This window comes from Oryza glaberrima, chromosome 4, assembly GCF_000147395.1.
Source record: "Oryza glaberrima chromosome 4, OglaRS2, whole genome shotgun sequence".
Lineage (NCBI taxonomy): Eukaryota > Viridiplantae > Streptophyta > Magnoliopsida > Poales > Poaceae > Oryza > Oryza glaberrima.
The window spans coordinates 5,023,733-5,095,482 of NC_068329.1; the positions used below are offsets into that span (position 1 = coordinate 5,023,733).

The 71,750-nt window shown below is 44.2% G+C and overlaps 4 protein-coding genes, 1 long non-coding RNA gene and 1 pseudogene across 14 annotated transcripts; 4 read left to right on the plus strand and 2 right to left on the minus strand.

Annotated features, from left to right (window-relative positions):
* Positions 1–634: 634 nt before the first annotated feature.
* Positions 635–5,408, minus strand: LOC127771493 (transcription factor PCF1). Of its 5 annotated transcripts, XM_052297413.1 has the most exons (3): positions 3,773–5,408; positions 3,537–3,591; positions 635–1,840 (listed from the first exon to the last, which is right to left on the minus strand). In XM_052297413.1, the coding sequence occupies exon 1, from the start codon at positions 5,362–5,364 to the stop codon at positions 4,810–4,812; it is 555 nt and encodes a 184-aa protein (XP_052153373.1). In that variant the 5' UTR covers positions 5,365–5,408; the 3' UTR covers positions 635–1,840; positions 3,537–3,591; positions 3,773–4,809. The 5 variants fall into 5 exon arrangements, with proteins under 5 accessions (XP_052153373.1, XP_052153370.1, XP_052153372.1 ...); XM_052297410.1 differs by having other exon boundaries at positions 635–3,591; XM_052297412.1 differs by having other exon boundaries at positions 3,537–5,408.
* Positions 5,409–15,174: 9,766 nt separating this feature from the next.
* LOC127772033 (uncharacterized) lies at positions 15,175–18,455 on the plus strand. 5 transcript variants are annotated; one of them, XR_008017263.1, is made up of 7 exons: positions 15,175–15,862; positions 15,947–16,188; positions 16,281–16,433; positions 16,525–16,676; positions 17,579–17,623; positions 17,821–17,921; positions 18,139–18,455. It is a non-coding gene; the product is annotated as an uncharacterized LOC127772033 (long non-coding RNA). The 5 variants fall into 5 exon arrangements; XR_008017264.1 differs by having other exon boundaries at positions 16,525–17,623; XR_008017262.1 differs by lacking the exon at positions 17,579–17,623.
* A 1,504-nt stretch (positions 18,456–19,959) lies between these two features.
* Positions 19,960–21,525, plus strand: LOC127771849 (uncharacterized). Its single transcript, XM_052297791.1, has 2 exons — positions 19,960–20,788; positions 20,886–21,525. The coding sequence occupies exons 1-2, from the start codon at positions 20,135–20,137 to the stop codon at positions 21,204–21,206; spliced, it is 975 nt and encodes a 324-aa protein (XP_052153751.1). The 5' UTR covers positions 19,960–20,134; the 3' UTR covers positions 21,207–21,525.
* A 6,417-nt stretch (positions 21,526–27,942) lies between these two features.
* LOC127771126 (vacuolar protein sorting-associated protein 41 homolog) lies at positions 27,943–35,214 on the plus strand. Of its 2 annotated transcripts, none has more exons than XM_052296955.1 (19): positions 27,943–28,397; positions 28,938–29,210; positions 29,293–29,472; positions 29,959–30,219; positions 30,694–30,826; positions 30,927–31,017; positions 31,444–31,546; positions 32,080–32,183; positions 32,332–32,425; positions 32,508–32,663; positions 32,747–32,809; positions 32,911–32,976; positions 33,193–33,393; positions 33,522–33,599; positions 33,686–33,805; positions 33,903–33,983; positions 34,068–34,153; positions 34,413–34,530; positions 34,592–35,214. In XM_052296955.1, the coding sequence occupies exons 1-19, from the start codon at positions 28,107–28,109 to the stop codon at positions 34,979–34,981; spliced, it is 2,889 nt and encodes a 962-aa protein (XP_052152915.1). In that variant the 5' UTR covers positions 27,943–28,106; the 3' UTR covers positions 34,982–35,214. The 2 variants fall into 2 exon arrangements, with proteins under 2 accessions (XP_052152915.1, XP_052152916.1); XM_052296956.1 differs by having other exon boundaries at positions 27,945–28,397; positions 34,413–34,494.
* Positions 35,215–36,232: 1,018 nt separating this feature from the next.
* Positions 36,233–38,869, minus strand: LOC127769908 (F-box protein At5g49610-like; annotated as a pseudogene).
* Positions 38,870–52,431: 13,562 nt separating this feature from the next.
* Positions 52,432–53,493, plus strand: LOC127770235 (uncharacterized). The gene has a single exon (XM_052295901.1). The coding sequence runs from the start codon at positions 52,432–52,434 to the stop codon at positions 53,491–53,493; it is 1,062 nt and encodes a 353-aa protein (XP_052151861.1).
* The last annotated feature ends 18,257 nt before the right edge of the window (positions 53,494–71,750 follow it).

Below are 71,750 nucleotides of genomic sequence, written 5' to 3' on the forward strand. Positions count from 1 at the left end.
ATATGTAAAGAAACATATAGTGCTTCTACACGGAAAGAAAACATATCTCACTAGGTTATGAAAAAAATGTCATTTAGTTATTTAATATTTGGTGTACTTTTATTTTTCACCCATTGCAACGCATGGGCACTTTTCCTAGTTAAATCAAATTTACCATGGAAATTTTGATTTTAAAAAAGAAATCATAAAGAAAGTCATCCAATGGTAGCCAGTTTGCGACTTTGCAATACTAACTAAACAGACACCAGTTCGCCATAGCGAAGATTGATTGATTGCCTAAATGGATCAAATCACCACATACGAATACAGTCCCGTGTAGCACATTGCAAATTTGCCATGAACCTAGTCTAAGATCCAGCAATTATACTCGACCAGAACTCCTAATCTACGCATACAACAGAACTCTGCCTACACAAACAACAGGCCAACAGCATGGGCCACGTGGTTCAAGGCATTGGGGAGTAACTTCCTTATATTTCATAGTTACTTCTTTATTAAAATTCCTGGATGTAAAATGGATGCTCATGGTTAGTAAATGGAGAAATGGGGAACGTTTGAAATTGCAAGTAATCAGATCCTACAAAGTGGCCTAGTTTATATATAAGAGGTCATCCAGAATCCGTCGAAACAATCATCTTGAAAGTTCATCTTTTAAATTGTACTCAGTTATTCACTATCAAAATTGTTGGTACATTGTGCCAGAACAAATTATGTCACGCAAGAACTATAAGTACCAAAATAGAAATTCTAGATGCAGAAGCTTGCCTTCAGAAAGTCCTGTCACAGGGTGATAATTGAACAATAAGGGCTCTGTTCGGCAGCCATACCTGCCACAGCTGCTGAGGCTGCGGCAGTTCAAAATTGCTGCAAACTGCAGGCCACTTTGAACTGCTCCAGCTGCTACCGCTGCTAAAAAACGACTCCCAAACACACCCAAGATGTTCAAGACCATAAATGTTTGGGCACAAAAAATGCTTTATTTTTTAGATGTATACTTCCTGGTCCTTGCTTGGGAGCCATCCTAGGTCAGTGTACTTCTCTGCAAGTTGGATTTGTGGTCAAGGAACAGAGCTGGTACAATGGGTATCAGATGAAGATTAAAACACATTGAAATACAGATTGGTTTTCAGATGATAACACTAATCAGATGATGACAAAAGTGCATTGGTCAGTAACAAGGAAAAGAAACTGTACCTGTAGAATTCAATGGAGAAAATACCATGTTCTGATCCATGATCAAAGTCCATTTCAACAATCAAGAAATAACCAGTGACCTGACATAACTGATTTTTTCCCAATCAAGAAAGATCATTTCTTGTTCATATTGAAGACTTAAAGATGTAATATGCAGATGCAAAAGGAGAAGCCCATAGGAATGGCCCACATTATCTACAAATTCGTGATTCTTTATCGTCTAGAAGTGAAACAATATGTCAATATACATAAACAATACGCTCACTTGTGAGCACCCACAGAACTCAGATATGTTAACCAGTAAATGTTACAGAAGAAAGAAATCTTACTTAGAAACAGTCCATGCTCCATGCTCTAACCAGTGACAATTGACTTTAGTCACTCTTACCATTTTGTTATGAGCTATGCTCTGGCCACGCATTCTCCACAAAGGTAAGAAGTCAAATATTCTCAGTGCAAAATTTGTTTATGATGCAGTTTCAACAATTAACGGCAATACATATGCAGAAACAGGATGTTGCGTAGGTATGAATGTGCGAAGAGGGAACTACACCTGGAATCCATGATTAGACTTAACCAAATTGAAAAATGAGTGACATGCACAGTTGCACACACAACAATCAGAAGCATTTCCTTCAAGTATCAGCTGCAAAGAACATAGAAAAATGAAAATATATCAAAATGAACTGCAAATTGAGAACTCTACATTATTTATACTTAATGGTCAACATGTTTGCAATAATCTAAAGCATGCAGTTCAGAGAACATAGATTCATATATCATCCCAAAGAGCAATTGGAAAGCAGTAGTCAGGTTCATAACCTCATTCATGATCAGACCAGGTGCAATATAAGCAATCACTCGACTGAATATAGAGAAATCGTAACATGGTTCAATTAATGCCCCAGTTGCATAATCTATCGGCATGGAGCATGGTCAAAAGGAAATAATGAACTGCTAAATACTGAAATGGCAGGATAACTGGACTCCCCTTTGACATGAAATCCCACAACCCCTAGACTCCACCTTTGACGTTAAATGGAATTACCACGTCACTCTCACAAGCACTACAGTTTATCCAACAGAAGGACAGAGTACATGCACAAATGGTTCAAAGTTTAAGAAGTCAATCATTTTGTCAAGCAACTGGCAAGTATGACAGTTTGTGATGCACCTAATTAGCATATCTGCACCGCTCAACAGGGATTAGAGCCATGTTGGAGGCTGCAAGGCAAGGAAATGTGTGGCAGCTAGGTGGCAATCTGCCTATGGCAGTGTGGTAACAACCTGATTGTAGGGGAGAGGTACAAGTTGCATGATAGGCTAGGCTTGAGTCGATTGATTCCATGTTGAGCTGTTTGACCAAGACCCAAGTGCACAATAGTAGATGGGGCAAAGATAAAGACACAAGGGGAGGAGCGTGGAGCATATGGCGCTAGGACAAGCGGTGGCACAGCGGCAAACACAGGAGATATGAAGCTTATGTGGTGGTATTTAAATAAAAGATTTAATGTCGTCAGTAGAAAAGATGCAAGTTTTTTTATGCAATGATAGGTTGTTTTTGAAAAGAACTGATGAATTTCTGAGAAAATATGGCAAGTTTCTCAAATCTTACCGGGTGGAAGAGAGAAACAATACAAAGATATTGAGGCGAACAAGAGATACTGGGAAAAAAAAGGTGACATGGGGCTGGAGAGCATGGGAATCAAACCCACAGCCAGAATGATGCATCCAAGGCCTAACCAATAGAGCAAAATTCACCTTCTTCACTATATACATAGATACAGAAAATATATGAACCAATAGAGCAAAACTCCATTTTATCACGATATAACATAGACACAAAATAAATGGGCATTCAGCTACCCATCAAAATTGGTGCACCAGCGCTGCGTGAGGCCTTCTTTGGATATAAAAATTCCACGTTAATAAACAAAAATTGATTGTACAGGGTACTAATTTAGAACAAGGATCCAGTTACCATATCAGCCCCCTGATCAAAATAGTGGATTACAGTGTTCTAAAAAAACATTTACAAGGCCGCATACAAGGAACAGGTGCCCCAACCTTGTACCGCTTAAGCCACATAAGCGGCCAATCAACCGCATAAGCGGCCAATTATGCCGCATAAGCGCTACGAGGTGTGGTGACCACATGAAACCGCGTACCGCTTTTAAAGAATTGATGGATTATCATGATGTTCTGGAACATCCAACCCAAAAATTTCCTTACACGACTCAGTTTTGATCTGATGTTTGCTTGTTAGTATACATATAACATTACTCAATAACATTTAAATGCCCAACAATTATAAAATTCCAAAAAGGTACATAGCCTGTTACCTGTAAATCATGAAAGGATCAAGCATTCTTGGGGAAAATCCATGCAAATTTACATCTAAATAAAATGGAAAATGATGGCATATGAGAATAATGAAAATTTTAAATCTATCACTAAATTCCACATCCACAAGGCTAGCTGTATTATTTTAATTTCTGCAGAAGACTAATGCTTCGGAAGATCATGTGAAGAAGCTAATTTTTAGAGAAAATACTATAGCATAGCAAAAGCACCATACCTGAATCTTTGCAGCCATGCCAAGCATTGAGGTCAACAAACTGTAGGTCTTCAGTAGCAAGTTGAATGCACCAACACATTGCTATTGATATAAATATGTCCAGAAAGCAATGAAATAAATTAAGCATCATATAAAGTCGTTTCCCAACTCAAAGACAAAAGGTATAATTTTTTATGACAAGGGAAACCAAACAGACAAAAAACATTAACCACTACAACTATAGTTCTTCTACATGATTTAAGAATAAACAAAAGTAATAAACAAGAAATAGAGCAAACAGTTACAACAAAAGGAAACCTAATCCTCCAAATGAGATGTGTATCCACTTGTGGAAGAGCACATGCATTTTATTTGACGTCCAAAACAAGCATAGTAGGAATAAAAGCATGTATTTGGCAATCCAGAACCGTCGTCTTCAGAATACGACAAGATGCAACCGCAGAACACATGTCCTGAGCACTAAAACCCTTCCAAGCAATTTCCAAATAAAACCTTTTTTGTTAATCTGCATCTGAATTCTGGTTAGATTCAAAAATAACCAGCTGACAGTAACAGCCAAGTCAATTTGGTTATGTTTCCAACTTCCAAGCTCCTCTCATGATACAACCCAAGGCTGTTCCTTCTGCGGCACAACCAAACCATGTTCCTACTTCCTAGTCAAGGTAAACACCAAATGGAATCATCTACTATAGCACATAAAAAGCGCACACGGAGAATAAATCAGCAGATCTAAACATTCACAATAACTCAGGCATTGTTTCATCAGAACATCAGTACCACCCACTCCAGTCCTCACCCACCACTTACAGAGAGCTCTCCATTTTTCTGCCCTCCTCTCTAAGAAACCATCTGAATCACCCCCTCATTTGCTTGCCTGAATAAGGCATCTAAATAACCTAAATCCATGCCGCCGCCGCAACCGCCACAAGGACAATGAGGTTAAATTATTGAGGAGGGGGAGACCTCTCCTAAATAAGCCGGGGAACCCTAACCCTAACACGCTCCAAGCTCCTAAACCTAACAGCGGCAGTTCTAAATTAATTATTGTTCTCGTCGGCGGCGGTGGTGCCCGAGGCGGAGGCAGCGGATGCCATGGGGGGCTCGTCCGCGTTAGGCGGCTGCATGAGGAGCGCGGTGTAGTAAGGCACATGGACGAACGCGCCCCCATGCCCGGCGGCGGCGGCGGCGGCGGCGACCGAGGAAGAGCCGATGGCGACGGCGGCGGGGGGCGCCTCCTCCGGGGTGACGCCCGTCCCGGTGGCGGCGATGATGGAGGGCTCGGCCTGGCGGAGCAGCCACTCGATGGTCTCCCCGTCGGTGCGGTGGCCGAGCTCGCGGGTGAGCTGGAAGACGCGGGCGGCCACCATGGCCGGGATGCGGACGCGGCGGCCGCGGCCGGCGACCTTGGAGTGGCGGTCGGAGGAGGAGGGGGACTTCCTGGGCCTGACGCGGCGAGGGGTGGCGCCGTCGGAGGAGGGGGGCTCGGCGGCGGCGATGGAGAGGTCGGGGTTAGGGTTGGGGATGGCGCTAGGGTTTAGGGGTTGGGCGGGGACGAGGTTGTAGAGGATGAGGTCGGAGGAAGAAGCCATCATTGGTGGTGGTGGTGGGGTGGGGGGATTCTGAGAGGTGGGGTCGGCGTCGGTCGGGGTGGGGTGGCTGGTGGTGGGGCAAGGACCGATTTATATACCGCGGTGATGGCCGTTTTCTCTTCTCCTGGGCCTACTGGGCCTTGTGGGCTGGTTCGGTTGGACTGTCTGGGCCTTTTCTACCGTTGTACTTGTTTGGAAAAAGTACACCAAAGGTCCCTCAACTTATCATCGGGATAAAAAAACGTCCTCAAACCGCAAAACGAGATATACGGAGTCCTTTAACTATACAAAACCGGTCACCCGAGGTCCTTTGGTGGTTTTGACCCCAGTTTTGGTCTACGTGGCGGCTGAGTCAGCGTGGGACCCACGCGGGCCCCACATGTCAGCTTGCCACATCATCACCCTCTCCCCTCCTCTCCCTTTCTCCTCTCTCTCTCTCACTCTTCTCTTATCTACCCTATAAGAGCACCCGCAATGGTAAAGTAATGTGCTATCTATAAAACATGTACATCTCAACAATAGACTAGATTAATAGTAAACCATCTCAATAGTATGTCTATATGGGTATCTATAGCTATCTAATACATTGTCTCGTTTTTCTCTATAGATTATCTCTAGGTTAGTAAATAGCTTTGCTCTCTCTCTTCATTTAATATCTTCCAAGTAGGAAAATATTCTGACATGGATCTCTTATAGAGAGCCTATAGATAACCATTGCGGGTGCCCTAATGCACTAACTCATTTTACTCATCTTTTACTCCTACACTATTACATTTATCACTCAACGGTTCAGATCGTCCAGTGTAAAATCGAAGGATCGAGATCAATCCTACCTCCACCTCCCTGAATTGCGCACTCCCCCCTCTCTCTTTCTCGTCTTCCAGATCCGCGTCTCCTCTCCATCCTCATCCCACACGCACATCCCTCTCCCGCCTCTTTCTCTCGCACTGCCCCATCTCCAGTGTGTCGCCGCCGACGAATCTCCTCACCCCGCCGTCGCCCCTTCCCTTTCCCCCCACTGCCGACGAAACTCCTCGCCCCGCCGTCGCCCCTTCCTTTCCCTTCCCCCCACCGTTCATCGGCGACGATCCCACCTTCGGACCTACCGGATCCCTCTCCACCAACGGTAGAGACCCTCATGCCCTACCGGATTGATTTGATAATTACAAGCTCCATCCACACCCAGTGCTCCACTCATGGTTGATCCTAATTCGCTGCCTGCTCCACTCCTTTGATCCCTGTTCCCCCCTTTTGTCCAAATAATCGCACACTTGGGCAAACTCAACCAAATTTCGATTTTCAGATATATTGTCATATAGTGTTACACAATGAGAATTCCTGCTCACAACTAAATAGCTGGACGTGCTCCTATTTTCTTGCAATGCTATATGTTAGTTTTGAGATGCAGCGGCTAAGCGAGTAGAATTTGTGAGCTATCTAAGTAGGATATGATTTAATTGGTGCAAGGTTAATCGCAATAGCAGACATTTTGTAGATTATTATTCTCTACCCTCTGAGTAAAAAACTGAAAATAGATGTCTTAGCAGATTCTTCAGAAGTTCAGCAGACCAGTGTGCGTGACCCCGCTGATTGGAAACCTCCTGTGCTTCAAATTCCACTTCACTCGGCAACATTGCTTCTGCGCCATAAACCAAAAAGAACGGCGACTGGCCGGTAGCCCGACTAGGAGTGGTGCGTAAAGACCAAAGTACGGACGGCAGCTGATCTACCCACTTGCCAGCATAGGGGCGTAGTCGGTCAAAAACTCGTGCTTTGATCCCTTGCAGTATCATGCCGTTAGCGCGCTCGACTTGTCCGTTACTCATAGGGTGTGCCACGGAGGCGTAACAAATTTTAATGCCGAAGTCTTCACAAAAGTCTTTAAATGCTCTGCCAGTGAATTGAGTGCCATTGTCAGTGATGATCCGATTAGGTACCCCAAACCGATGCACAATGTTGATGAAAAAATCTCTAGCTTTATCTGTTGTGATCGTAATGACCGGTTTAGCCTCAATCCACTTGGAGAATTTGTCGATAGCCACAAAGAGATGCGTGTAACCGCCGACTGCCTTTTTAAATGGGCCGACCATGTCAAGCCCCCAGACCGCAAACGGCCAGGACAACGGGATGGTTTGCAACTCTTGGGCTGGCAAATGAGTTTGTCTGGCAAAAAATTGACAACCTTCGCATGTCCGCACAATCTTGTCCGCATTGGACATAGCTGTAGGCCAGAAAAAACCTTACCGGTAAGCTTTGCCGACAATGGTCCGTGCGGCAGCATGATTACCACAAATACCAGAATGTATATCCTTCAACAATTGTCTCCCTTCCTCCAAAGATACACAGCGCTGCAGTATTCCTGATGGACTTTTCTTATACAGTTCAGCTTCATGAATAATGTAAAGTCTGCTGCGCCTGGAAATCCGCTCGGCTTCATTTTTGTCTTGAGGGAGTTCTTGTTTGGTCAAAAACTTTATGAGGGGTTCTCTCCAGTCGGCTTCAATCATGCTTACGCCTTGAGTATCCGTGGCTTCAATTGCTTCTTTTCTGGGCACGGTTGGTTCATAAAGATGCTCAACGAACACATCAGAAGGGGCTGCTTCCCGTTTTGAACCAAAATTGGCCAGTCTATCGGCCGCCTCATTGTTATGTCGAAGGACATGGGTGAGCTCGAGTCCATCGAATTTATCTTCCAGCTTGCGTACCTCTTGTCGGTAAGCGGTCATATTATCATCTAGACATGACCACTCTTTCATGACTTGATTAACAACCAACTGAGAGTCTCCACGGACGATTAATCGGCGAATGCCTAAAGAGATTGCAATCCTTAATCCATGGAGTAGCGCCTCGTATTCCGCAATGTTATGGGACGCAGAAAAATGTATCCACAATACATAGCTCAATCTTTCTCCAGTCGGGGAAATCAAGACGACCCCAGCTCCAGTGCCTGTGAGCCTCTTCGACCCATCAAAATGGATAGTCCAATATTCCATCTTTTCCTTTGACATGTCTTCTTGGCACTCGGTCCACTTGGCAAGGAAATCAGCTAAAGCTTGTGACTTAATCGAAGTTCGTGGCTTGAATGATATGTCCAAAGACATCAACTCTAAGGCCCACTTTGCGATCCGTCTATTTGCTTCGTGATTGTGAAGTATATCCCCGAGTGGAAACGATGCGACTACCATGACCGGGTGACTTTGAAAGTAGTGAGATAATTTCCTGACGGTAATTAGGACACCATATAGTAACTTTTGAACCTGAGAATATCTTGTCTTGGAGTCGGCTAAAACCTCGCTAACGAAATAAATTGGACGTTGGACTTTTTGAACATGGCCTTCCTCTTCACGCTCGACAACCAGGACCGCACTCACAACCTGGGAGGTCGCCAACACATATAACAGTAGCGGCTCTTGCGGATGGGGCGAGGCCAAAACTGGTGGAGTGGTGAGGAGTTTCTTGAAGTCTTCAAAGGCTTTCTGTGCTTCGGGCCCCCACTGGAAATTGTCAGTCTTCTTCAGCAGCTTGAAGAAAGGCATCCTCCGCTCGCCGAGTCGTGAAACGAACCGGCTGAGCGCCGCCATGCAACCAGTCAGCTTTTGGACGTCTTTTTAGGAGCTTGGCGGTTTCATGTTGAGGATGGCGTTGATTTTCTCCGGGTTGGCCTGTATGCCTCTTTGAGATACCATAAATCCGAGCAATTTCCCCGACGGTACTCCGAAGATGCACTTTTCCAGGTTTAGTTTCATCTTGAAAGCACGAATGCTTGTAAAAGTTTCTTCTAAATCCGCAATCAGGTCATCCTTCTGCTTGGTCTTGACGACTACATCATCAACATAAGCTTCAACATTGCGACCGATCTGAGTTGAAAAACATCTTTGAATCATGCGTTGATAGGTCGCTCCTGCATTCTTCAATCCAAAGGGCATGGTGATGTAGCAGTAGGCCCCAAAGGGCGTAATAAACGAGGTCTTCAAGCAGTCGGATTCTTTTAGTCGGATCTGATGATATCCCGAGTAACAGTCCAAGAAGCTAAGTAACTTGCAGCCGGCCGTTGAGTCAACCACCTGGTCAATGCAAGGTAACCCAAAAGGGTCTTTGGGACAAGATTTGTTGAGGTCGGTATAATCGACGCACATGCGTCATTGCCCCGTCTTTTTCCGAACCAGGACTGGGTTAGCCAGCCAGTTGGGACGAAGGACTTCCTTAATGAAGCCTGCTGCTAACAGCTTGGTTAATTCCTCCTTGATCGCATCCTTCCTGTCCTGTGCAAAACGGCGAAGTCGTTGCTTGATGGGTTTGGCGTCTTCCTTAACATGTAAAGAGTGCTCAATCACCTCTCTGGGGATACCAAGCATATCGAATGGTTTCCACGTAAAAATATCTTTATTATTCTGAAGAAAGGTGATGAGCGCGCTTTCCTATTTACAATCTAACTCAGCGCCTATTACAGCAGTCTTATCAGGATCGGAGGGATCTAAGGGAATCTTTTTCGTCTTGGCATCACTTTCTTCGGTCTTCGTCAGCTTGGTTGCAGGCACTTCTCCCTCACTTGCCGTGGTCGCAGCCAGTCGGATCTCTTCGCGGGCGAGAGTAGTCTCGTGGGTTTGGGTCATCTCGCAACTTTCTTTGTCGCATGTGACGGCCTGCTTGATGCCGCTCCATAGTGATATGACTCCTCGAGGACCAGGCATCTTCATCATCATGTAGGTGTAGTGTGGGATGGCCATAAATTTAGCTAAAGCCGGTCGTCCAAGTATAGCGTGATATGCTGTCTCGAAATCAGCAACTTCGAAACAAACATTTTCTGTGCGAAAATTCTCCCGAGTGCCGAAGGTAACTGGAAGAGTGATCTGGCCGAGTGGTGTAGCTGACAATCCTGGGATAACACCGTGGAAGGGTGCATTACTCGGCTTTAATTCCGTGCGAAGAATCTGCATATCGTCCAGGGTCTTAGCGAAAAGGATGTTGAGTGCGTTGCCACCATCGATGAGAGTCCATCGGAGCTTGACATTACGAACCACTGGGTCTAGTACCAGGGGGTACCGGCCCGGGTGGACCACTCGGTCGGGATGATCTGAGCGGTCGAACTTAATTGCTATCTCTGACCACCGAAGATATTGGGGCGTGTTAGGCTGAACCGCATTGATCTCCCGTTCTGTCAGCTTCTGTTTTCTCTTAGACTCATAAGCCAGGGGTCCACCAAAGATGTGATTAAGTTCTTTGCGATGATCTTGAAAACCAGTCGGGGCATCGTCTTCATCATCTTTCTTCTTTGATGTGCCTTGATCTCCGTCTGAAGGTTTACGTGCGTTCTTGACGTATTGCTCCGCGAACTGTTTGTAGACGAAGCAATCTTTGGCCACATGGTTGGAGTTGGGATGATGCGGACATTGGGAGTTCATTATCTTGTCGAAGGTGTTGACGCGGGGACGTTGTCGGGAAGATGGAGAGGTGGTCGCCACAAGTTCTTCGGGCTTACGCTTGCGATCCTTGTGGTTGTTACTTCCACTCCCTCCTGCAGTCGGCGTGTCCTTCTTTGGCTTCCAAGTGGTGCCCGACTGTTTGGACGCGGTGATAGCATCTTCGGCTTTGGCATACTCGTTGGCTTTTTCGAACATCTGCTTAACCGTCCTGGGGGGTTTACGTCCGAACTTGCCGACTAGGTCCTCATGGCGAATGCCTTTAGTGAAGGCGGCGATGATGACGTCGTCGGTGATGTCGGAGATCTTGTTGCGTTGTTCGGAGAAGCGTCGGATGTAATCTCGAAGGGATTCTCCAGACTTCTGAACGACGTTGTAGAGATCAAACTGTGTGCCGGGGCGTTCGAAGGTGCCCTAGAAGTTGGCGATGAAGTGATCATGAAGTTCCGCCCATGATCCGATCGTGCCACGGGGTAGTCCGTGGAGCCAGGATCGGGCGGAGTCCGCTAGGGCCACAGGTAGATAGTTTGCCATGGCCTTGTTGTCTCCTCCTGCTGCGCGGATTGCGAGTCCGTAGACGGTGAGCCAAGACTCCGGATTAGTGGTGTCGTCGTACTTCTCGATTCCAATCGGCTTAAAGCCGGTTGGCCAATCCACTCGACGCAGGTCATTAGTGAAGGCAGCTACTCCATCCATGTCGTCGTCGTAGCGATTTGGTGAATGGCGGTGACCTCGTGCTGCACGGCGCTGGTTGATCGTGTCGCGAAGGTCGACGGGACGCTGGTGAGGTGGAGAGCGAGGCCGTTCAAATCGGCGCTCCCTGTGACGTTCGGGAGGCGAGTGAACAGATCGTTCGTCGTGACCCCTGCTCCTGCGACTAGATCCTGTGCCCATGATGCTGAGGCTTGGCTGATGATAGTCATGAGATCGGAGGTGAGGGACTCGGCTACCAGTCGGGGTGCGGGTGCTTGCGGAGTTGGCTGGAACCGAGGCAGCGATCATGGTTTTCGTCTGGTTCAAGATGTTGACAACATGATCAGCTTGGTTGAGCGCATCTTCCTTGAGGAGGGTGTCGAGGAGAGTGATTGCTGCAACTGCGTTCTGCTGGGGGGTGCGAAAGACCGCTGTTCCATCGACGTCTTGTTGCCCAATGAGCTCTCTCGCTCGGCGCCCAGATTCCAAGGCGCGTTGCCGTCGATCTTCAGCCTCCTTTGCAATCCGTTCGCGATCTTGTTGCTCACGCTGTAGTCGTTCTCGCTCCTGTCGCTGTCGCTCTTCCTCCAGTCGGCGACGTTCAGCTTCTTGCCGTGTGCGATCTTGGTCCGCTTCTCGGGCTTGGCGCTGTTCCTCCGTTTCGTTGTCAGCCATGAATACGCCGAAGAAGAGGGGCGTGTAGTTGTCCTCATAGCTGTCGTCGAAGTTGTCGAGGTCGCCGTGGTCGTAGTGGTAGCCGAGATCATCGTAGTCGAGGATCTCGGTTGGTCGAGAACTGACGCCGGGAGAGCTAAGGTAACTATCCAACTCTTCCGTCGAGACTGTCCCAAGAGGTTGGAGTATAACGCCAACCTCTCTGGATCTAGATTGGATCGGGGCCGAAGCCGGAGCTCGCCTAGATCTTCGAGTGGGAAATGTCTCGGCGGGGAAGACAGCGGCCAAATCATCAGGAAGTTTCATCAGGATTGAGGGATAGGACCCGTCGTCTTGATCTGGTCGCGGATGAGTAGATTGGATCTCATCTGAGTGGTTTGAAGTCGACTCGGGAGAGATGATCTTGGAGTAGGCCTCGGCCGAGTTCGAAATACCAAACGGCACGGGGACCTGGTCTCTCCCCGACTGGTTTGAATCCGAGTTAAGGAGAGAGATCTTGCCAAAGTCGTTGGTGATGAAGTTGAGGCTGCCGAACCGGAACGCCTGCCCGGGAGGAAAGGCGAAGTCGTCGATGCCAGAAACGAAACCCATCGCACTTAGTCGGCGAGAACTTGACGCTACCCCTACCTGGCGCGCCAACTGTCGAAACAAGATTTCGGCAATAATAAAAGGGGGTGGCTATCAAGCTAGGAAAGTGAATGGGTTTGGAGACAAGGAATTTTATACAGGTTCATGCCTTCTTATTTAAGAAGTAATACCCTACTCCTGTCCGGGGATGATTCCGCCGAGTGTGTTATTGATTGTATGATTGGGAGAAAAAGAATCGTCCCGAGAGGAACCCGGACCCCTCCTTATATAGGGGAAGGGATCCGTATTACAAAGTACAGTCCATATCCTAACGGAAGATTACAGATAAAATACAATCGTAACCAACTAGGATGCCGGGTATTTTCTTGACATACAAGTTTAGAATCTAACCCGAGTCCTCATAAAGATATTTTATCTATATTTGGTACCATATATCCAGCTGGAATGTAACCGCCATGTAGATATGGGGTAACCATAATCTCCACAGTGTGCATATCCTGCTGTTTCCAGTCCATGTCCTCGGTTCATGACCTGAATTGAAGGTAAAAGCAGTTTACCAATATTTTTACTCCTTAAAAAACAAAGGTTTTTACTCTGCCAATTGATTTATTCCGTGATATAAATCAGCCTCTATTGAAACCTATAGTGCTGAAGTTATGCTTTATGAATCAGTACTATTTTCTACCGCCAACCATTGCAAGTATTCATTATGGTCTTCATCATGGTTTATGGTTTATTATGACCACTAGCAATGCAGCGTGCACAAATATATATATATATATATATATATATATATATATATATATATATATATATATATATATATATATATATATATATATATATATATATATATATACCAAATATATATACTGATTCCTTTAGTTGTCTCTCATATACAATTAATGGATATATCTAAAAACTGAACAGTACGGGGCACAATGCAGCAGGAAAAGGGCTTACTGAATGAAAAGTATGAACATAAATTCATATCATGCCAAAAGCATATATTCAAGCCTAGCTTTCATTAAAATACAAAAGTACTTTCCTCTAGAAAAATACTAAAGTCCTTGGATATAACAATACACGTGCGGTGTGTGTGAATTAACATGGTAGATGTCATATCAATTAACTCATGTGTAATGTGTTGCGATTTAAAAAAGCCACTTCTGCATGGTTGAAGCTTTTGTGATCTTATATGCAAAGAGAAAGGTAAAATAAAAATATCAACCTTGCTCACATTATTCATGTTTGTGTTGATCCTTTTTCTAAGTGTATTTTAATTTGATCTTTGTGTCAGGCTATAGGAAACACCGTACCTCTTATGAACAGTTATGCTACAGAAGTCCTTTTTGGGAATTTGGGTTCAATCACACTTGGAATTAATATGGAAATTTATTTTGCTATAAAATATGAACATTGCGGCCACAAAGAGTGTTAATTTTCTTCCAGTTGATTAAAGGAAATTCTCCATGAACCCAAGTTTGACCACTTTGTTCCTTTGCTATAGGGTACAGTTCTTTAATTTACTAGGTGAAACCCCACGCATTATTGCGGGAATTAGTATGATAACAATAAAAAAATAACGTGTAAGATAGCTAAATAACATCAGATTAAGTAAATTAATGTGATTTATAATAATTTAAATTTAAATAGTATGCAGAATGGTGATTCAAACGTAAAAAATAAGGTGGTATGACTTTATGGAAGAAGAAAAGTAGGGAGATAGTTTGGACCGTAGATTAATCATCTAAATTCTAAAAACAATTGATGATATGACTTAATTAGAGGAAAAATTGAAAAATATAATTCGAACCATATATTAATCATTTAAGCAATAACTAAGTGAGGATGAGCTATATAAGTATATAGGATATCATAAAACATAATAAAGAAATACATTGGAACATTATGTGAATTATGTTAGATAATAATTTAACATGTTTGTATTTAAAAAGCTTTTAAATTATAAAAACTATAAAGATATCATGTTTGCTTGATGTTTAAATGTGATGATTGTTAGTGGATAATGATGTGCCATCTTATTAGTGGATGATGATGTGGCATCTTTGCATGTTAAGCTTAAGGAATTAGTGGGGAATAACTTTATAGTAAGATATGATTAGTGTACAGTGAATGATACTGTGTAAATTTTCATCTTTACATGAGCTAATTTGTGTGTGTTTTTAAATGCATGCAGTGTCTTGTCTCTTATTGTACAATGGTGACCACAAGGTTATATCTATACTAATATATAAAAAGGAGGAGTTGTACCTCTCCAATCCTACTGGTGAAATCACCTGGATCAATCTCTACCGTCCATCCGCCATCTGATCTAATCTCATACGTCCATTATCCTCCTAACTGTGCACAGCGATGAGCGATTCCACATATTCAGAAATCAAGCGATGACTACGCCGCACAAATCCCCACCGCCTCCTCCGCCCCCTCGCTCCTCCCCGCCGCGACAACTTCGCCCCCCAAATCGCCCCCGCCTCCTCGCTCCTCCCTCCTCCCCCGCTGCCTCCTCGCTCCTCCTCGCTGCCCGGCGAATCCCCGCGCCTCCTCGCTTCTCCTCCACACCCACGAATCCCCGCCGTCTCCTCGCTCCGTGCGCATCCTCCCTCCTCCTCGCGACGGGGCAACGAGGTCGTCCCCTTCCTCTGCCACCCCCGCTGCCCAAGCCGGAGATTAGGTCATCCCCAGCCACCGCCGGAGCCGTGGTCTTCCCTGGAGCCGACGTCGTCCCCAGTTGCCGCTGGAGCCGAGTTCTTCCCCATCCGCGGTGGCCGCCGAAGTCCACCTCTGCCCCCGACGAAGTCGAGGTCTTCCCCAACCGCGGCCTGCCCCCGCCAGCGCTTGAATACACTCAACCGATCCAACATCCTCCACTTGCGCCGGCGAGAGCCTTCCTCCACTCCAGCGCCTCACCGTACACTCCACCGTAGCTCGGTCATCCTTAGTCGCACACCGATACACGAAGGCGAGGTCGGAGCCCCTGGTGCCGCCACGAGCGAGAGGCAATTCGCCGTTGCGGCCGCACTCGTCGCGCAAATACCGGAACGCAAGTGGTCCCTTTCCTGCCGCCGCAAGCGAGGAGTTGCGTCGCTACATGCACCCCCAAGGTCTTCCTCCACCGATCTGTCCTGTAACTACAACGATTGGCTACAACTCTTGTTCATCGCAATCCCTTTTCTTGTTCCTTCTAGCTTTACAAATTTTGAGGGAGATTGAAGGCGACCTGTCCGGGTTCAGGTTCTGCTTGGCGCATATGTTCTGCATGAATACAATACGCAGAACAAACTCATGATTGGTTCCTCGGCCTTGCTAGGAACATGCAAATGCTGATGTGATGTTTTGGTTGCTCAGATCCATCAGTGGGATTTCATCAACGACAAACATTGATAATGGTTCTGACAATATTCATGTATAGTGGTTCGATCTACATTAGGTAGTACTCTGGATCAATTGAATGCTCAAAAAAATATTAATCAACATTTGTGATCTGAATGTAATAAAGTTTATCACGACTCACCTTTGCAGCTCGGCCCGGTAATGCAGGAAGCTTTACATCACCATCGCTTGCAGTGACAAGTAAATAATACACATCATGTTCGCTTCTTTTGCAAAGCTATTATGCCGCTGCCAGTTAATTGCTAATTGTATATCTCTGAAATTAATTTATACAGATCGATGGTATGTAACAGCTTTTAAGCTTGTGATTTCTTCACTATATATCATGTACTGTTTGAGTTAACTAATTCTAATTTACTGGCAAACACCGTAGGGAATACCACTAATTTAAGTGCTCTCGAGTTAAAGAAGATAGCAAGCTCGGATGAGGTACGCTTTGCTCAATTGTAAGCAGTAGCAAGCTAAGGTTCAACAGAACCATGAGTACAAGCAGCGGAAGGATGCATCAATCTACAACTGCCACAGGTGATGTAATGCTCTCAAATTTTTTGCAAAAGAAAAAAAAAAACCTGAAGCGGTGCCACCCGTAATGACATTTGTGCACCAAGTATTTCACTGCAGTTTTACTGCAATATTCAGGGTTTGCATTCTAGAAATTGGGGTTTTTTCCGTGGGGGGAGGGGGCGAAAGAACCAAAATCACTGAATTTATTTGAAAAATTGATGAATTTTGAATGATTTAGAATAAGCTTTGACCAAATTCACAAAAACATGAAAAAGGGAGAAATTTCGGGTGAGATATATGCTTGCCGGTGGAGAGGGGGCAAAATTTTGAAAATTTTGTTCCGAAATTGCAATCACGGGCAAGATTTCCCTAATCACAATTTCCCCATTGCAATGTTGAGCTTGCTTTTAGCTGTCACTCTAGCTGGTAATCACTTAATTTCGGATTTGTTTCAACGGTTGGTTTGACATGAGCCTATCAGGTTGAAATGTCCTCAAGCTTAAATGTAAGCGTCTCTTTCAGTTTGTATGTATGCACATATAACTCCATAGGTCAAGAGAGTTTTATTCTAGCAGACTTAAATATAAGTGAATATCCCCTTTGTATATACCAATGATCAATTTTGGAGCTCAGGACAATGGAATTATGGCTTCATTTCCTTAAAAAGTGCATCAGTTGAATCCAGTGTATATTCTACAAGTTATAAGCATGGATTTTGATGTTTCTCCTCTGATAATTTGCATTGTTTTTGGGAAGTTTGAATATTTGCTTTGTGCTGATGACTTCTAATTACTAATGATGTAATTCATAAATTTTATCCATCAGCATATGCTTGCTTGGACGGTTTGTTATTTCTTTTTATTTGGACATACGTAGTTTGCTTGAAAAATTTGATGTGGCTAAAAGAGCATTTGGTTTCTTAGGAAGATGCCTGATGCTAATGTCTTCTCAAGCTTTTGGATTGTAAGGTGCTTTTCATGTTTTTAATCCAGTGCTACTATCCATGTTTTAAATCCTTTTCATCACCATTGTGGATATATTATTTATTTGTAGCTTCACGAAAAAAGTGTGGACTCCAGGATTAAATTAAATCTTAAAAAGATATACACTATTCCAATTTCAGATTATGCCTTTTCCATGATTTGATATGTTTCCCTTTTTCCAGTCTAATAGTGGAACCCTTTCCTTGTGGGAATTCCATGAAAGATATTGGTCTCCAGATTTTAAGATTGGTAGATCCTTTCGTGGCTGCCACTTCAACTGCAGGTGTGTGCATAGTTTAGCAATATGACCACTTTAGATTAAATATTGTGGTCAAGGAAAATATAGAGGCGTTTTGACAAATGTTAGTGTTTCTGGAATGTTCACATTTGCTATCTACTTTTTTACTTCAATTAAGGCAACTATAGACAATATTCTTTTTGAAATTATATGTGATGACCATTTCTTACAAGTGAAATGGATGTAAATTTGTGTTTTGTAGATCACGTGAACTTCTGTGGACTCACGGCAGGAGCTGTATACACCTCATTGGTGATCATGTAAATGCTATTTTTAGTTGCTGGCCATGAGGGATATATTTGAAGTATTGTTGGTGAAGATCTGAGTCTTTTTTCCTGATAAGATATTGTAGGCTGTGGGGTTTAATTCAATACCATAAATACAAATATCTTGCTTTGAGCTTTTCAAGTGTTTATCAAGCTATGACAAATTATATGTTTGGTATTGTTAGCTGCTTTGCATTTTTTTATTGTTTAAAGGAGTATGTTAAGTTACATTATAGTACATATAGTTCTTAAACTTTTTAGTATGTTGTATATTTTGCCTGACATATATTACAGGAAAATGCAAGAAATTTGAAGTGTTTTTATATGATTACTATAGTTAATATAGGAAACGTGCATTGCACGTGCACGATTACTAGTGTTAGTATAGGTCCCCACATGTTCAATGTGAAAACTCTGCGAAATTTTATAGACCCAACTGCAATTAATCAATGAACCGAGGTCAATACGAGTCATATCGTGCTGATATCAGCGGTGTTAACGGGACGGAAAACACGATCGAAGATGATTATGTCCGTCTGCCTGATGAAATTGTCATTGGTTATGCAAACATTGAAGATTCAGTGAACGCACTGATTGAATATGTGAATATGTGTTCCCCTCACTTAATGATGAGAGATATACGACCTCCGTGGAATATATGAGCACATGGGCCATTCTCTCAACAGAAAATGATTTCGTGGATAAGCTGAACAGGAAGATGATCGACAGGTTTCCTGGCGAGGAAAAGATTTACCATAGCTTTGATTCTGTCGATGATGATTCCCAAAATAACTACCCTTTGGATTTTCTTAACACGATAACTCCAAATGGCCTCCCTCCACATGAGCTGAAAGTTGACCTTGCCATGCTATTCTCCTCCGCAACCTTGATCCTAACAATGGATTATGCAATGGAACAAGATTAATGATCAGGGCATTCCAAGACAATGCAATTGATGCTGAAATTGTTGGTGGACATCATGCACGAAAAAGGGTGTTCATACCAAGGATCCCTCTATCTCCTTCAGATGATATTTCCCTTTCTTTCAAGTTTAAGAGAAAGCAATTTCCAATACATCTAAGTTTCGCAATGACAATTAATAAATCACAGGGACAAACCATCCCAAATATCGGTATCTATCTTCCAGAGCCTGTATTCTCGCATGGGCAACTTTATGTTGCATTATCAAGAAGGGTGTCGAGAAAAAGACAAGGATTTTGGCAAAGCCTAAAAAAGAAGTGCACCCCAAAGAAGGAGCACAAGTCACTATGATGTTATATCTTTTTCAATTTGAGTTATCAAATGTCACCCCATAGCATTAGCATGGGCATGTAATAGAAAAATAATTATAATATGAAAATGCACTATATTATATAAAAAAATATCACCCACTAGTGATGCGTTATAATGACGCAGATATATACACACAAGCACACCACATACAGAAATGACGCTTGTGAGATGAATAAATATTGATATCAACGCCATTGTAAATTATTTTGCGTGTCACGGATATATGCATTATATATCATATTATTATGCATTATGACTTAAGACACATATATGCGCATTATCATATATCTTTAATATAATATTATTATGCATTATGACATGGGGCACAGATATATGCATTATATATCTGCATCAATTGGTATATCATATTATTATACTTTATGTTAAATATATTTGATGTACGAAGTAAATTGAATTAAAGCTCAAATGTATAGTTCATATAGTAATATTTTTTGCTAACATGAAAATTTTAAAAATTATTAAAGACAAATAGAGTTAAACCATAGCGTTTAGAGTTACACCGTAGCGTTTAGCACGGGCATATTACTAGTCTTCTCTGGGCGACTAGGCGAGCACGGCTGCGGAGAGGCGGCGTCGGCGGAAGAGAGCGGCGGCGGCGGTGGGCAAACGCGGTTGCGGATGGGGAGAGGCGGCGCCGACGATTCTGCGCCGCTCGGCCTTGTCGTCATCGGCGGCTCCGGGCACGGACCTCATCGTCGGCGTTGGCGGCGGGGGTGGCCTCTCCGGCGGCGGCAGTGGCGGGGAGGGGATGGCTCCTCTGGCTGCGACGGCGCGGGAGAGGCCGGCGGTGAGGGCGCGGAGAGGCCGGCGGCGAGGGCGTATGAGGAGGAAGGCGCCGTCCGCGGTTTGCTGCTGCTTTCCCTTCAACGTCGTCGAGCTCGTCGTCCTCGCGGCCGTCCGCGTCCCCGCCACACTCTGCCGCTACGCCGTCCGAGGTGGACGCCGCCGCTGCGTCCGCTCCGCGAAGCGGAAGGAGATGGGCGAGCTCCTCGCCCTGGATGTCGCCTCCTCGAGGTCGCTGGCCGCCGCGGCCGCCAAGGCCAGGAAGGTAGAGGCCGAGTTCCCGGGCACGCCCATGGCCGAACACCTCGGGTAGGAGGAGGCGGCACGGCAGAAGTCGGGACTGCAGGCGGCGCTGCACCGGGTGGCACGCTTGCTCTCTGGCGCCGGGGAAGACACCCCCCCCCCCCCCCCCCCCGGGCGCCGACCACCGCGTGCTACTCTCCGTCCTCGCTTGCCCGCTCTCCCCCGTCCCCATCCTCCCCCCGCCATGTATGTTCTTGATCATGTTCTCTGCTTCGTCTTCGTCGTCTATGCGAAGCTTGGTTTGGTTTGCTTATGGTTGGTTGGTTGTTGGTGGTGCGTGCAGGTGGCGTCGTCGGCGCAGTACATCGTGATGTGGCAGCTGGCGCCCAGCATGTGGATCGTCGATTATTTTGCCGATTATTTTGTTATTTTGGTGCTCGTCGTCGGGATGCCGATTATCTCCATTCCTGATGGCGCCGTCGTTCTTGGCGAGGCCCAGCGGGAGGCTCGTCGTGCTCCGGCCGGGAAGTTGCCTACGAAGGAGACGGCGACTAGCAGCAGCACCAGCCATTGGCCTCGTCGCCGGCGACAACCTCACCGTCCCGCTCCGCTGCGCCTGCCCCTCGCTGCCACAGTTCGCCGTGGTGGTGGCCGCGGCGCTTGACGCTCGTCACGACATGGCCTGCACAAGAGGAGAGAAGTGAGAGAGAGAAAAGGAGAGACGACGTGGACACCTGACATGTGGGGCCCACGTGAGTCCCACGCTGACTCAGCCGTCACGTAGACCAAAACCGAGGTCAAAACCACCAAAGGATCCCGGGTGACCGGTTTTATATAGTTAAGGGATCCAACATATATGGTTCTGCGGTTCGAGGACGATTTTGTATCCCAATGAAAAGTTGAGAGATCTTCGGTGCAGTTTTTCCTACCTGTTTTAATATAGCAAGAGTTTATTTTGCCTCTCTCAACTATAAGCCGAGTCGCCTAGTCTGATTCTTGTCCACCGGATACAGAGACCTTCTCAGTGGTTTATTACGAGGTGGTTTTGGTTGATGTAGTGTCTACGCGGTACGTTGATTTGGTATCCATCTAACGTGATATCTACATTGCATACGTACACGTTATGCTCAATGGGCGTGGATGTGGGTCTAATTTTTCCCCCATTGACACGTAGCCGAGTTTTATATTTGCTGGTGGATAACGCATACCTGATCTAGTATATGTCATATGTGTATAGCTGTTTTTCCCCCAATCTATCGTACCTCTTCCTCATTGGCCCATTTAATTAGACATTATTGGCAACTTTTTTGATAAGTTGATAAGCACGATCGTAGCACCTAACGCCTTGCGTGATCCTAGAGTCGCCAACTACCTCAATCTAGCAAAAGCTAAACCAAGATGGGTTTTGATAACTAAACCGGCTAGTGGAGCCGATTCTAGATAACTACCCGTCTCGTGGGCAAAACGAAAGGTTTTCAGGACAAACCTACGAAGAGGTGTCGCACTCTCGCAACGGCGGTGGACGATTTACGGCGCAAATCGACAAAGATGGATAAACTAAGAGAAAAATAAAATCAATATGAAAAACGATTCGATTGATTGATTGTAGATTGGATAGTTACAATTGAACCGACCATGTCCCTTATATAGGGGTTGGTCTTGTCCTCTACAGGCCCTCCTCCACGTCCAACTCAGGATAGAATCCAAAGGAAACCTGAAACATGCCTTCCCGAGCAAGGAAACCCAAGATTTGACGAAAACAGATCCGGACTCGGACTCTGCCTGTCTGACCGGCCACACACCGCCGGTCTGACCGGCCCTCACTCGGCGGTCTGACCGGCCAACACTCCCAATCAGAGGAAACCAGCAGACTTCCAAACTTTGACAATTTTCCCTATTTTATCTCTAGGTGCCAAATTTGGGTGTAAACAGACATCGATGTCGATCCTTGGATGCTTGAAAATTAAAGTGATAACTAAACTAGCTTGTTAATTGTGTTGCTCTTTTTGATTGTACTAGATGAAACCAGTGTGTTACAGAATGTAAGATTGTAAGATAGATTTGGTTTTGTAGCTAAAAAACGTAGCTATACTAGATGAAACCATGTGTATTCATACGATAATATTGTGGAATAATGATGGAAGTAGAATGTTAGATAATTTTGGCTTTGTATAGTTATTTGCATCTTTGAACAATCATTTAAAAAACTATAAATAATTGAGATGGTGTGCTCTATAACAATTTAGATCAAACATATATTGATCATCTAAAGGCAAAACTAAGGTGATATAATTTTATAAGTGAGGTAAAAAGGAGACAAATCGGATCATAAATTATTGAGTGAATTGCACTTTGGACTGTAATTTTTATCCAAGTTTCGGTTTGGATTAGGTGGTTTTACAAAAGATTCAAACTGGACTAGTTTTCTTCTCCATCTCTCCTCTTCCTACTGGTTTTTTCTTCATTGAGATGGTGCCATGGATCAACCCGTGCAAGAACATAACTAGGATTTCTTCTCTCGGATCTGTTCCTAGGGAGCGTATCCTATGCACACAGGCCCTCGCGTGTACACACCGTGTACACCAACTAAAAATTATCACAAAAATTTCTAGGAAAATTCATACATGTACTTTCAATAGTATTACATCTACGTGCAAAGTCGCATCTTCAAATTCATTCTACATAGAGAATAACAAAAAAGATAAAATTCTGACAAAATTGCAACCTTAAAACTGTCAGATTTTTTGTTTTTTTTTGTTACGGCTAAAATATAATGAATTTGACGTTAAGATTTTAACCCTAGGTGTAATACAATTGAAAGTATGTGTATGATTTTTTCTAGATTTTTTTTATGACATTTTTTAGTTGGTGTGCACGTGTGTACACGTGAGGGCCTGTGTGCATATGATATGTTGCCCTGTTTCTAAGCTCGAACTCACAAAATCAAGTCAAAAGGCAGCTCACTGCTGTAGTTATTGCCTGTGAGCTCACAATCAAGTGATTTTTCTCAGCTCACATGACTTTGGTGGGAGAAAAGGAGCCAAAAAAATAAAATCAAGGTGTTGGATGGTCAAGATAGAGTGTTTGACTGGTGTGTTTACTTGCTGGTGAGCTAATGAAATCAAGGAGTGAGTGGCAGCAAAGTAGGTTAAAGGCAAGGAACACAATTACACAAAGGATGGTCCAATGTAAAAACTTTGACAATAATAAATCTAAAGTATAGCTACGTTTAGTTATCACTTTGACAATAATAGATTTTTGTCCAAAGTAAAAACTTCAAACATATTATAATTCAAAGTGAAACTTTGACAATAATAAATCACCTAAAGTATTATTCACTCTAAATTATTCTTTATCGAAATAGCTAGCAAGAAAAGAAAATATAATTGACTAAAATTATTAGGGATGTACTATACATAATTATACGATACTTATATTATTAAAACCCATTAGGTTGCCCATAAGGGGGGTCGTCAGGCATGGTCATGTTATTGGTTTTTGAGTGCTTAGCCTAGCACCCTATTAATCTGCTTGTGGAAGGACCAATATTTTGGGGAATGGTCCAAGGGAGCATTGGTTCTGGTGACATAGGGTGAGAAAGGACATCGTATTTCGCGCGCACGCTTCCCAAACTAAACAGTATGTTTTTTGCAAAAAATTTCTATAGGAAAGTTATTTTAAAAAATCATATTAATCTATTTTCAAAATTTAAAATAGTTAATACGTAATTAATTATATGCTAATGGCTCACCTCGTTTTGCTTATCTTACTAATTTTCTTATTCTCCTCCTCCTCAAACTCACCTTAAGGATGCTAGGTGTGGGTTGGATACACCCTGCTCTGCTGTAGCCTTGAAGTGGTGTGTTGCAAATAAATGTAAGCAGCGAGCAAACATTTATACTCCACTCTCTATAGGGCTATTGTCTCCATATATTCCTAGATAGTACGCATGTTGCCACAGAATGTTAGCGTGTAACGTGCAGTATAAAATTACATGAGAAACAACTATTCTTGTAGGGTAGAGAAACTATGGTAATCTGAACTGTTAAAATGCCATCATGTTAAAAATAATAAGTTATGATGTAATTTCTAGTGATGGCTTCTAAAGTTCAAATGCGTTATTCTTTTTAGATTACTTCAGATTATATGTTTTCTAAAAAGTTTTTTTTCAACTATATTGCTTATTATACCACTACTTTTAATCTATTTAAAGTTTTTTCAAAGAATATTTAGTTTATCCTTACAATCAATTGGGAAGATAGTATGTGACAATAATTATTACCTGATTATATTTCTATACGATTTGGAAAACATATCTTTAAGCTATTTTAAGTTATTTTAAAAAATATTTAATTTATCCCTATAATCAAGTAGATAATCTGAGCCAACAATTGAAATTATCGATTGGGATTATACAAAAGATAAAATCTAGGTGCACCTAAACTCTTACCAACACCACATATTATGTTGTGAGTACATGTAGATTTTTATATATTTAAATTAAACGGTTGAGATTATTGTTTGGAAGAGTTTTATAAAGAAAAACTTTGTTTGTACGTGTACCAGTGCTTTTGATAGATAGATTATGACATGCCGGTTGAATTTTATTGGGTACATGAGTCCATCCAACAAAGGGCGGTGCCTCTCCATGACGCCCGCACACCGTCCAGTGTGCGTGCGTGTCCAGTGTGGGTGCGTGTCTGCCTGCGTGCAAGTTGCTCCGTAGCTGTGAAGCCCCGAAGCCCCTCCGCGGCCGGCGGGAGTTAGAGATCGCGTGCAGTGATGGGGATCTGTGCTTTGGACTTTGGGAGGCTGGCCATGGGCCAAGCACAAGATGCCAATCGAAACGCAAAACCGAACCATACCGACCACCACCCAGTGATAATGCGCCATTGTTTCTTTTCTTTTTTTCCCCCTCACAAACACCGTGAGAATTTACTATTTGTCACTGTACTAAAATACCGGTGCTCAAATATCACTCTTCCAAATATTCATTCCCAAATACCACTCGGGTCTTCATGTCAGCCTCACTTTTATTTGAATGTAAAGTAAGGCTGACATGTGGCCCTAGGTGATATTTGAGAATAAAAATTCGAGAGAATGGTATTTGAGCACTACTCCCTCCGTCCCATAATATAAGGGATTTTAAGTTTTGTTTGTACTGTTTGACCACTCATCTTATTCAAAAAATTTGTGCAAATGTAGAATACGAAAAATTGTACTTAAAGTACTTTGATAATAAAGTAAGTAACAAAAAATAAATAATAATTTTAAATTTTTTTGAATAAGACGAATGGTCAAACAGTATAAACAAAAACTCAAAATCTCTTATATTATGGAACGGAGGGAGTAGCATTTTGGTAGAGAGGCAAATAGTAAATTCTCCCCACAAACGCGGGATGTTGGTCATTCGTCTTATTTAACTTTTGATCATTCGTCTTATTTAAAAAATTAAAAAATTATTATTTATTTTGTTTGTGATTTTCTCTATTATCAAAAACACTTTAAGTATGACTTATCATTTTTCATATTTGGACCAATTTTTCAAATAAAACGAATGGTCAAACATCGTAAGAAAAAAGTCAAAGTGACCATTATTTTGGGACGGATGTAGTAGTTAATTGATGGATTTGGTTATTGGCAATACGATCTAAATTCTTATACTCCCTTCCTCTTGTCATTAATATATACTTCCTTCATTTTAAAATAATTCCTAGTTACGAATCTGGATGTAGACGAATTTGGACATAGCCTACATTTAAATTCGTAGCTAGGAATTTATTTATTTTGAGACAATATGGTGTATAGTGTTCTAAGACTATTTTATGAAACATTTTAAAACTTTAACAACTAAAAATGTGTCCTAATATAACCTAGTATATACTTTAACAATTAAGGTCATGGGCCCACGTGGCCACAGTGCCACACTCCGCACGCAACAACTCAACAAGGGTTGTGTTTAGTTCACACTAAAATTGAAAGTTTAGTTGAAATTGGAACGATGTGATGGAAAAGTTGGAAGTTTTTGTGTGTAGGAAAGTTTTGATGTGATGGAAAAGTTGGAAGTTTGAAGAATTATTTTGGAACTAAACACAGCGAAGAAGCATCACCATTTTTGAAACAAAAGAACCATCACCATTTACTATTTATTTTGGGGATGGCTAAATAACTGGTACAGATTTTTAGATCAAAATCATGCAAATTACTTATCTTTGAAATTGCTTTGTGATTCTTGTTCTAACTATCCTAGAAAATCTCATACAGCTCCGACGATACCTTTTCTAACTTCGGGGACCTCTATGAAAGTAATGGAGTTAAGGTTTAGGGTCTCGGAATTAGGGTAGGGGTGAGACAGGGTAGGGAGAGGGAGGGGGGAGGAGGCTGCCAGTTTGGGGAAAAAGAAGAGGAAGGGAGAGGAGCCCGTTTGGAGGGCCTCAACGGCACCGTTGAGCCCTTCCAGCCAGCCAGCGAGTCCGGACTGCGGTGGTGGAGGCGGTGCAGATTGGGTGCTAGTGAGCGTAGGCAGCGCGAGGGGGCATCAGGAGATTGAGAAGAAGGACAAGGGTTTTATTGTTTGGTTGTTCATTATAAAATTTAAGCAATCTGAAGGTTTATAATTTGCAAAATTTCTATAGGGTTTCAGTTAAATGGTGTCCTATTTATATTTACTTCATTGAAGTTTCGGGCAATATAAATGATCTACAATAACCATATTTATTATTATTATTATTATTTTCTTAAACTATATATTTTACAAAGAAATAAAAATATAGTACGGAGTAATATACAATAGAGTATTTCGGTCACACTCACAAATCTTCTACTAATTCTCTCCCTGTCCCATAGTGCAAAGCGCACACATGTTCTAGATTGAAGTGTTAAAACATTGATTTGATGTTCTATAGTTATAGGGTGATTTGTTTTCTATAAACAATATATAATTTAATAAATCATAAGCTAGATATTAGTTTTGGAGTCTACATGACGTTTTATGTTTGGCAACGCCTTAATTAATGCGAAATATGAAATATATTTTTTTTCTAAAAAAAATTAAATCCTGATATTTTTTATAACAAATCAATAATTTAACACCTTTATATTTGACTGTACAAATCAAGAACATCATTTCTTTTTTCTTGAGATCGTATTTTCTATAGATCGAAGTTACTCTCTCCGTTTCACAATGTAAGTCATTCTAGCATTTCATATATTCATATCAATGTTAATGAATTTAGACATATATTTCTATTTATATTCATTAACATCAATATAAATATGAGAAATGTTAGAATAACTTATATTGTGAAACGGAGAAAGTAGCATTATTGATTAATTGATTTATTTCTTTCTGCTTTACCCGGTCGCCAGAACAGAACGGGACGCGAGAGTACACCGAAAGAAACCAACTCGTGTCCATCCATCCGTCTCGGTCGCTCCTCTAGCCCAGGCTTCGCTTCCGTCTCGCCCAAATCGGCGCACCACCACCGCCCCGCCGTCCACGAATCGAACCGACCGGAGAGATCTCGCGATCCCCTCCCCACCCCTTCCTGCGCCGGTGGCGATCATGTCCACGGCGGCGCGGCGCGGCCACCCGCCGCCGCACGAGAACGGCGTGGGCGGGCACGCCGACGACGAGCCAGACGAGGACGGCGAGGAGGAGGAGGAGGAGGAGGGGGAGGGGGAGGTGGAGGATGATGAGGAGGAGGAGCCGCGGCTCAAGTACCAGCGGCTGGGCGGGAGCGTCCCCGCGATCGTCTCCACCGACGCCGCCGCGGCCATCGCCGTCGCCGACCGCATGGTCGCGCTCGGCACGCACAACGGCACCCTCCACATCCTCGACTTCCAGGGTAATCAGGTATCGTACCCACCTCTTTCCCTTCACGCATAGCTCGTAGGGCGGTCGCTTGCTTTGTGGGATTGGGATTTCTGGTAGGATACCGTGGAATTGGATCGTCTCGTCTCTGCGACCTGTAGCATTGGTCTACTGAATTCGATTTGGTTGTAGAAAACTGTTAACCTATTGTTTGTGGAAGAGACGTCACAAAGGTGAAATTCTGTTTGGAGACACCTGAAATATAGATTTTGCAGAGAATATATATTTTAAGGATTGTGCTAGACTGAGGAATATGGTTCAGTGTAAAATGTTTTCACGTTGTTGGAGGGGATTACCTCTGGTGACCTAAAAAATCTAGGAGGACTAGGATTGTCTGCTAAATATCGGATTTAACCAAGCTGAGGTGGCTGTGCATTTAACAACATTGACACAGAAATTTCAATAAATGGAGATTGCCCATAGCTTCCTTCGGCCTGAAATCATGTGATGGAGCACTATCAGTAATGACCATGGCCTGCTTAGAAAATAACATTGTCATCCATTAATTCAATACTTTTGCAGGTAAAGGAAATTGCTGCTCACACAGCAACTATCAACGACATCAGTTTTGATGCAGACGGTGAATATATAGGAAGCTGCTCTGATGATGGGACTGTAGTAATAAGCAGCCTCTTCACTGATGAAAAACTGAAGTTTGAGTACCATCGACCCATGAAAGCAATTGCCTTAGACCCTAATTATTACAACAACTATAGAAGGTTCGCTACAGGGGGTTTAGCAGGTCAAGTACTTGTGCTGACAAAAAAGTCGTGGGGAGGTGGCTACCATAAAAAGGTGCACTTCTTCTCATTGTCCTACAAGAAAATCAAATTGATCTGGTGATTTCAAATGGTTGTGTGAGTCTCCTTACATACAGGTTCTGCGTGATGGCGAAGGACCAATCCATTCTATGAAATGGAGGACAGACCTCCTTGCCTGGGCTAACGATGCAGGGGTAAAAGTGCATGATATGAAGACAGACAAAGGAATCGCGTTTATAGAGAGGCCAAAAGGAATTCCTCGGCCAGAGTTTTTACTTCCTCAGTTGGTCTGGCAGGTAATGCACATTTATTTATGCGAACACTATACTTTTTTATACCAAGTATGGCTCATTTGGAACATTTCAATTTGGTCGACATTAAAAATATGCACAGTTAGGGATCATTTTTTTTTCCTTTCAGCAAATAGTTAGTAGAATACAAAGGATATTACAGAAAAGAAACATCATTTCATTCTGGCAAACATATACCAAAAGAATATATGGTGCAGCAGGAAAAAGTTTCTTGTACATTGAAAGCTTTAGGATTGATTTTTTTTCTTCCAATCTAGTTTAGTCAGATATAAGGAACTAATGGTTTTAAACCTAAAGGAAAAGGTATATGATAGACATGTTTTCATTGTTAGTCATTTCTGGGAGCATTATATGTGTTTTATTTGCTCAGAAGTAAGTTTATAGTCACTTTGCTGTTAATATATCTGATTCTTTTGGGTTCTCATTTTCAATGAAATTGTACATGGCATACTGACTGGTTTGCATATTCAGGATGATACCATCTTAGTTATTGGATGGGGAACAAGTGTCAAGATTGCAGCAATTCGAACAGATTCATCTCAAGGACTCAATGGCATACAGAGGAGTATCACTGCAAGTAATGAGAAGTACGTGGATATTGTGGGTTCGTTCCAAACAGGCTATCACATATCCGGGATTGCTCCATTTGGTGATCTTTTAGTTGTGCTTGCATATATTCCAGAGGAGGAAGACAGAGAAAACAGTTTTAGCAATTCTGTTCCTTCACGTCAGGTAATCATGATGGCTTGTCCTTTGCACTGCACTCTGTAAATCTATTTTTCTCCTTTATTGTGTCATGACCCGAGGTCATGACGGGATAAACACCGCCGGGAAGATAGCCGGGCGGCGTCGTCTCCTGGAGAAGGGATGTAGATTTAGGCTAGGGAGAAGAACATTATTGGGAGAGAGAGATTAGATTAACTGATATTCATTGCTTAACTTGAGATGAATACAATCCATCCCTTGTATAGAGATGATATGACTTGACCCTTAAGAAACTAACTCAAACTAACTCTATCTAATCCTATCCTATCTCCTAACCAACTGCTACAGTACTCGTGGTACTGTTTATCCGCTAGGACTTGGCCTCGTGGGCCTCGGCCTCTCTGCCCAACGCCTATGACATATTGTGCACCAGATTCCTTTTCTTATGAAGTGATGCTGTTCCCACATTTACCTTTTTCGTTATGTTTGAACACTTTGTAGGGAACTGCCCAGCGTCCAGAAATACATCTTGTATCATGGAAAAATGATGAACTTACCACAGATGCTCTTCCTATTCATGGTTATGAGCATTATAAGGCAAAGGATTATGCTCTTGCTCATGCTCCTTTCTCAGGTTTAATGAAATGTGCTTTAACAGTGAATGAACTTCTCTTTTCTTCTTCACTGAAACTTTTCTAATGAAGGAATTTTATTGTTATATTTTTACCACCCAGGAAGCAGCAATGCAGGTGGACAGTGGGCTGCTGGTGATGAACCTTTATATTACATTGTATCTCCTAAAGATATAGTGGTCGCAAAGCCAAGGTTTGTAATGTTGCAAAACAAAGGATTATATTAGCTTCTAAGTTCTGCAATTGCAAATGAAAGAAGGCAATAATTGATTGAGCAAAACTTCTCTTTTTGAAAATGTGATCTTCCTTCGTCATATTTTCTCTGATTGTAATCTTGAAGAACTCCATTAGTCCTTCAATTTTCTGCATTATTTAATTGTGATACACATGTAAGCTTGGCTACTTGCAGTAGATCACTTCAGTTGCATATCTGATTCTGTGGCATTTAATTTTCTTCTAACTACAAGTAGCATACGTAGAACAATACTAAGCTAGTTTCTTCTGATAATTTCCAGCCTATTTGTGTTTCTGAGCTTTTTATAAGGACATGGCAAAATTTCATTTCGGAAAATGTTGTATCTTTATATTTCTACTGATATAATATGTGCTTTCAAATTAGAGATGCTGAAGACCATATTTCTTGGCTTCTTCAACATGGTTGGCATGAAAAGGCATTGGCTGCAGTTGAAGCAGGACAAGGACGAACCGAGCTTCTTGATGAGGTAAAGTAGAAACAGTTCGAGTTTGAACAGTAAATGAATAATGGTATGCATTATCTGCTTGATGATGAGGATGCTACCCTTATTGTTTAGGAACCTTCAAGTAGACACCTTTAAGGTCCATTATGGCAACTGAGGTCCCCATCCCCTTCTATAGTTTTGTTGGCGATTATCACGTTCACAATATTGAGCATTTTAGCTGAAAACAATGGGACCTGTATCATGTACCAATAGGTGTTTATATTTAAGCTGGCTCGTCTTTAGACTATTGTTGTCATGAGTTAAGGTGGTCCTAACAATGTGAACAACAAATACATTCTGAAATTCTATGCATATTTTAGAAGTTTGCTTCCTATCTTATATATATTATGCTGGTCTGATGCATATTTTAGAAGTTGACAGCACTTCAACAACATAACCCAGTCAGTATCTTATGAGCCCATTTTTTTAGGAAGGACGACCTCAGCTATTAGGAAATCTAACCACATAATAGCTAGGAACATTATTGAAATTTTGTTCATGCCATCTTATGTCAGGTGGGTTCGAGATACCTTGATCATTTGATAATTGAAAGAAAATATGCTGAAGCTGCACGCCTCTGTCCAAAATTGTTGCGAGGATCTCCTTCAGCATGGGAGAGGTGAGAAAAAAAGAAGTGTTGATATACATTGTATCCTTCATCATACGATCTGGAACAAACACAGGAGCATTATGAGATTTTGATGTGCATTGTTTGTTTTAGTTGATCACTAGTATATCTACTGACCATAACTTTTTTTGTGCCACAGGTGGGTCTTTCACTTTGCCCATCTTCGCCAACTTGCTGTATTAGTTCCTTACATACCTACAGAGAATCCTCAGCTGAGTGATACAGCTTACGAGGTGCCATTACTTCTTTCTATTTTGCTTGCTTGCTCTTTACAACACCTCTGATTCTAATACTAATTCTAATTGGTTTATGTAGGTTGCTCTTGTAGCTTTAACTACCAATCCTTCTTTTCATGAACTTCTCTTGACAACTGTAAAAAAATGGCCACCTACATTATACTCCGCTTCACCTGTCATATCTGCAATTGAGCCACAGCTAAATTCCTCTTCAATGACTGATTCATTAAAAGAGGTATGGAAACATTTTCTTAATGAATGTAAGACTTACACAGTATTTTTGAGCTCTTTGACATCTTGGTTCTGTTTGCCATGTAGGCTTTAGCTGAATTGTATGTCATCAACAGTCAATATGACAAGGCCCTTTCTCTGTATGCTGAAGTAAGTATTACCTAACTTGTAGTTAAAAGGTTCACATTGCATTAAATTAATAGAATTTTGTTTTATTACCTGTATTGTTGACCCAACCTCATTTCATTCAGCTTTTGAAGCCAGAAGTATTCGAATTTATTGAGAAGCACAACTTGCATGATGCCATTCATGACAAGGTATGGTTAAAATTCCCAAATGTAGGATAAAACTGATCTCACTTGACTTTTTTTTTCAAGTTTGCATTTGTGAATTGTCAAGTGTCATGGTAGCAATTGTCTAATAATGGTACTTACATATGGTTACAATGTAGTTGAACATGATAATATATTTTAGACAGAGACAGGCTTCAATAACCTCCATATATTCACTTATGGGCCTTGCGTATTTCGCAGGTTGTCAATCTTATGATATTGGATAGTAAAAGAACTGTAAACCTATTGATCCAGCATCGTGATACGATCCCCCCGAATGAAGTTGTAGGACAGTTGTTGCATGCTAGTAAAAGTTGTGACAAAAGACATTTGTTGCATCTGTATTTACATGCTCTGTTTGAGACAGACATGAATGCTGGAAAAGACTATCATGACATGCAGGTATGCTGATTCTTCTGTGAACAAGCAGTCTTTATCATACTGTTCACCTCCTGCCCATTTGCCCTATTTCTGTAGCTCTAGTTTTTGTATTAGTATAACAGCTAACCACATTACACTTTGTGTTGTAGGTGGAGCTTTATGCAGAGTATGAGCCAAGGATGCTAATACCCTTCCTCCGTACCAGTCAGCATTACAGGCTTGACAAGGTCATAAACTCATAATTCTCAAAAGAGAAAAAAAGCATTCATTATCTTGAGAAGGATGAGTAATGAATGACATGTGGTTATTTCAGGCATATGAAATCTTTGCACAAAAAGAGCTTGTACGGGAGCAAGTTTTTGTGCTTGGTCGTATGGGAAATGCAAAGGAAGCTCTCTCTACAATTATAAACAAATTGGAAGATATTCAGGAGGTCCTAATGTGGTTATGATCATTTTGTTAAAAATTTGGGGCTAGACTAGCAATTCTAGACTGTGGTTGGATTGCAATAACAGTAACCTTGGATGCAGGCCGTTGAATTTGTGATGGAGCAACACGATGATGAGTTATGGGAGGAATTGATAAGACAGTGCCTCCAAAAACCTGAGATGGTAATTGAGCTGTGTATTCTGTTCAATACTCTTGACACTGATGTTCCTTCTGTTTATTCATTGCATTTTGTAACCGTTGAGCAGGTTGGAATGCTGTTGGAACATACTGTTGGCAATCTTGATCCTTTGTACATTGTTAGTTTGGTTCCTGATGGGCTAGAAATACCAAGGTAAATGTGCCAAAATTTGTTTCGTTCAAAGATAATGAGAACCTACCCCCAAAAAAAAAAACATCACATATACACCTTACGAAACGAATTTCTATCATCAGATGATCAGAACAAATTATTAGCTATGACCATCACTCAGTTTATTATAATAATTATAGGGCTATATTGACACTGTAGAATAGAGATGCTACAACTTTATTTAATCCAATCCTTCTCTTCCCTGGTTCAAGTGTTCATTGAAATATTACGCTTTTGATAGGTTGCGGGATCGCCTTGTGAAAATTGTGACAGACTATCGAACAGAAACTTCATTAAGACATGGGTGCAATGATATACTTAAGGTTAGTGTTAGTATTCAAGAAAAAGATATACTTAAGGTTAGTTGTCTATTTATTACCCCACATCTATCTTGACGTTTGATGACCCTGCCATGTACAGGCTGATTGCGTAAACCTTTTGGTAAAATATTATCACGAGGCTCGGCGTGGAGTCTACATGGCTAGTATGGACGAGGAGGTGACAGGAACTAGGGTTGCTGAAGGATCTTCACGAGCAAACGAGAGATCATCAAGTTTACGAGCTTTAGAGATCAAATCCAGAACAAGGTGTGGTGCTCGGTGTTGCTTGTGCTTTGATCCTTTGTCGATTCAGGACATCTCTGTCATCGTGTTCTACTGCTGCCACGCATATCACACGTCTTGCCTCGAAGGCGGGTTGGACTTGATGAAATCGAACAGTAGTACTCAGGACAGCGACGAGGATGATGAAGGTACCCCATCAGGCGAGTCTCGAATGCGCTGTGTATTGTGTACTACAGCTGCTGCATAATAACTTATTTCGTAACGAGTAGTCCATATCCATGTGTTGTGTTGTAAGTTTGAGCCTTGTAATTAGCGTGTTATTCTGGCGTGATAAATATGTACAATAGGTTAATTCTTTGGGGGGAAGCCATATCCTCAGCAAGAGGAGTTTTGTGTAGATTTGACAGATATGTTGATTACTTGAGCAAAGTTGTACGGCACTTTTCTTAATGCCACGAGTGCCAGACCATTGGAAGTTCATTCCGATTCTTATCCATGTTCTTTGTTTGCCACGAGTGCACGTGTAACTATGTAAGGAATAATTGTACCTGGTGCTACAAAGATTAATTGTTTAAAGTTGCGTTGTACTCGGTTCTATTTTGAAAAAAAAAGGACATTCAAGTAATGAACCTCTTAAATCGCGAATTCGCTAGTAAGGTCCCTTGAGTTGGAACCTACCTATCCGTTAGGCCGGTGGAACCTACCTATCTGTTGGGCTATTGGGCTGTGTTCTTTTCGGTGAGTTCTGCTAAATGGTGGTTTTTTTTTTAAAAAAATATATACGAAAGTTGCTTTACAAAAATCATACTAACCCTTATTAAAAAAATTAAGTACTTAAATTAATTAATTATATGCTGTTCCATTTTACATGCATGGAAGGTGAGTTCCCAACCTCAACTCCCGAATACAGCCGATTCAACGTCCATCCGTGTTAAGTCTCAGAAATATTAAGGCCATTAATCTTTGGATGTGGTTATAGAGATAGGGTTCAGAAAAAATTAAACCTCCTAAATCACATGAAAGTAACTTGTCGAGCCATGGGAGCTGTAAGCTGAACAACCAATTTTGATTTGCGTTGATTCCTTTTCGCGATCTATTGCAATTTTCTACATTTCTCTGATCTCAAACTACTATAGTGAAAATAAAAAAAAAATCCTTCATATATTTACACATGAATACATGATTAACGCGGGAACTGCTATACAACGGGATCTCATCCAAACGGGATGATACCAAGCAAGTAGCCGATTTCGATACCTATTGGTGTTGGATTTTATACCTTATAGGTATATTAACTAATACCTCATCGGTACCAACCGATACCCGTATGGTCTCTGCCTGACCACTTAAATTATTATCTCCTGTGACTCCTTTGTATGAGTTTGATATATTATCTTCCTCATTTCATCTTGATTCTGGATATGATATGATAGTTCCTACTAACCGTTCGAATGAAGGAATTTCAGATAAACTAATTCATTTCCGGCTTTCGGCAAGAATTTGGAAAAATTATGGCGTACCAATGGAGGCCATTGTAATATATTTCCACCGTCTTCAAAATTTTGCATAGCTAGAAGAAATTTCAGCTGGCTACTAGACTATTCTCGATTTGTTATGATGACGCTAAAAACTGGCTTAACTGCTTCAACGCACCAGAAGAAGTGAAAAAAATATATTCAAAACTTCTAAAGCAAATATTTTCTCGTATTAGCACTGTTGTGAATTGCGAGTGCCCGATCTAACATTTGCTAACAGTAACACTATAGAGCCTGTTCTGGTTCAACTTACTTACCCCTAATTTTATTTTTCTAACAGCTTTCAGCTGTTTTCCAAATGTATTGTTGATTTCATCCACAAATATATTTTGTCACTAATTTTAAGAGGTGCATTTTTGTGGTTGAGACAATGTCAGCATTTTGCAATCATCAAACACAATGAAGTACGGTGTACTTAAAGCTCTCTTAGTTTGTTCTACAAATTTGAATGTTCTCTTCATAAGTTCTGCACGCTCAACAAAATACGAAATGAATTCTGAAGAGAAAAGGAGCATATATAGTAGCCCATGAGCACAGTTTTGGTCCTAGCATGTGAATGAAAATTATTTGAACATAGAATCAATCGACAACTTAACAGCATGTCAACATTATGCTCAAGCTTCTTATATATTTCAAACTCAAAAGGATAACCCATGGTTCCCTCTATTAAACCATGGAAACTATATGTCTACATCCAATCAACTAGTTTTCAAGGCAGGAACTAAGGCAGCAGGATATACATTCGAGTTAATTACTAGAAGATAAATTCATTGTAGAATCAGAAAATTTAGACCAATCAGGCTAAGATGCGGCACACCATTACACCCAGAAGATCTACAGCTCCAGTCACCACATAAGACAATCATTCTTTGGTCCGATTAAAAATTACCATTGCCAAATATCTGCAAAATATAACCCCCTACTCAAACTCCTCAAGTCCTTGTCCCCTTCTACACTCTGCAAAATAGACCATTGTATAAGACATGGCAAGCTTCCTAAAAATATTTGTTCAGAAAAACAATCTACTACTACTTGCAGATAGGAATTGGTTTAAATAGCCTACATACTTGCAGGGGTAAGCAAAACAATGACGGAGCAGCACCAGCGTATGCTACAGACCACAGAAAAACTGTGGCTGTTCCACATGAGCACCACCATGCCTCCCGAAGAACGCATGGTTGACAAGGCTTTCTTTCAAACAATGCCTCATAGCACATGGAAGCATGTTATCCAAATGGATTTTCTCCCGCAAATTCCCCTTGGTGTCACACAGAAACAAGAACACAGAGCTCTGAATGTAGACCAGAATTTCCCCACGATGACATACGATTTTCCATGAAAAGAAACCTTCCCTTGCAATGCTCCTCATTCTCGCCACGGGCAATTTAACGTGGTACCTCAACGACCAGACCTCCGTCTCATAGTCCTGAAGAACCCAGAGTTTGGCCATACCTTGAGTCACAATGCCAATGCCAAGCATACCACCATCAATCTCAACCAAATGTGCACCATAACCATCAACATTTGGAGAAACCATCCACCTGAAGGACTCAGCCACCGTGTCGAAAACGAGTATTGCGTCTTCCGGTTTACGGAGGTGCCAGTGCAGGCAGCCATGGAGCAACACGGGTGGGAGAAAGCCGATCTCATCAATCCAGAACACGGGTGGGAGAAATGCCTCAGGTAATCCAATGCGCCGCGGCTTCTCCGACGAGCCGACCGCGAGGATGCAGACGGCATCGGGATACTTCCATTTGAGGACGCGGTACTCGCCGTCGCCGGAAGATGGGTGCGGGTACAGGGTGACCTGGCTGCCGCCGCCGGTGAGGGCTGGGAGTGGCGTCACCTGGCGCGTGGCCGGGTTGCAGATGTAGAAGGCGCGGCCGGAGACGAAGAGGAGGAGCCCGTCGAAGGAGGAGTGGATCTTGAAGCTCTGGTGTTGGCGGTAGTCGCTGAAGCCGAGGACGCGGCGGCGCTCGGCGGGTGCCGGATGAGGTCGACGGAATCCACGGCGGCGTCGGCGTCGGCGGCGGCGCCGCTCCTCCACCTCGCGCAGCCAAAGACGAGCGGGCGCGGCGGCTGGTGGCGGTGGTGGGCGAGGAGGAAGTCGGCGGAGGTGGCCAGGCGGCGCCAGTCGCGGCACACGGCGTGGCAGCGGAGGAGCCCCCTCGCCGGGAGGCGGGCCAAGATCTCCCACACGAGCTCGTCGGGGAGGACGGGACCGGCCGCGGCGCTGAGTAGTCTCGCCCTTTTCGCCATGGCCGCCGCGCCCCTACTCCGATGAAGTCGGCGACTCGCGACGGGGAAATTGTCTTAGGGCAAACTGACCTAGCTACCGTGATTGAGAGAGACGGAGATTGATCTTGTTTTCGTGCAGCCGCATTAACCTTAATTAATCCTAATCTCTTCCTCCTCCTCGGTTTCCTCGCAACGAATTCCGCCTTGGTCTCCTCCCCTGCCGCGCCCAGCGCGCCGATCGCCGATCCCCCCCCCCCCCTCCTCCTCCTCCCACATTATCTTCTCCAAGCCGCCGGAGACACCGCCGCTGTGTCACGTCGGGAGAGATGGCCCAACCGCATAGGTTGAAGAACGGAGGAAGGCGCATTCTTGAAAGACACGACTCGTGAAGAAGGAAATGGACTCCATGGAATGTAAGTACTGGCGTGAGTGACTGGCAGGTGGGGCCCTGAGGACGAGTGCGTGTGTGGGAAGAAAAAATTTTGAAATAATACTGTTTATCGATTGATTGTGCAAAAATATACCGGATAGCGAAGGATTTGTGGAAATAAACCAGAGCGATACCACCGATGTTCGCTCCTGGAAAGTGCGATAGCGTGGCGAAATCGCTATATGAAAGAGTGATAGCGAAGTTGAGCTGGCGCTCTCGCGCAAACGAGACGCGAGACCGCAGCGGTATCGCGCCCGCGACTACCTCGGGCGGAGCCATCGCTCTCGCACTTTTGTTGCGCGAGACCGAGGTCGGTATCGTAATATGAAATCGCGAGACCGGTTATGACGCGACGGGGGAGACGTGGGCACGCGGTATCGCGCTTTGCGCGCGCGAGACTGGTGACGCGGCATGCGCGAGAGAGAGAAAGCCTGGGGGAGGGCAGTGGGCCAGCGATGTCGCGCTTTGGGAGCGCGAGACCGATCGCGGTGTCGCTATACGCGTGCACGAGAGCGAGGAGCGTAGTGGGGCAGCATTGTCGCGCTTTGCGGGCGTGAGACCGCGCGTTGTCGCGCTTTGCACGCGCGAGACAGCGGGCGGTTTCGCTCTACGCGTGCGTGAGAGTGAGGGTATCGAGGGAGCGGCAGTGGGCTCGGTCTCGCGGTCCGCATGCGCGAGACCGTCCTCGGTATCGCGCTCAACATGCGCAAGAGCAACAACGCTTTTCGCATCTGACGCCACCGACACCTTTATTTCCCATCTCTATTTCTTTTTGCTTTTTGCACGGGTTCTAGCCATCTACCTTAGCTTTTTAGGGAGGGGTGGAAGATCTCTGTGCACTTTTTTATCAGTTTACTGTTGTAGTCACATCATGCCGGCCATTTCTAACTGCTGTAGCGTTTGAATCCAATGCGGTCACGGGGTTAAATTGAGAGGAGAGGAGATGGTCTTCACAGAGGAAGACAGAAGGGAGTGAACTGAGGAGGAGAGGAAGAGCAAGAGAAGAGAGGAGGCAGTGCAGGCAGTGGAGAGAAGGAAAAAAAGACACGTAAGTTGATTAGTTTTCTATTAGCACAAATTCGTACGATGAGGATTTAGAAAATATTAGTTCACGTAGTTAATATTTGTTTTTAATTATGTCAGAGAAAAATTTAGGTATGTATTAGTTACTACTATATTATATTTTGTTAGGTCGTATGTAAAAATAGAAATGTAGAAAGTTAATAGAGTCGATTCGGGTTAAAAAATAGGTAGAAGTAATTAATTTATAAGGTACAAAAGTATAATATAAGTTACAATTAATTTGTACGTAGTAGTAATTATAATTTATAATTAATTAGTAGTTCATATGATGTTTAATTTTATATATACGGCCAATATTATATGTAACAAATGAAAAAAACTGAAATATTAATAGTTATATTTGTAGTTATTGATATTGATATTAATAGTATTGATAATTATTAAATATGGTACAAAAATTAAATTAAAGTTGTAATTAATTTGTAGTAATTTTAAGTTACAATTACTTAGTAGTTCATGCAGTTATTTATTTTGTAAGAAATGGAAAAGATATAAATATTCGTTAAGTAGCTGGAAATATATGGTGTGCTTAAACACATGCTTAACATGGTAGGTAGTTACGAACGAACATAGTACTATGAAGAACTTTGAAATTGAGACTTTTATATGAGCAAATTGGTTGAAAAGAAGAAGGCAAGACAAGGTATGGTTCTATAATGGAAGATGTAGTAAATTTTTAGTTTGTAATTTATTTGGTATTGTAATTAAAGTGTAGTTAAATAAATTTATGTCGCTGCAACTAGTTTTATACTGTTGGAGGCATGCCATGAAGCCCTTCGGCCGGACCTGCCGAAACTATAGTACTAGCAAGGATTCAAGCCAAAGATGTCAAGGCCATTTAGGCGAAGCCCTATGGCGGAAGCCATAAGAGAAGATGGCGAAGGCTGGAAAGCCGCGTCGGTATTCCGAAAGTAAAGGCATCTCGGGCGAAGGCATCTCGGGCGAACTACAAAGACTTCGCCATGACGAGTTCGGCATCAAGGAGGCCCAACAGGCCGCCCCCGGCCTTTTAGGCTCGTTTGCCATAGACTAGGCCCAGCCTATCAGCCCATTAAAAGCCCATATGTGCAAATGACACTGCATACCCATGTAAATGTCCCTTTCATAAGGGCAACCATGTAAAATCCCTTGCAACCCTAAACCCTAGGAGGTGCAAGCTTGTGCTAAGGCTATAAATAGACCTCTAGGGCCATGTAATAGGGGATCCCCAAAAAAATATTTCACGAATCAATACAATTGCTTGTACATTCCAACTACTATTGAGAGAACCACGTCTTTTGACGTGGCATAGTTGTCCATTCGACAACAGCTGGCGCCGTCCGTGGGGAACCCAGACCGAAAGGGCGAAATGGGACCCCTTTCGCCACACCCACACCCTTCACCACAGTACCCGCGAGGTACGGCGACAAGGGCTTGGGGCGAAAGTGAGTTAAGTCCAAGCTAGGGGGCTACGAAGCCACCCAAGCCTCTAGACACCTTTTGCCACACGCCATGCCCTTCGCCATAGTGCCAATAAGGCACGGCGTCAAGGGTTGCGGGCGAACAGGTTTTGCCACACGCCACGCCCTTCACCATAGTGCCAATAAGGCATGGCGTCAAGGGCTGCGGGCGAAGAGGGTTCGCCACATGCCACGCCCTTCTCCATAGTGCCGATAAGGCACGGCGTCAAGGGCTGCGGGCGAACAGATTTCGCCCATCCACGCCCTTCGCCATAGTGCCAATAAGGCACGGTGTCAAGGGCTACGGGCGAAACACGCCACGCCCTTCGCCATAGTGCCAATAAGGCACGACGTCAAGGGCTGCGGGCGAAGAGGGTTCGCCAACCCACGCCCTTCGCCATAGTGCCAATAATGCACGGCGTCAAGGGCTGCGGGCGAACAGGTTTCGCCCATCCACGCCCTTCGCCATAGTGTCAATAAGGCACGGCGTCAAGGGCTACGGGTGAACAGGTTTTGCCGCACGCCATACCCTTCGCCATAGTACCAATGAGGTACGGCGTCAAGGATTGCGGGCGAATAGGTTTCGCCTACCCACGCCCTTCGCCATAGTACCAATGAGGTACGGCGTCAAGAGTTGCGGGCGAAAAGGTTTCGTCCACCCACGCCCTTCGCCATAGTACCAATAAGGCACGGCGCCAAGGGCTGCGGGCGAACAGGTTTTGCCAACCCATGCCCTTCGCCATAGTGCCAATAAGGCACGGCGTCAAGGGCTGCGGGCGAACAGGTTTTGCCACACGCCACGCCCTTCGCCATAGTGCCAATAAGGCACGGCGTCAAGGGCTGCGGGCGAAACACGCCACGCCCTTCGCCATAGTGCCAATAAGGCACGACGTCAAGGGCTGCGGGCGAAGAGGGTTCGCCAACACACGCCCTTCGCCATAGTGCCAATAAGGCACGGCGTCAAGGGCTACGGGCGAACAGGTTTCGCCCATCCACGCCCTTTGCCATAGTGCCAACAAGGCACAGCGTCAAGGGTTGCGGGCGAACAGGTTTTGCCTACCCACGCCCTTCGTCATAGTACCAATGAGGTACGGAGTCAAGGGTTGCGGGCGGTTTCGTCCACCCACGCCCTTCGCCATAGTGCCAATAAGGCACGGCGTCAAGGGCTGCGGGCGAACAGGTTTCGCCCATCCACGCCCTTCGCCATAGTGTCAATAAGGCACGGCGTCAAGGGCTACTGGTGAACAGGTTTGGCCACACGCCATACCCTTCGCCATAGTACCAATGAGGTACGGCGTCAAGGCTTGTGGGCGAATAGGTTTCGCCTACCCATGCCCTTCGCCATAGTACCAATGAGTTACGGCGTCAAGGGTTCCGGGTGAAGAGGTTTCGTCCACCCACACCCTTCGCCATAGTACCAATAAGGCACGACGCCAAGGGCTGCGGGCGAACAGGCTTCGCCAACCCATGCCCTTCGCCATAGTGCCAATATGGCACGGCGTCAAGGGCTGCGGACGAAGAGGTTTTGCCACACGCCATGCCCTTCGCCATAGTGCCAATAAGGCACGGCGTCAAGGGCTGCGGGCGAACAGGTTTCGCCCATCCACGCCCTTCGCCATAGTGCCAATAAGGCACGGCGTCAAGGGTTGCGGGCGAACAGGTTTCGCCTACCCACGCCCTTCGCCATAGTACCAATGAGGTACGGCGTCAAGGGTTGCGGGTGAAGAGGTTTCGTCCACCCACGCCCTTCGCCATAGTGCCAATAAGGCACGGCGTCAAGGGCTGCGGGCGAACAGGTTTCGCCCATCCACGCCCTTCGCCATAGTGCCAATAAGGCACGGCGTCAAGGGCTACTGGTGAACAGGTTTCGCCACACGCCATACCCTTCGCCATAGTACCAATGAGGTACGGCGTCAAGGCTTGTGGGCGAATAGGTTTCGCCTACCCACGCCCTTCGCCATAGTACCAATGAGTTACGGCGTCAAGGGTTCCGGGTGAAGAGGTTTCGTCCACCCACACCCTTCGCCATAGTACCAATAAGGCACGACGCCAAGGGCTGCGGGCGAACAGGCTTCGCCAACCCATGCCCTTCGCCATAGTGCCAATATGGCACGGCGTCAAGGGCTGCGGACGAAGAGGTTTTGCCACACGCCATGCCCTTCGCCATAGTGCCAATAAGGCACGGCGTCAAGGGCTGCGGGCGAACAGGTTTCGCCCATCCACGCCCTTCGCCATAGTGCCAATAAGGCACGGCGTCAAGGGTTGCGGGCGAACAGGTTTCGCCTACCCACGCCCTTCGCCATAGTACCAATGAGGTACGGCGTCAAGGGTTGCGGGTGAAGAGGTTTCGTCCACCCACGCCCTTCGCCATAGTGCCAATAAGGCACGGCGTCAAGGGCTGCGGGCGAACAGGTTTCGCCCATCCACACCCTTCGCCATAGTGCCAATAAGGCACGGCGTCAAGGGCTACTGGTGAACAGGTTTCGCCACACGCCATACCCTTCGCCATAGTACCAATGAGGTACGGCGTCAAGGCTTGTGGGCGAATAGGTTTCGCCTACCCACGCCCTTCGCCATAGTACCAATGAGTTACGGCGTCAAGGGTTCCGGGTGAAGAGGTTTCGTCCACCCACACCCTTCGCCATAGTACCAATAAGGCACGACGCCAAGGGCTGCGGGCGAACAGGCTTCGCCAACCCATGCCCTTCGCCATAGTGCCAATATGGCACGGCGTCAAGGGCTGCGGACGAAGAGGTTTTGCCACACGCCATGCCCTTCGCCATAGTGCCCAAGAGGGTTCGCCAACCCACGCCCTACGCCATAGTGCCAATAAGGCACGGCGTCAAGGGCTGCGGGCGAAGAGGGTTTGCCAACCCACGCCCTTTGCCATAGTGCCGATAAGGCACGGCGTCAAGGGCTGCGGGCGAAGAGGGTTCACCACACGCCACGCCCTTCGCCATAGTGCCAATAAGGCACGGCGTCAATGTCACGCCCGGAAATTCACTAGTAATTTCCGAACTAATTTGTGCATAAAATCCTCGTGCAGGAATCAGCCGAGGTACACAAACTGACAATTTAATATACAAATCCATCTTAATAATAACGTTACATACTTACAAAAGAAAAGAAAAACAGCAGCGGAATTAACGGTTTAGCGATGGCTTCAGCTCCACTCCCATAGGCAACTCAACTGGGGTATAAGCCAAACGTCTTCTCCTTCTGGATCCTTTTTCTTCAACTGAGGTTGATTGATTATTGCAAGAATGAGCATATGACATACTCAACAAGCCACACAGCAAATATGCAAGTGCACAAGGATACCAAAGGATGGCATAATATAGGGTTCATTTGCGAAAACAGCATTTAGCAAAGATTTAAGAGTAGTAAAACAGTAGAGTACTTTAATCATCAATTTTAATCAACACTGAACAACATGCCCATGCTGCTCAGGCCCAACCATTCTGAACAACCATACCCAGCTGTACAGATCTAACTCCAAACCAGGAGCTAAGCAAATTATTACCAGTTATAACATCCAAAATTATTGTGAGAGGTGTGAGACTAATCACGAAAAACATTGCTCAACTCGCCTATAACCGCGGGCACGACTATTCGAATAGTTTTACTCTGGCCAGAGGTGTACCACTGTACCCACAAGACACAGCCTCAACATTATGTCTACCATGCGTCCTGGAAAGTACCCGAATAGAGGCTGTGACAATACCCCCTGCACAACACAACTCACCACAGTGCACCATTCCTGGATCATAATCACCCCCTCTATAAATATAACCAGAGGCATGGACTCCCCAGCGACCCCCACGGACTTCTCGCCGCTTCTCAGTTTGGCACCCCGCAATGAATCATGCTATACAAAAGGTAAAGCCGTTGCCCACGCTGGCTTGTGGTTGGCACGGTTAATGTCTCACAACAGTAGCTCGTGAACCGGTCCTTAATTGCCATGAGCACGACCTTCACAACCATGTGCTCACAACCCACCATTGACAAATTTTAATTATCAATTAATTATCATAACACGATTAACCATTCTGAGCTACCTTTAAATATAATCATAAGTGATTGTGTAACATTAGTTATCCCAATTATGTGATAATGTTTCTAAGCATGGCTAAGCAATTATATATATATATAGCATTTAGCTGAACCAAACCAATATATAAGGTTCAAGCTAATCAATTTATTACCCAAGGTATCAAGGAATAGGGCATTCAATGCAAATTGGCCATAACAAAGGAATAGGTTCACACCACCCGGTGACATTCGAAAATAAATGCACAGTTGAAATAAATAGAGAATTTAAATATAGGATCAACATGCTCAAAGGATTGTGTTTAGGATCTGTGTGACTTGCTTTGCAATAATCGGTCTTCAATTAATCCTCTGAATCTCTTCCGACGAACTCACAAACCTTCACAACGAAAACGCTCTCCTCCGGAACGTCAGAAACTAAAGCGAAAGAACAAAATCAACAAAACAGTACAAAAACAAGCATAAACAGTACATGTGGATATTTTTAACATGTAGATCTTGATTTTAGATGAATTTAGCAACTTGAACCACTCGAATCCGAGTTACGATGATTTAGTTATGAATTTCCGAAGATTTAATCTATTAAAAAAAACTGAAAAAGAGGAGATGATGACGTCATGATGATGTCATCGACGGCAGCCAAGGCACGGGTGGCGACCTCGCCGGAGCTAGGGTGGTCGGCCGGACTTTTGGAGGACACCTACGCGTAGAGGACAACATTGCGAACTCAATGGTGCTCACCGATACGACAAACGACGACGGACGACGGCCGGCGGCGAGGTGGATGGCGGCGGCGGCTTCGGTCGGTGGTGGTGCCGGAGCTGCGGTGGTCGGCGGCTTCGGGGGGACAGGCGGCCGGGCTTCTCCACCCTCCCGCGCACCTAACGGTGGTGACGGCGACCGGCGGCGACGACGGAGGCGGCGGCGCGACGCGGATGGAGCTCGGCCGGCGACGATGGCGGGGTGGAGCACGTGGCGTCGGCGCTACGAGGCACGGGAGATCACGGGAGAGGGGGCAAACGAAAGAGGAGGACTAGGGGGTCCTATTTATAGCCTTGGATTGAATAGATCGGACTCCTCCCGCAAGAAATCGCTCCGGGAAATCAAAAACTCGGTTTTGGAGATAAACTCAAAAACGAGTTCGATTCGGATAAGATACTCAACGATTAGCTCCGATTTTTGGGGGTAGAGATAGAGGAAGATAAGAGGAATATTTCCCCTCAACTAATTTAGAAAAAGGAGCAACGGGGAGGCGAGATTTGGAAGGAGGAGGCGGCGGCACTGTGCACGGCACGGCTGGCTCGGGCTCTACCTGAGCTGAAAGATGAACAGTAGCGCAGGGAGAGAAAGTAGACTTTTCCGGCTGGGCTTAGAGGAGAGGAGGCGGCTCGGGTTGGACCGGCGTGGGCTGCACAGCACGCACGCGAGGAGGGAGAGAAGAGGAAGGAATGGGCCGAAAATGGCCCAAGCTGAGGAGGAGGATTGTTATTACTTTTCCAATTAAAATAATCACTTAAATGATCTTTGAATTATTAAAAATACTTCCAATGCTCAAATAATTTCAAGAAAAATCCTGAAAATACTTGGACACTCAAAGTACTTAACAAAATTACAATCAGACCATTTAATGATTAATTTAATATGTGGATAATTACTGAAATGTTCTTTGTATGATTAAAATTAGGAATTGAGCTCCGAAAAATCCGAGAAAATTCCAGATAGTATAATTAACCATGAAGAATTTAATAAAAATTAAATCCATCCATGCTTTATATTTAGGAAATTTTATTTCCCATATTTAACTTCACTTGTAAATTAATGAACATTTAATATAAACTCTAATAATAATTTATTAAATACTTTATAAATCCTAAGACGAAAATCAGGATGTGACAGTCAAGGGCTGCGGGCGAAACACGCCACGCCCTTCGCCATAGTGCCAATAAGGCACGGCGTCAAGGGCTGCGGGTGAACAGGTTTCGCCCATCCACGCCCTTTGCCATAGTGCCAATAAGGCACGGCGACAAGGGCTACGGGCGAACAGGTTTCGCCACACGCTATACCCTTCGCCATAGTACCAATGAGGTATGGCGTCAAGGGTTGCGGGCGAACAGGTTTCGCCTACCCACGCCCTTCGCCATAGTACCAATGAGGTACGGCGTCAAGGGTTGCGGGCGAAGAGGTTTCGTCCACCCACGCCCTTCGCCATAGTGCCAATAAGGCACGGCGTCAAGAGTTGCGGGCGAACAGGTTTCGCCAACCCACGCCCTTCGCCATAGTGCCAATATGGCACGACATCAAGGGCTGCGGACGAAGAGGTTTCGCCACACGCCATGCCCTTCGCCATAGTGCCAATAAGGCACGGCGTCATGGGCTGCGGGCGAACAGGTTTCGCCACACGCCATGCCCTTCGCCATAGTGCCAATAAGTGCCGATAAGGTACGGCGTCAAGGGCTGCGAGCGAAGAGGGTTCGCCACACGCCACGCCCTTCGCCATAGTGCCAATAAGGCACGGCGTCAAGGGCTGCGGGCGAACAGGTTTCGCCCATCCACGCCCTTCGCCATAGTGCCAATAAGGCACGGCGTCGAGGGCTGCGGGCGAAACACGCCACGCCCTTCGCCATAGTGCCAATAAAGCATGGCGTCAAGGGCTGCGGGCGAACAGGTTTCGCCACACGCCATACCCTTCGCCAAAGTACCAATGAGGTACGGCGTCAAGGGCTGCGGGCGAACAGGTTTCGCCCATCCACGCCCTTCGCCATAGTACCAATGAGGTATGGCGTCAAGGGCTGTAGGCGAACAGGTTTCGCCACACACCCACGCCCTTCGCCATAGTACCAATAAGGTATGGCGTCAAGGGCTGCGGGCGAACAGGTTTCGCCCACCCATGCCCTTCGCCATAGTGCCAATAAGGCACGGCGTCAAGTGCTGCGAGCGAAGAGGTTTCGCCACACGCGACGCCCTTCGCCATAGTACTAATAAGGTACGGCGTCATGGGCTGCGTGCGGATAGGTTTCGCCACACCCACGCCCTTCTCCATAGTTCCAATAAGGTACGGCGTCAAGGGCTGCGGGCGAACAGGTTTCGCCCACCCACGCCCTTCGCCACAGTACTAGCGAGGTACGGCGACAAGGGCTGGGGGCGAAAATAAGTTAAGGAGTTGCTCCCAAGAGCAGCCGAAAGAGATTTATCATTTTTCAAGATGCTCCGAGGGGCCGGCAAACTCAATTGGACACCTGAGTGTCAAGCCGCCTTCGATGGGCTAAGGCAGCACCTTTGGCACTAGTGTAAAAATCCGTTCGGAAAAACATTTTCTGCCGATTCGGTGTGCCGAAAGAGTTCATTACCGACAATAACAAGCGGTTTGACTCCGAGAAGTCCAAGGAAATATGCTAGGGGCTAAAACTTGAAATCAAGTTCGCATTGGTTGCACACCCGCAGATGAACGGGGCAGCCGAAAGGGACGAACAACAATACCCTAGCAGCACTAAAGAAAAGACCGAAAGCCGGTAACAGTTAAAAAGGTTGAAGTACTAAAAAGACCGAAAGCCAGCAACAGTCAAAACGATCAAAGTACCTAAAAATACCTTTGCCAAAGGCAAAAAGGGGAAAGTACGAGCCGAACAGCCGTAACACGCACCACACCCTATTTATTTGCCAAAAAGCACAAGTTACAGATAAATTCCATTGCCCGCCAAAAGACATTCGGACTTTATATCCGATTCATCAGTAAAAGCAGTCCTCAAAGGCGAAGGACTTCCCTCTTGAGCATCTTCTTCATCGCTAGTTGTTAGATCAACACAAAATTTTTAAGCGGTGAAGAAGGAAAAACGGGGATTATGCTGCGTTGACGCTGGGCAATGGCAAACTAACGCTCAGTCATATAAAATTCATGGGTGTCTTCGCCTTTTTTGTGTATGATATTTCGTGGAAAAACCCCAAGGCAAACATTTGATCGACGAAAACGCCAAGGGGGCGATATGAATCGGCCGAAGCATAGCTCGCCGAACGTTGAAACCGCGACAGCTCGTTTTCGGAAAACATACCGATCATCGCTACACTCGACTTATGCAAATACTTAAGCGTTTCTGGACGCACATGCCAAAAGTTGAGAGTGAATGATGAGGGCTGAAAAGTCAATGTGAATTCCTTTCGCTAACACGCAAGGGGGCCGACACGCCTCGCCCTTCCGAACGTACAAGTTACAAAATGCGATGATAGCGAAAAGAAACATAAAAACACGCACAAGCTCCATCGGGCAAAAGCACATACGTGTTATACAAAGGAGCAAAAAATTATATCATCCATTTCAGAACATTTTTGCCTCGCCCCTACTAAGTCCCGCGAACACGGTTCATCGTCTATACTGTACACGACTCTAAGGGGGGAAGGAAGCGAAATACACACCGACGTCAAGAGATAACAACTTGACGATTAGTCATTTCGAAGTCTAACCAAAGTGTGGCAATGTCATCGCGGCGCTGGATGTGGCACCGGTCGTAATCCTCTAAGGTTCGACCAGGAGGTCTTCGCCTCTAATTTGCCATTTTGACAACCACATAGCTACATAAAAGGCGAACGCTTGATTGACGAAAACGCCAGGGGGGCGAAACGAATCGGCCGAAGCATCACTCGCCGAATGTTGAAACCGCGACAGCTTGTTTCGGAATAGAGATACAGAACGCTGTTACATTCAACTTACGCAAAACACAAGCGTTTTTCCCAGCGCAAAATGCTACGAGTCAAAAACGGAAGTCGAAAGCTGAAAAGTCAACAAATCTTTTCGCCAATCCCCAAAAGGGGGCCGAACGCATGACTTTCGGCGAAATCCCCGCTAAAACAATAGGGAAAAGGGGAAAGAAAAAAAAAATACAAGTCAAGAATCGCGCAAAGCAGACAAACTTGGCAAAATATAATCACCCAGGGTCATAATACAGCTTCGCCATTCTCGAAAGGCGAACGCCAGTGTTCATATTTTTTCTGCAGAAGTCTGAAAAGAGCTTTCGGCAGGAACATTGGCTGAAAGGGGACGCCTCATGCCATACCATATAGTTTGCACGGTCTCGGCCGAAGCTCCTTACTCACCCTTGCCCGTGAGGGGCTTGTTGGAGGCATGCCATGAAGCCCTTCGGCCGGACCTGCCGAAACTATAGTACCAGCAAGGATTCAAGCCAAAGACGTCAAGGCCATTCAGGCGAAGCCCTATGGCGGAAGCCATAAGCGAAGATGGCGAAGGCTGGAAAGCCGTGTCAGTATTCCGAAAGTAAAGGCATCTCGGGCGAAGGCATCTCGGGCGAACTACAAAGACTTCGCCATGACGAGTTCGGCATCAAGGAGGCCCAACAGGCCGCCCCCGCCTTTTAGGCCCGTTTGCCCTAGACCAGGCCTAGCCTATCAGCCCATTAAAGGCCCATATGTGCAAATGACACTGCATACCCATGTAAATGTCCCTTTCATAAGGGAAACCATGTAAAATCCCTTGCAACCCTAAACCCTAGGAGGTGCAAGCTTGTGCTAAGGCTATAAATAGACCTCTAGGGCCATGTAATGGGGGATCCCCAAAAAAATATTTCACAAATCAATACAATTGCTTTTACATTCCAACTACTGTTGAGAAAACCACGCCTTTCGACGTGGCATAGTTGTCCATTCGACAACATATACTATAATAAATTGGTAGTTATGATTAATTTGATTATGTAAGTAATCAAGTGAAGTTGAACTTAGTTCTACTAATTTTTTATGTTATGATTAATTTATAGATAATTTTGTACTAACTGATAGTTACAAATATTTTGTATTTAAGTAAAGTTACGGTCCGTTAGATAATTTATAGTTAAAGTTATAATATATTATATGTACTCATCCAAATTTGCAATAGTAGTATTGTTTTAGAGGTCATATCTAAGTAGGTACAAACAGTCCGTAGCAAAGAACATGATGCGGCTCAATGAGTGTCATTGTCCTAGATAAAGAATAGAAAGAGCTAACCAAAATGATTTTTAACTTAGCTTCCGTCAATGTTTCTTCGGTGCAAGTAGTCATTTGTTGTATTAAAATTAATTGATATGTATAATTAATTTGTTAGTTAAACATATGGATTATGCAGTGAAATAAACTTTGAGGCAGTAATTGTTATACGAGCAAGATGGTTAAAAAGGAGTAGGCGGAATCTGATAAACGCAGGTAAATATTTTGTCATCATATTTATGTACGATATGGTATGGTTGTATTGTTTTAAGTATTACATACTCTTTTACTTAAATTAATTGCCATAGTTATGTTTAATTACGTGTTTTAATTAATTAATATGTATTAATTTTATTGTCATGTGTTTATTTTTTAGGTCAAAGTTGTAGTAAAATTATAAATAATAAATTGTGTTGTCATGTATTCGTAAGTAAATAATTTATGTTTACATAATTATTTATTTATAATTTTTTTATTACAAGTACATGAATTTTTTATAAATAATATGGAAATATAAATAATTAGTTATTGATAAAGATTTTTTTATCAAAAAAAAGTATGCGTGTAAACTAATTTTTGTCGTGAATAGGACACGTTTGTTCTGTAAAACTTCCTTACGGAGTAGTCCGTGTTGACTGCAATGGCAGGAATGTCGGCATTTAGAGTGTATTTCGGTGAAGGTGAAATTATGGAAAATGAAAGTGGTGTCGATCTGAGCAACTTTAGGCAATGCACACTATACCATCCAAATCCTGACACCCTTACCATGCCCGAAGTTTGGTACTGGTTAACATGCACATTTTCTTTAGATCCGGGTATACATAGTGTTAACGTGAGGGTTATGTGGAGCCGATCGGCTAACAACATAAGATGGGAGTTAAAAAATGTGACACGGAGTAAGGCCTGGCAGGATTGGCTCGCTGGCTGTAGGAGACGGGGATATGAATATGTCATGCTGGTGCTAGCATGTCAAGGAAGAGTCCCTACGGAGAGCGCTGCGGGGCAATCCAGCAACCGTGAGGTGTTGGGGTCTAGTTCACACGAAGAAGATGAAGTTGTAGCTCCCCATCGTGGTGGCGATGTTGGTCCTGACATTCAAAATCTATCCATACAAGGAGATGAAGTGGTTAACCGCCATCCTACTGGTGAAGCCGATGAAGGGGAGGACATACCTGCTATAGTTGAAGAAATTGAGAGGGTGGACCGACATGCAGTCGAAGATGAGGAAAACCTCGCTGCTGAAGAGAGTGATGATGAAGATGAACAAGAAGTTGATGAACTACCTATGCCTGCTTCGTGGAACCTTGAAGACCCTGGTTATATTGCAGAAAGCTCTTGTCATGATTTAATATGGTTCTACGGGGATGGCCAAATCAATCTGGGTGCAATGTTCCGTGACAAAACTAGGTTGCAAGACGCAGTGAAGTCATGGTCATTCCAGATGCAAAGGCAGTTCAGGGTTGTGAAGTCTAACAAGACTGAGTACACGGTCGTCTGTGAGACGGAAGGTTGCACCTTCCGTCTTCATGGTCACGTGCCAAAGTACGAGTCTTACTGGATTGTGTCCAAACTGCAGGAACACTCCTGTCTGATTCGGAACACTAGGGAGTCGCATCGCAACCTGACCACGGCATACGTCACGAACAAGTACTACAAGGAAATTATTGAAGGTGATGACCTGCCTGTGCGGCACATAATAAAACTGGTGGAGAAAGGTGAACAATACACAATTAGTTACCACAAGGCTTGGAGGGCGAAGCAGAAGGCCATGGAGAAAAGATATGGGACATTTGAGGAAGCATATGACACACTGCCACAGATGCTTAACATTCTAAAGAGCAGGAACCCTGGGACCTATGTTGCTGTGCAGGATCGGGAGTCAATTCGTCCTCCAAATTATCTTGTGATGCAACGGGCATTCTTTGCATTCGGAGCATGCATTCATGCGTTCCAGTGCTCGAGGCCGATGCTGTGTGTCGACAGTACTTTCCTAACTGGGAAGTACAGAGGCTAGATATTAACAGCCGTTGGTGCGGATGCGAAGATAATTCCAGTAGCTTTTGCTTTTGTTGAAAGCGAGAACTACGAAAGCTGGTTGTGGTTCTTGCAACATCTAAAGTGGGGAGTGGTGCAAAAACACACATTGATATGCATCATACATGACCGGAATGCCGGTCTGTTGAAGGCAATCAAAGAGCTCCAGGAGGATGGTGATAGTGCATACTACTGGCCTGACATGCACAGCCGTTGGTGCATGCGGCACATGGGAGCCAATTTTTTCAAACAATTCAATAGCCGACAGCTGATGAACATGTTCAAGCGGTTGTGCAAGGCAAATCAGCCTACAAAGTTCGATGAGCTTTGGAAACAACTTGACGAGGGGACAAGGACACATATCCGGTCAAAGCAGACCAACAACAACCTGCAGGATGTACATGTCCCCCAGGCCCTAGAACCAATGGATGATCTTATTCCATCAAATGGAAAGAAGCGTAGGTCATCAAAGAATATCAAATGTTTTACCCATTGGATTGAGTGCAAGCCGAATGATAAGTGGGCACTCCTGCATGACACTAATGGGGCTAGGCATGGCATAATGACCACTAATCTTGCAGAGGCGTACAATGCGGTTCTTCACAAATTAAGGCCTTTACCTCTAACTGCTTTTGTTGAAGGCATTATGCACAGGACAACGATGTGGATGAGGACGAGGCGGGCCGCGGCGTTGCAACAAATGTCTAACGTACAAACACCTTTCTGCAAAAAGATGGCAGAGTACCTCCAAGAGAAGGCTAACAAGGCAAGATTTCTCACGGTCATTACCAATGGGAATGTCAGACGAAGGTGGGAAGTCACATGTCGCACTAAGAGGGGTTTTGGATCTTCTACTAGGGTCATCACTCATGAAATTACTCTAGGGCACGAATCTGATAACAAATGTTCGTGCTCTTGCAATAAGCCGAAGCTTCTTCATAAGCCATGTAGCCATGTCCCCGGCCGCGTGCGCTAAAATTAAGCTTGATTCAACATCATACGTGTCGACGTTCTACCTAAAGGATAGAGTTCTGAATGCATGGAGTGCTGAGATCCTCGGGTAGAGGTCCCTCCAACACCTAGTCGATACTAGGGGTGATAAAAGGATCTATGTGCCAGACTTGGATTTGTTGAAGGCTGGTAAGGGTAGAAGACAGACACGGCGCTTAAGAAATGATATGGATGCATCCGAAGCGGGAGGGCCTGTGAGGCGATGTGAGGACTGTCTTCAGTACGGGCACCGCACTAGAGATTGCAAGAATAACAAGGAGGGTACATCTTCAAGCATGGAACCTAGGCAACAACGTGCGAGGAGGAATAGAAGGGGCTCTCAGGGTGCTCACGATAGGGAGGAAGGAAACCTGCAGTAGTTATAACCTACACTGTCCGGTTATTTATGTTCAGTCATGATATGTTTGCTGCATGACGTTGTATTTCAATAAGTTTGTAATATGTTAGTCAATAAGTATGTGCAATATTTATTTTATTATGGTAATGTTGTAAGATTTTATTGTAAGGTGTTACCAAGTTTGTAACGTTTGTAAACCTATTGTTGTACTATTTATTTCGTAAGGTGTGCTCGAGTTTGTACTTGTACTATGAGAAAATTTTTTTCCTTAATTTAATGCATTATGTACTTTTTCGTATGTGCACTTGATGAAATTTCTAATTTACCCTTCATGATGTACATGCAGATATGGAAGAGGAGTGGCCTTGCCCGTTGCTTAGCAAAGAGATCGATGCACGACATCGTGCAAAGAAGATATCTGATGGAAATTCTTGCTCTAGTCAAGCTGTCCTGATACCGCGTATAGCCGGATGGTGTGGGATTGATCCACGATGGAAGCCGAGGTGCATAAACGGTTAAAGTTTGCAACATCATGATATCGTACTATAACATTGCCTAATGTGACTAATAAATTTCCTCATAGGTTGTCAGCTGTAGGTCTTCTTACCTTCGTTCAGATGACGCAGGCAAGGATGCATTACGACGCTAGAGAACCTAAACAAAAAAAAATGGGGGCGCATAGCAAACGACGACAAAATATCGACAAGTCCCTACTTATGGCACTGGTTGTTAGGTGGAGGCCAGAGACACATACATTCCATCTACCGTGTGGAGAAATGACCATAACTTTGTAGGATGTGTCCATGCTCACGGGGCTGCCCCTAGCCGGCCAGGCAATTGTACTTCCGGACTCTCCGGAAGATTGGAGAGATGATATTGTTAGGTGCGTTATATGCCCAACGATGTCCAGGAGTACCAACTGACATTGTACCTTGAGGCTTATCTACTTTGGCTGTTTGGTTGGGTCATGTTCACCGGCTCGCACGGGAACACTGTGGATGCCAGGCTAATCCCCCTTGCTCGCCAAATTGCTGAAGGTAATATAGCACCTTCTGCACAGTTTAGTTGGGGATCAGCCATCCTTGCAGCCACATACCGTGGATTCTGCGACGCTTGTATTAAGACCGGACAAAGGGAGGCGATTTTCACGGGGTGTCCACTTTTGGTCATGTTGTGGTCGTACGAGCTCTTCTCGTTCGGACGTCCATACATGAGTGTGGCCGTGGCCCACAAGGACGATTACACTGACGCAGTTGATGATCGTCATACCTTCGGTACTCGCTGGTGCTACGGACTGGTACGTATGCTTGCATTAAAGGAATATTTCTGTCATTTCAATGATACTGCATAACTAAATCTACAATCTCTGATCGTGCAGCCACAGTGGGCGAGAATCCAGTTGCACAATGTGTACGAGTGCTTCACCGAGGCGTTCGAAAGCCTTAGGGAAAACGAAGTTCGATGGACTCCGTACACGAACGAAGAGGCCATTTTGCGTGCACCACATGGAGTAAGCATCTTATGCTACCGCGATGAAGCGTACTGGATGACACGAAAAATGCTGGTGTACGACATATTCTTCGAGGGGTATAATGTTCAAAGGGTAATGCGTCAGATGGGATTGTACCAACAAGTCCCAGTTCCTGTTGGACTTCACCTTCTACCAGATGTGCACACGTATGTTGTTATTTCAATCCTGTCTAATTTCTGTGCTCTCCAAAATTGTCAGATATAACTAACAGCTAATTGTTGTATTTTTGTTGCAGGGAAAAGAGGCAAGCTGACAACAGGTATCATCGATCTATGCACTCAAGGATGACCCCATGGATAGAGGCGTGGTCACAGGCCTTGAATGATGTCGTCCAGGAGACCAAGGCATACGACCACAACACTTACGAACAATACATGGCCTAGTACTCATCGCAGACTCTCATCCGGCTGCTTGCACCCGAGGATCCCGACAAGCGAGGTCCACCAACAATTGATCAAATATATGATATGCAGCTAGCACCCCCCGCTCACTTGACGGTACTACTAGCATTTAAATATTTTGTTGCATCTGTATGTCCTTATACATAGGGTTCCACTTTCTAACATTGTTGCTACGCTTCATGCAGACTGACATTGCAGGGGAGTTAGTAAGGGATGCGAAATCTTTGTGGGAGAAGTTTAGAGATGGAATTGTGGGTACCAACCAGGAAGTTATGGCCGCGGTCGACTCCCTCCGTAGAAAAGGTAAGCGAATCATGCGGCTCGCATCGTGCCGACATTCCTCGGACGTCTATACTCCGGCAACATCAAGAAGGACATTCAAGCCAATGCTGGAGCGTCCCTCTTACCTCTTCCCGGCCGTCCACCTCAGCCCGCCCTTAAGCCTCCGCGTAACGATCCAGCGACGGTCGTGCTGCAGTAAGGTCAACTTCGTTTCGTGAGGCACCCACTATTCCGACTATCCCAGAAATCACTGAAATTTCGGAACACCTAGGAGGCTTTGGTTCAACTCAAGGTAAAATACGTTATTGCGGAATGCTAAAATAAGTGCCATTTATATTAAAGACTAATTTATTTGTTCGCAGCACAACCGGAACGGGTACCCCCACATAGCTCTACGCCCATCACCTCTCAATGGCAGGGTGGGTTTGCGTCGTTTGCTGGTACGGGATAGCTCATCAATATGCTAATTTTTTCCCAATTGTTTATGTGAAATGACTAAATGATGTTTTCTAATTGATGACAAAGGGAACGTGAATGGTCCGTCCCGTGCCTCATATGCCTTCTGCAAGGCCACAAATGATTCCTCAAATGGCTCACGATGTGCCAACCTCACACTAGCAAGGAGGATTTGCACCATTTGCAGGTCCGTGTACATTCAGTACCATATTGGCATGCATATGTCCACTCGTAATTTTACTTTTTGCTAATTAATTGCATATACAGGGACTAGCCAAGGTATCCCTACCATACCCCAATTGTCTGCAGATTTTATCGGTCAAGGAGGGTTTACGTCGTTAGGCGGTCAGTCTCCACTTACATCTAATTTCATATTTTTATTATTTCAATTTATTAATTTTTCATGTATATGAATCTTATTGACAATTTACTTCCTGATATTAACAGGGCCTACTCAGTCGGTTCCACTGCATGCACCTACATATGGCACCAACCCATGGCAAGGACAATCCATGGATTACAGTGGTACGCTCAGCCATCATTCTCCATACACATATATCGATGGCACTTTCATGCCATACATGACTCCCACTTCAACTTAAGACAATAACTCCGTGACATTTTATATGGATGCAAGGCACGTCGTTTGGTGGTGGAGTATAGGGTTATATGGACTTCTTGCAACAAGGTGATTGGCTATTTGGTCAATATTCCTCGCATCGTAATGAAATTCCATATATGCAAGCACTGTCAACAGGTTTGGATTTTTTTTGTGTTATTGTTGTGTGCTCCAGCTTTGATAATTTCATTGATATCTACATTGCTTCTGTAGGGTCATTTCGCCTTAAACTAATGTCAGGGTTTAGGCCTTACACTGCATCATAAGGCGACATGTCCAGCTTCGGTGGAGGGTCGTCATCGGTACCCAACGAGCTTCGGACTTCACAAATTGATGATGCGCCCCATGTGACACAGCCCACACAACAAGAGGTTGGCGAAGGAAACGACAATGACCCACGTAGATCTAACCGTGAGCTCCATGAGCCAAACCGTCTGTCACTCTCAGGCCCTCGACATGCCGCAGGAGCAAGAAAAAAAACTACAAAAAAGCGAGCTGGAACATCTAGGACTACGACTGACCATGATGATGATGACGAGTAGAAGTGAACATAATGTCTTTCAGTTCACCTGGCAAACCTATCTGAACCTTGCTGTGATTTTGGCTTTCTATTACTAGCAATGAACATTATTTTTTTGTACTGCTTATTCTTCATGTTATGTACGATGTTTCGTAGTTCATAAATATCTCATATTTTTATGCCCTATTTTGTAGCCAGTTAACACATATGATTTTTGGTTAACTAATAATTTTTCGTACGAGAGCTAACAAAAATAATAGTCTCACAAACTAAATTAATAGTGCAGTTTCGATGTTACTTGTGCGGTTAAAATTGCATATTACTTTTACTTTTTACTACTATGACTTAAATTACCCACTTATGACTTAAATTACCCACTAATTTCTTTTCACAGAGATGCAATGATACGCACCTAAAATGGCATCCTCTCTTTCCAAACACGGGACATGCCATAGAGAATCAAATCATTCACAATTAAACTTTGAAGATTCCGTTGCGCTGCGCCGAAAGTGACTTCGTCGCTTTGTAATTAATAAAGCAAACAGTTATGCAGCATGTGCCGCCGAAAGTGATGCTGTCGTTTTGTAATTATTAACTTCACGAGTGAAACAGTCCGACGCTATTGAATTGATTAGTCTGAAGCTAGCAGTCCGACGCGCCGTCGTCTCTTTCTAATAATTGAGATTGTGCAGCTTCTTGCCATCCCCTATAAATAACAACCAAACCTAGCACACAACTACATCTCTTCTTCATAAACGTTCTGCTGGTTCCAACTTCGTGTTGCATATTCTTAGGCCCGGTCTTGAGGCAGGAACTGAGTAGTTGGTGAACTCGCTCTATGTTGTTCGTTCACTCGCGACGCGGTTCCTGTCCCAAGACCGAGTCTGTGAATATACAAATGTGATTTTTTTTAATACATTCTTACACCCACTCTTTTTTTCAAGTTCCAGCATCCGTTTGTGAATATGACCTACTCCTGCAAATTCATAAACTCGGTGTTGCATATTCTTAGGCCCGGTCTTGTGGCAAGAACTGAGTAGTTCGTTAACTCGCTACGCGGTTCTTGTCACAAGACCGAGTCTGTGAATATGCAAAGGTGGTTTTCTCTGTGAATATGACATATTCTAAATTCCTATTCTTTGTCAACTTTGTAAAAATTGCTCCCGAATGATCTCTCTACTCCTTTATATATTTTTAATAAATATATTATCAATTTCTATTTTTCTATAGGTAATATATTGTTTCTTTCTCTGATATCATTATTTTGCAAATTCCAAGATATTTATTTTTCTTCTCGTAGCAGCGTACACAATCTTTCCCTATTTTCAATATAAACATATTTCTCATATTCATTTATGTATATATATGTTGCACACATAATAAAAAAATTATGAAAAAAAGTTATACTTTCTACTCCTTCCGTCCCCAAAAAAAACGAATCTAGTACTACGTTGGTTTTTTATGGGACGGAGGGAAAAAAATTATGAAAAAAAATAAATCTAGTATTAGGTTGGTTTTTTTTGGGACGGAGGGAGTACGTACCAATGGCGACATGAAATATTAGCGATTTGCACAACTGATTAATGTAATTAGCTGATCGCTCTCGCGCACGGGGAGAGCGATATCGCTCGCGGTCTCGAGCGAGACCGAAGGCGTCGCTGTCGCACTGCCGTCTCCCAGGATTAGCAGATGAATTAGGGGACGTGGGCCACGCCGCAACGGTATCGCGGTTGGAAAGAGCAATACCGTTGGCGCTCTCATTGACGCGTACCGCGAGACTGACTCGCTCTCGCTATCACGTAGTGCGAGACCGCTCCTGTCATTCCTCGGGCCCCACATGTGTCAGTCAGCACACGCCGCTACGGTCTTGCGCAGCCCGACTGTGATACCGCACGCGCTATCGCGCCCTCGAAGAGCGAGACCGCTTCGTGCCCCGCGTACGTCAGGCGGCGTCGGACGGACCACGGTATCGCTTTACAAAAGCGCGAGATCGCCTCGCTCTCGTGCTTTCGGAGCGCGATACCAATGCATTAGCGCTCCCTCACTCCAAATTAGTGATAGCGCCGCCGCTTTCGTGCACGCATTATGCGATATCACGCTCTCGCTATTTCAACCCGCGATGCCGGTATATTTCCACAAATCCGCCCCTAATTAGCTTATTCTTGCAATTCCGGTCAAGAAAACGATTACTTTCAAAAAATTTTCTGTGTGGGAAGTTGTCAGCTAGGGACTAATGTTAGCTCATGCCCAGAGTTTTTCCATTTAGGCCCTGTTTAGATCCACTGAGAAAATTTTACACCTTGTCATGTTGAATGTTTGGACATATGCATGAAGTATTAAATATAGATGAAAAAATAGCTAATTACATAGATTGCGTGTAAATTGCGAGACAAATCTTTTAAGCCTAATTGCGCCATAATTTGACAATGTGGTGCTACAGTAAACATTTGCTAATGATGGATTAATTAAGCTTAATAAATTCATCTCGCGGTTTACAGGAGGATTCTGTAATTTGTTTTGTTATTAGACTACGTTTGATACTTGAAATGTGTGTCCATATATCCGATGTGACATGCCAAAACTTTACACCCTTGGATCTAAACACAGCCTCAGATTGCTATAAATCGGATGTCTGATATTTTGCAAAACATCGAACAATGTTGCATTGTATTGTTTAAAATGTTTCACATGTTGCACTCCTCGATGAAAAATGTTTCAGATGTTTCATCAATCAGGGAAAATATTTCAGGTGTTTCATCAATCAGGGAAAAATGTTTCATCATTTCAACAAAAGTGTTTCAATCAAATGCAATCGAAACATATCATTTGCAACATGAAGAATCAATATATGCAACATCGAATCAAAACAAAATGAAACACCTTAATACAAGAAAGTGCAACACAAAGCTAAACCCACCTCTGTCTTCTTTTTCAACTCCGGTCGCCGCCCCCGGACGATTAGTGGCACAAAGTGGGCGACCTCAGATAGGACTAGCCACAACAGCATCAACCCCCCACCGGTGGCCATGTCCAGTGCCGTCGCTACCGTGTCGCTGGGATGACGCTAAGTTTTTGTGTGGGCACCAGCTGCAAGGCTGTTGGTATTTCTTAACGACATTACTAGAAATATAATTCCCAGCAATGGCGCATAAATACTCCTGGTATATTATGGTTATAGAGTTCATCCGCAAGCGCACGGATATACCATTATAGCATTTCACCCGAGAGTACTCCAAGGGTATCGTATTTATTTAATCCCGTGGGAAGATCATAGTAGAGAGAACCGTACTAACAATTTATATGTTACTTGTAATAATCATAGTCTAAGCAGGGGTTAAGATAAATAAAAGGGTAGAGTGACAACCAAGCATGGAGCTACTCATTCTCATACTAAAATATCTAAGCTAAGTGGAAAGAAAATAGAAAGAGAATCTACTCCTATACTTCTAGTATACATATTATACACACACTCTAGTTATATGATTATCTAGCTAATACCCTCTATCCGATGCCCTCCTGGTACTTCAAGAAGCCACCCCTGGTTGCCGAGTTCCTTACGACAGCCCGCCATGACCATACAACCGGGGCTAAATACGGAGGAGTACCCTCCCCAGGAAATTAACTTATGATTATATACACGCACGGAGGAATACCCGTACTAAGCTATCACCATCAGCGGCCCACCTCTCATCCACAGCATATAACCCCAAATAATGATATCCCGTAATCTAGACACCACGCCTAAACTACCAGATACTACTCTAATATTATCATCATGACATAGAGTAATTGCATAAGTAAACATTATACCCGTACCTATGCATCTCCTAGATAAGCTAGCAGTATAATCAGTATAACATGAACATAATGTAAAGTTGGTATTCATATACTTGGAAAGTATTTCAATACTAGAAATGTATAAAGAAGAGTATTCTAAATAAAGTACAAAGGTTACAAAAGAGGAAATGAAAGCTACTAGAGCCATACCCGAACTCTTCCGGACTCCGATTTCTATTCTATTCCTACTCCTCTAGCTTAAGAACACTAAACTAAATTTGAGAGAATATGAGAGAGCTTTGCTTGGAGTGTGTGAGTGAAGTGAGAAGGTGAAGTCCTTATATAGAGGTAGGTATGAAGGTTGTGGGAGGGGAAATGTCCGAAGTGCCCTCCAACCGTCATTGGGATGCAATCCTGGACGTCCACGCCAAACCCTGACATCAACGATTTAGATGGGGGTTCGGCCGAACCCCCTGGTTCGGCCGAACCATGGGCTGGCCCAATCCAGCCCATTTTCGGCTGGCGACCTCCTGGACTTCTTCTCTTTACAGACTTGTGAATTTTGGCCCAATTGATCATGACATTTCTAAGTTGTTGGCCCATTCTACATAAGTCTAATTCTCGACATCGTCCAATTGATTTATCGTTTGATTTGATGTCGATTTTCCTTCACTTTATAATTATTCTCTGCAAAAAGGTTACTAAACCTAATACTAGTGGAAATTATTATTCTAACACAAATATGCATTGCAAGCATAACTAGTTCTCCTCTATTTTGGTAATATTGACGGTTGAAATTGATCGCCAATGACCGTCAACAAAGGCTAGCCACATGTCAAGGATGTAGAGGCCAAATCGATCGACGAGGCCGTCCGCCGCCAGGTCGATGCTGATGAGTGCCTTGCAGAGGAAGCGGAAGATGCACTACTGGAGCGGGATAAGGTAGTTGGTGGAGGCCGGCTGGGTCAGTCGCCTTGTCTTCCTTGACGGCGGCGCGGAGCTCGGTGGCCCAGTTGTGTACGGCACGATGAGGAGGTTGGTGCTGAAGGCCTTGGTGCGCGTGTGGTCAGGCTCCTAGGTATCGTGGTAGACACCGATGTGGGTGACGCGGGTGAAGGCGACGTTGGGAACGCATGGGCCGATGAGGACGTCGCACTTGTCGATGAGCGTCGGGTCAAAGAGCATGTGAAGGCAGCGGCGCCGAAGGCGGTGGGTCAACGCCGAGAAAGAAAAGGAAGGTGCTCGGGATAGAGATAGGAGGGAGAGATGGAGGAGTTTGCATGAGAGGATAAAGTTGATGTGTGCGGTGGATAAATGCTGGCTCGAGACGCGTCGTCCGATATTAACTCAGCGTAAGACGATCGATCATAAGCATTTTCGTTTAAATTAGGGTTGGCAACTGGGTAGGTGGGGGTGGGTTGGATAGGAACAACCCTGCCTTCGATCCTCGATTTCTCCACCTGGCCCCGGCCTCTAAGCGACGAACATGGCAAAATAGCCCCCTACCATGCCCCTGATACCCGACGTCTTACTAGGGCCTCGCATGGTCAGCTGGCCTATTGAGAAGACTCAGAATTGGGTGGCTTGGGTTGCAGCGAGAAGGTTCCCTATGGACAGTGACAATGAAGAAGGCCAATGAGTGTTGGTGCCGCAAGGTGGTGTAGGCCACCTAGATGCGTCGGGCCATCGGCAAGGAGCAGCTCGTGGTGCTCCTACATCGATGACGTCGGCCGCTAAGATGTGCTAGTGTGAGGTCGCAAAAGGAGAGTGAGGATAGGTAGAGTAGAGGAGGCGGTGGTATAGGGCAAGGCGAGACGGGATAGGCGGTTGTGGCTAGGCCGGGGTCGGCCGACCCCTGGCTAGCTCCCCTGGCTGTGGCCTTTCTCCTAGGCCTTGGCAAAATACTCCTTGGCCCAGTGGTGTATTGATTGGGCACAATTTCTGGTATTTCGGTGAGTTTGTGAGCCCAAGACTCAATGGGTGAAATTATCCTTCATTTTCTATATGTATTTCGTCTCAACTTTGGTAGTTTGTCACCTGCATACACATATACACCAACACTCATGGAAATTGTTAGAATTAAACCCTACCACTATGTTGGGTGTTTCATATTTTCTGATTTATGCAAGTATTGGCGGAATAAAATTGGCATTTACCAGCCGCCAACACTCCACTCCGCGTAAATGAACTAGATAAGTCGCGCATAACTTATGCAGACTCCACGCCGCTCTACTCACCGGATTGTTTGGCACCAATGAGCTATTGGCACTAGTACATACTGATGTATGTGGACCAATGAGCTCAACTGCCAGAGGTGGTTTTAGGTACTTTATTACCTTTACCGATGACTTTAGTAGATATGGTTATGTCTACTTAATGAGGCATAAGTTTGAATACTTTGAAAAGTTCAAGGAATTTCATAATGAGGTACAAAATCATTTGGACAAGACAATCAAGTATCTACGATCTGATCGTGGTGGAGAATACTTGACCCTTGAATTTGGCAATCATCTAAAGGAGGGTGGAATTGTTCCTCAACTCACTCCGCCAGGAATGCCTCAATGGAATGGAGTGTCTGAACGGAGGAATTGTACATTGTTGGACATGGTGCGATCAATGATGAGCCAAACTGATCTCCCGTTAAGCTTCTGGTGTTACACTTTAGAGACAGTTGCGTTCACACTAAATAGGGTTCCATCAAAATCCGTGGATAAGATACCATATGAGATATGGACAGGGAACCGTCCCAATATGTCTTTCCTAAAGATTTGGGGCTGTGAGGCTTTTGTAAAACGTTTGCAATCGGTCAAACTCACACTTAAATAAGATAAATGCTTCTTTGTGGGGTATCCTAAGGAAACGAAAGTGTTTGTCGTCCGACAGTGTTTTCTTGGAGAAAGAGTTTATCTCAAGAAAGGATAGTGGGAGCATAGTGCGACTTGAAGAAATTCAGGAATCACCGGAAAACGCTTCAACGTCCACACAATCACAATAAATTGAGCAAGACGTTGTTCAACAGGTTGAACAAGTTGTTGTTGAACTAGTTGTGGAAGCACCGGCTTCACGAAGGTCCGAAAGGATACGGCGTACACCTGTGAGGTATGCGTTGCTAACTACAGGACAACGTGATATATTGCTATTAGACAACAATGAACCTACTACCTATGAGGAAGCAATGGTGGGACCAGACTCTGAGAAATGGCTTGGAGCCATGAAATCCGAAATCGAATCCATGTATGACTATCAAGTTTTGAACTTGGTTGATCCACCTGATGGTGTAAAAGCCATTGAGTGCAAATGGATCTTTAAGAAAAAGACAGATGTAGATGGAAATGTTCACATCTACAAGGCACGATTGGCGGCGAAAGGTTTCAGACAAATTCAAGGTGTTGATTATGATGAAACATTCTCACCAGTCGCCATGCTAAAATCTATTTGGATTGTTTTAGCGATTGCTGCATATTTCGATTATGAGATATAGCAAATGGATGTCAAAACAACTTTCCTCAATGAAAATCTGGATGAGCATGTGTACATGACGCAACCCAAGGGATCTGTTGATCCACAATCAGCTAAAAAGATATGCAAGTTGTATAAATCCATTTATGGGTTGAAGCAAGTATCTCGGAGGTGGAATATTCGTTTTGATGAAATAGTCAAGGCGCTGGGCTTTGTCAAAAACGAAGAAGAGCCTTGTGTATACAAGAAGATTAGTAGGAGTGCACTGGTGTTTCTAATCCTACATGTAGATGACAAATTGTTGATTGAGAATGATATTCCTATGCTTGAATTCGCTAAGACATCGTTGAAAAATAGTTTTTCAATGAAGGACTTAGGGGAAGCAGCATATATTCTGGGCATAAGGATCTATAGAGATAGATCAAAGAGGCTAATTGGATTAAGCCAGAGCACATAGATTGACAAGGTGTTGAAGAGGTTGAACATGCAAGACTCTAAGAAAGGTTTCTTGCCGATGTCACATGGTATTAATCTTGGCAAGAATCAGTGTCCTCAAACGACTGATGAGCAAAACAAGATGAGTGTGATTCCATATGCTTCGGCAATTGGATCCATAATGTATGCCATGTTATGTACACGTCCAGATGTTTCATATGTATTTAGTGCAACAAGCCGATACTAATCAGATCCAGGTGAGAGTCACTGGATTGCTGTAAAGAATATCCCAAAGTACTTGAGAAGAACTAAGGATATGTTCTTAGTCTACGGAGGATAGGAAGAACTCGTTGTAAATGGTTACACCGATGCAAGCTTCCAAATCGACAAAGATGATTTTAGATCGTAGTTTGGATTTGTGTTCTGCCTAAATGGATGCGTTGAGTTGGAAGAGTTCTAAGCAAGATACAGTTGCCGACTCTACAGCAGAAGCCGAATACATTGCTGCTTCTGAAGCAGCAAAGGAGTTTGTTTCGATAAAGAAATTTGTTTCTCAACTGGGTGTGATGGCTAGTGTTCCCAGCCCTGTGGACCACTATTGCGATAATAGTGGTGCTATTGCGCAAGCCAAGGAGCTTAGATCGCATAAAAAATCCAAACACATTTTACGGCAGTATCACCACATTCACGAGATATTGGGTAGAGGAGATGTGAAGATATACAAAATTCATACGGATTTGAACGTTGCAGATCCGCTGACAAAGCCACTCCCTCAGCCTAAGCAGGCACACACTAGGGCAATGGGTATTAGATACGTGCATGGTTGACTCTAGTGCAAGTGGGAGACTGTTGGTGATATGTCCTAGAGGCAATTATAAAGATGAATGTATCACTTTCTATGTTTACATATTTATCCGACATTGTTTGTTGAAATAGATAACTCATTATTGGTTATTTAATATGTGATTCTTTCATGAGACTCTTTATATTGTATATTGCTATTTCTAAAGGATCCCTGATCAAATACCATATGTGGAACAAATATGTTTAGCTGATCAACGCATGTATTAATTGATGATCATGTCTCATGGATCATGGTATAGAGATACCAAATTAATAATGTGGACACATGTTGGGGAACATGTTGGATAGACCCAACATGAGACACCGCAAGAGCCGTATGTGTTGTGTCATTAGTGATCTCATTTAGTCTTCGTATTAAATCCTTAGACCTGAGATTATCATGGTTCTCCACATGTGTAGTAGCTTACTTACGGACTGCTAAATGCTACTCCGTAATTGGGTAGTTATAAAAATAGTTTTCGGGTATGCTATAAAACATATAGTGGGATATGAATAATCAAGATGGGATTTGCCCCTCCTATGGAGAGATATATCTGGGCCCCCTCGATCTTATAGATTATAGAAGTGCATGGCCATGCCAAAGGTGATTGAGGTGTCAATCACAAGTTATATAATCTATCACAAATACGAGTGAATGGTTGAGCTATTAGAGGATGACACATATATAGCCTTGAGCTTAATCTATATTGTGAGGCCAAGGGGTTTATACAAGTTTACACTAGAGGTTCAACCGATATGATCTTTATGTATGCTCGGTGGGTCAATACGTTCTGCTAGGGGCCGCTGTTGACACGTGGACCGAAAAGGAGCTTTCGGGTTGCAGCCGAGTTTATATATGAACCTACAGGGTCGCACGCTTAAAGGGCCGGAATAAAGGGATTGGATAGAGTTCCAATATGTACTCAATCGGATAGGGATCCGAGTAGGACTCATGTGGGCCGCAAAGGCCCACTCGTGGATCCGATATATTTGTGAGGGGTGTGACCGGCGGAATCAACACACCATGTGAAACCCTAGCCGTCACTCCCCTCCCCGAGAAAACCCTAGCCACGCGCAGGTGCTAGCACATCTGCGCGTGGTGTTCCTTCCATGGATTGTGGATACCGGTAAAGGCGCCGCTGCTTTGTGGTGCTGATCGGCTTGGGAGCACGGTGAGGAGAACGCATGCGGAGGAAAAGGTCGAGCCGGTGCGATCGACTACTTCCTCTATATCGACGCGCACTACATCGCGAGGATTCCTTAACCTTCTTAGCGCTTACTTCCGCTGCAGAGCGCGTCGAGTGGTAACGATATATGATCTAATACTCGCATGGTTCTTGGTTTACGCGCTAGAAAATTTTGATTTATGCTATCGTAGCCTGCGCGCATTCCAACATGGTGCTACACTGGTGTGTGCATTGTTGACAGGATCTTATATAAATGAGTTGATTGATGAAGTGTCTCAAGAAGATAAGAACCGATAGAAGATGAGCAATTAATTATAGAGGGAGAACGTCAAGCGCCACATGATAGCTTTGTAGATACTGGCGTGGGCGTAATTCACCGCACGATTGATCTGACGATGAAAAGTCGACTCGGCTGGGGTGGTTTTTGTGCAGTAATTTGCATGCACCCACCCGTGCGTATCGTGGGAGAGGGAGAGACGGTAATTGGACCAATTAGGATGGAAGGGCTTGGCATACAAACATACTCTTGTATATTGTGCTCTTCATTGCACGTTAGCAATTAGTGAATCTGAAACCTCAATTGTAGATCTAATGGCTAGATTAATTTGAGGTGATGTGGCACACTGTGGGATGAGAGAATTAGAGTTAGTGGGGATGAACTATATATAAGTATATAGCATTAATTCACCATAAGTAAAACTGTTATTTAATTCACCATAAGTATATAGCATTAATTCACCATGAGTATCTAAGAAAAAAATTACTTATGCTGATATGACAAATATCATACGCTTATTTTCTATCATATGATAATTTTAAGGTTTGCAATGTATATTTTCCCTTGAAACTCCTCCCTAGTATTCACAACTACGAAAATGATTTCAGGACCCATCTCAAATTGGCCGGGGACCTTACCAGGAATCAGTGTGTTGGGGGAAGTGGAGGAGTGCCCTCGCCTCCTCAATTTTTTTTGTCACATCTAATAACCTAATCTCTTATTTCTATAAAGCTAATACGGTAATACCCACTAAACAATTAAAGCTTAACATACAAGCATAATATTTATTAGCACTCCTGAAACATACATACCACATCAACCCATTAATAACACAAAGCTCAACATGCAAGCATATAATAATTATTATATCTACAATTTATTTCATTCTAAAACTAAACGTACATATGCTAAATCATCATTCTCAAATCACTTTTATAATATTTTAATTCAAATAATTTTATCATTTCTCTATTATCTATTTATCTAACATATTTTCCGTAGAAAGCACGTCACTTCATCTAGTTAGATAATTAACCTAATAACAGTGTATTAAACTCTCTCCAACCCTTAGTTCTCTCCTATGTCTAAATCGCGATTCCCCCACTGTCGGCAATGCTATCGCTGTCGGTTTTATTAGCTGACACTACAGGGTGAGTGATACTCGTAACTCGTGAATCTCACTGTCTCATCATGGGCAGTGTCGGGCCGGCTTTCTATTTCCGCACTGTATTTTTCACGTATGGAGATTTCCTGGTAGTAAATGCTGTACTGTGCATAGAGATGGCAAGTTGGCAACAACATTGACACGATGGCTGTGTTCAGATCTAGAGATAAAAAGTTTTGGCATGTCACATCAGATATACGGACACATATTTAAAGTACTAAACATAAACTAATAAAAAAACAAATTACAGATTCCGTCTGTAAGCTGCGAGACGAATTTTATTAAGCCTAATTAATCAGTTAGCAAATGCTTACTGTAGCACCACATTGTCAAATCATGGAGCAATTAGGTTTAAAAGATTCGTCTCGTAATTTACACGCAATCTGTGTAATTAGTTTTTTATATTTAATACTCTATGTATGTGTCTAAACATTCGATGTGATAGTGTGAAAATTTTTGTCAGGGGATCTAAATAGGCCCGATATTTCATCCCTTGTTGTCTGATGGGGCTAGTGATATTCGGCCAATTGGCACTGGTAGCAGCTTTTATCGTACTCGGTGTACTGATTCTCAAAATTTAAGGAGTCCTACCAAATATAACGAGTTCTACACTGATTTCTAGGATTTTTATCATTTTAATGATTCCATGGCCACAATAATATTCCAAATTTAAGAATTTCTACCACAATATATCACTACTACACAAACAATTTTCGCTGACGGTCCAAATGAGATTTCGTTGGCGGCTATACCGCCTGTGACCTAAGGCCAGTGAAAATAAGGCATTTATGCTAACGGGCAGTCGGTGGCCAAGCTAAGACAGCGAAAATAGGATTTCGCTAGCGGCACTATTAAGATACCCCCAGCGAAATATTTTTTGGAGCAAAAAGAAATTGAAAATCCAGTCAAAAATAGCTTGCACAGAATCAAAAATTCAAATCAGAAATCCCTAATCCTCAAGTCGCCGGTTGCCATCATGTAGCTGCGTCGGTGATTGAGGGAGCTCGATGCAGACGTCGCCATGGCTGCCGTGGTTGCCATCATCGCTGCCCCACCGAAGCCCATGCTCGAGCCGAGCCGCAACCACCAGGTGGCCCCAACCCGCCGCCTATCGGATCTGGGAGAGGGGAGGGAGTTGGAGGAGCCCGTCCGTCGTCATCGTTGTGCCGGCCACCGCCGGATCCACCTCCTTGACTGTCTCGAGGATCACCCACGCCCCAGCCAGCCGAGCATCGCCCACCGCTGGATCCACCCCCACGGTACCTCCCACCGCCGTGGAGAAGTCGACGCCATCGACGGCGGCGTCGCCGAAGAGGTGGAAGCCACCGAGGTCATTGCTGCCCTTCCCGCCGTCCTCAGCCGAGCCGTTGAGAGGAGGAAGGAGCCGAGTCTTGTCCTCCCCACCACCAACCACCGCCGCCACCGGATCTAACGCTATCGAAGACAGCCACCACCGGATCTGGAGCTCTCGATGCACGCCGCCACTAGATCCGCCACCACAGTTATCCTCCTCTTTATCGCTGGCTCGCCTCGAGTAGGGTTTGAGGATGGAGGCGGCCCTCCCCTTCACCGACGTTAATGAGCCCGCTGCCACCGGATCGGGCAGCCTCCGCCTCCTCCACTACCACAACCCACCGCCACCATCATCGTCCTTCTCTTCATCGCCATGGAAGACGAGCTCGCCTCGAGTAGGATTTGAGGGCGGAGGAGGCACTCCCCTTCACCACCGCCCTTCGCTTCACCACCACCACCGCACTACACTTCACCGCCACCGCCGCATCGGACCATCAAGAATGGAGAGAGGAGAGGAAGGAAAGATTCGGGGAGGAAATTAAGGAAGGGAAGAGTTGGGGAGGAGACTGGGTGATTGGCGCGCATGACTTACTCCGCTATTTAATGTCGTGATTTTTTTCACTATCGGTGCTCTTTAGGTGCAC

Excerpts from the sequence above, each read along its gene's own strand:
- LOC127771849 (XM_052297791.1), top strand. The coding sequence starts at position 20,135 with ATGGGGAGAGGCGGCGCCGACGATTCTGCGCCGCTCGGCCTTGTCGTC. Across the intron at positions 20,789-20,885 it reads CCCCATCCTCCCCCCGCCAT|GTGGCGTCGTCGGCGCAGTA; the intron begins GTATGTTCTTGA and ends TGGTGCGTGCAG.
- LOC127771493 (XM_052297413.1), bottom strand. The coding sequence starts at position 5,364 with ATGATGGCTTCTTCCTCCGACCTCATCCTCTACAACCTCGTCCCCGCC.
- LOC127770235 (XM_052295901.1), top strand. The coding sequence starts at position 52,432 with ATGCTGGTGCTAGCATGTCAAGGAAGAGTCCCTACGGAGAGCGCTGCG.
- LOC127771126 (XM_052296955.1), top strand. The coding sequence starts at position 28,107 with ATGTCCACGGCGGCGCGGCGCGGCCACCCGCCGCCGCACGAGAACGGC. Across the intron at positions 31,018-31,443 it reads ATAGTGGTCGCAAAGCCAAG|AGATGCTGAAGACCATATTT; the intron begins GTTTGTAATGTT and ends CTTTCAAATTAG. Across the intron at positions 34,531-34,591 it reads AAGAAAAAGATATACTTAAG|GCTGATTGCGTAAACCTTTT; the intron begins GTTAGTTGTCTA and ends TGCCATGTACAG.